Source organism: Elephas maximus, chromosome 3 (genome assembly GCF_024166365.1).
Source record: "Elephas maximus indicus isolate mEleMax1 chromosome 3, mEleMax1 primary haplotype, whole genome shotgun sequence".
Classification (NCBI taxonomy): Eukaryota; Metazoa; Chordata; class Mammalia; order Proboscidea; family Elephantidae; genus Elephas; species Elephas maximus.
In genome coordinates this window covers 155,872,580-155,944,668 of record NC_064821.1, presented here as the reverse complement: position 1 = coordinate 155,944,668, position 72,089 = coordinate 155,872,580, and the positions used below count along the sequence as shown (strand labels likewise).

Below are 72,089 nucleotides of genomic sequence, written 5' to 3'. Positions count from 1 at the left end.
AGGTCACTGAAAAGACTGGAAAGAAAGAAAAGACCAAGGTGGATGTCAGAGGAGACTGTGAAACTTGCTCTTGAGCGTCGAGCAGCTAAAGGAAGAGGAAGAATTGATGAAGTCAAAGAACCGAACGGAAGATTTCAAAGGGCCTCTTGAGAAGACGAGGTAAAGTATTACAATGACATGTGCAAAGAACTGGAGATGGAAAACCAAAAGGGAAGAACACACTAGGCATTTCTCAAGCTGAAGACTTGAAGACAAAATTCAAGCCTCGAGTTGCAGTAGTGAAGGATTCAATGGAGAAAATGTTAAGTGATGCAGGAAGCATCAAAAGAAGATGGAAGGAATGCACGGAGTCATTATACCAAAAAGAATTAGTCGATATTCAACCATTTCAAGAGGTGGCATATGATCAGGAACCAATGGTACTGAAGGAAGAAGTCCAAGCTGCTCTGAAGGCATTGGCGAAAAACCAGGCTCCAGGAATTGACGGAATATCAACTGAGATGTTTCAACAAACAGATGCAGCGCTGGAGGTGCTAACTCATCTATGCCAAGAAATATGGGAGACAGCTTCCTGGCCAACTGATTGGAAAAGAGCCATGTTTATGCTTATTCCCAAGAAAAGTGATCCAACCGAATGTGGAAATTATAGAACAATATCATTAATATCACACCCAAGCAAAATTCTGCTGAAGATCATTGAGACACAGCTACAGCAGCATATTGACAGGGAACTGCCAGAAATTCAGGCTGGTTTCAGAAGAGGACGTGGAACCAGGGATAACACTGCTGATGTCAGATCGATCCTGGCTGAAAGCACAGAATACCAGAAGGATGTTTACCTGTGTTTTCTTGATTATGCAAAGGCATTTGACTGTGTGGATCATAACAAACTATGGATAACACTGCGAAGAATGGGAATTCCGGAACACTTAATTGTGCTCATGAGGAACCTTTACATAGATCAAGAGGCAGTTGTTCGGACAGAGCAATGGGATACTGATTGGTTTAAAGACAGGAAAAGTGTGCGTCACGGTTGTATTCTTTCACCATACCTATTTAATCTGTATGCTGAATGAATAATACGAGAAGCTGGACTATATGAAGAAGAACGGGACATCAAGATTGGAGGAAGACTCATTAACAACCTGCGTTATGCAGATGACACAACCTTGCTTGTAGAAAGTGAAGAGGACTTGAAGCACTTACTAATGAAGATCAAAGACCTCAGGCTTCAGTATGGATTGCACCTCAACATAAAGAAAACAAAAGTCCTCACAAATGGACCAATGAGCAACATCATGATAAATGGAGAAAAGATTGAAGTTGTCAAGGATTTCATTTTACTTGGCTCCACAAATAACAGCCATGGAAGCAGCAGTCAAGAAATCAAAAGACGCATTGCATTGGGTAAATCTGCTGCAAAGGACCTCTTTAAAGTGTTGAAGAGCAAAGATGTCACCCTGAAGACTAAGGTGCACCTGACCCAAGCCATGGTATTTTCAATCACATCATATGCATGTGAAAGCTGGACAATGAATAAGGAAGACCAAAGAAGAGTCGACGCCTTTGAATTGCGGTGTTGGCGAAGAATATTGAATATATACCATGGACTGTAGAAAGAACGAACAAACCTGTCTTAGAAGAAGTACAACCAGAATGTTCCTTGGAAGCAAGGATGGCGAGACTGTGTCTTACATATTTTGGACATGTTGTCAGGAGGGATCAGTCCCTGGAGAAGGACATCATGCTTGGCAGAGTACAGGGTCAGCAGAAAAGAGGAAGACCCTCAAGGAGGTGGATTGACACGGTGGCTGCAACAATGAGCTCAAGCATAACAACGATTGTAAAGATGGCGTAAGACCGGGCAGTGTTCGTTCTGTTGTGCATAGGGTCGCTATGAGTCGGAACCGACTCGACAGCACCTAACAACAACAACAGAAGCTTTAGGCCGTTAGCGACTTTTATTCTCAGAGTCCTCTGGATCTCTATCCACGTTGAATCAGACACCAAAATTGCTGGGCGAAGATTCAAGTCCCATAAAAGTGACTAAAGGAAGGATTTTTTTTCTGCAAAAAGTGTATTTCCAAAAAGCCAGCGAAAGCAGCTTCGGTGTTTACTTATTCCAGAGCCACTGCACGGATTCTCTCACTTCCTGATGCTGAGGTTTTACACTGTGCAGCCCAGAAACCTGAAGAGTCCTGATAATAGAGAATAAGAAAACCCCACATCTGTGGTGCAGCTGCAAGCTCTGTGAGCAAATCTTGGTTCCGCCACGGTGAGACCTGGAAGAAGTAACTGAATTTTTTCGGTGTCTCTGTTTCTTCATGTATAAAGAGGAGCAAATGGGAGTATTTCCCTTATGGGTTAACCTAAATTTTAATGAGAGAGGCACATAAAGCATTTTAGCACTTAATAAATGCTCACTGATATCAGCTGTTAAAATTGTTTTCAGTGGCATCATCATCACCATTGTTATCTACCCCGTCCTTTTCACAACTGCATATCCTTTCACAGCACAGGTAGACCATTGTATATTTAAGCATTTCTTAACTGATGGACATGACATTGGTTCTAATGTTTATTGTCATAATTCTTCAGAGGACAGCTTATACAGATATGTTTAATGAGGTGTGCAAGTTATTTCTCTCAAATGCATTCCCGGATGTGGTGTTGCCTGATCAAAGTATTTGTGCATTTCTAATTTTGCTAGTTAGTGTCTAATTGCCCTCCAAAGGGGCTGTACCTAGTCATATCCCCGCATTCTGAGAGAATGCTCTTTTCTGGGCAGCACAGAATCTGGCATTTTAATAGCAGCTGAAGCGTATAACTTTTACTTGGAGAATGCTATTGCTTGCTGGTTTCACTATGAATTTTGTGGATGAGAGGCTGGCTCTGTGATGTTCTTCTGTATTCTCCTGACCCCTGGGATTCTGGAAAAGTGGTTCCCAGGAGGGACTTGAGCTTGCATTGACCTGACTGTAGAGGGGTGGACAGAGGTAACCCTTTTCCCATTGATCCTGTCACAGAGAGTACAAGTTGCGTCTTCTGAGGAACCCAGAACTCACCCACTCTCCATAGTGGGACCTTCATGGCTGCTCCTGAGCCAAATAAAAATGGAAAAGGGAAGACTTTTTTTCTTTTTATTTAATTTTAGATGAAGATTTACAGAATAAACTAGTTTCTCATCAAACAGTACATACACTGTTGTATGACATTGGTTAACAGCCTCATGACATGTCAACATTCTCCCTTCTCAACCCTGGCTTCCCTATTACCAACTTTCCTGTTTCCTCCTACCTTCCAGTCCCTGCCCTAGGGCTGGTGTGCCCGTTTAGTCTTGTTTTTGTCCATGGACCTGTTCAATCTTTGGCTGAAGGGTGAACCTTAGGAGTGACCTCATTACTGAGCTGAAAGGGTGTCCAGGGACTATACTCTCAGAGTTTCTCCAGTCTCCATCAGGCCAGCAATTCTGGCCTTTCTTTTTGAGTTAGAATGTTATTCTACATTTTTCTCCAGCTCTGTCCAGGACCCTTTTTGTCATCCCTGTCAAAGCAGTCAGTGGTAGTAGCCGGGCACCATCTAGTCGTACTGGACTCAGTCTGGTAGTGGCCATGGTAGATGTAGTCCATTAGTCCTTTGGACTGATCTTTGTCTTGTGTCTTTAGTTTTTGTCAGTATTTCTTGCTCCTTAGCGGGTGAGACCAGTGGAGCATCCTAGATGGCCCCTCACAGGCTTTTCAGACCCCAGACGCTACTCACCAAAGTAGAATGTAGAACATTTTCTTTATCAACTCTGTTATGCCAGTTGATCTACATGTTCCCTGAGACCGTGGTCTCCACAGCCTTCATCCCAGCAATTCGTTCCCTCAAGGAGTTTGGATGTGTCTATGGAGCTTCCACAACCTTGCGTTGTACAGGTTGTGCTGGCTTCCCCAGTATTGTGTTCTGTCTTACCCTTCACCAAAGTTACCTCTTATCTATTGTCTACTAAGTGTTTTGGAAAGGGAAGACTCTTAAGTTTAATCTTCCATGAGATTAGAACTTTAAATAATGGATTTTTTCTTATTTTCTGTGGCAACTAGAGGAGAGATTGCATCCTTGAGACTTTATTTTCAGGGAACTTAATACTAGAGGGTGTTCTGTTGTGCTTGTGGAATTGTTTGGTCCGTGCTGGTATGTAGTGCTGGCTGTAAAATCTTGTCTGGTGAGCTGGGGTGGACAAGTAGCTAACAAAAACTTATCATAGGAAATAGAGGATGAATTCTCACATAATTTTACCTAGAATTAATCCCTAGTTTGATCCTTTTAGAGGTTTGGGTGATAACATTAAAGAGACATCCCTTGAATGTCTAAAATGCTTGCCATAGTAACCAGGTTACAAGTTCTTAGGAAGAGTCACATGAGGTGGGTGTAGGACCTTTTTTTTTTTTTTGTCCTTTTGTGATCTTTTCCTCCCAGAGTGATAGGCATATGGTTGTCTGACAACAGAAAATTCAGGGAATATACAGAAAGGCAGATGCGGTGAGGACATTTTCAGTTCTCTACTTAAGCTGCTAGTTCCCAATGACTGAACAAATATTAATCTCAGTGTTTCAAATACAGACTATGTATTGAAGTTCGATAAGTGTTTAGGAGTGTGGAGCAAAAGCACAGGGGTGAGGCTCTATTTCACAAATGATATATCACTGGTGAGGCTGACTCTTGCATGGGAGGAGTCCCCCACCCCCTCTCACTTTCTCCCACCCATCTCCTTTTGTTGACTCCTATCATCCAAGTGTATCTGAGATAATGAGATAATATCCAGTTTAGGTTTAGGAGAAGGAAAGAAAGAACACATGAGGACTTCAGCCAAGACACGTGTTCTCCCTCAGTTTATAAGAATTCCCTGAGTAGGATGAAAAGCCCTATAAAAAATGGGACCATTCCTTATTCCACTGATCAGGGTAGACAGATTATTGTCAGGGTAAGAGTCAGGGTTTCCAGCATCTCTTGGCTAAACAGCATCTAGTAGCATCTCAACCAATTACCACTTCATCCATATAATTGATAAAGTTGTACACCTGTACTATTGTTTTAAAAGGCCATATAGCAAAATATTAATGAGAATTACCTCTTATGATTGGAATTGAGAAACGGGAAATTTAATTTCTTCTTTGTAGTGTATGGATTTGTTTGTTTTACACCAAGCATGACTTTATTACTTTTATAACAAATAAATGACCGACTTTAAAAGTATGTATTAAAATCCTCAGACAAACCAGACCATATTGACCTGCTGTGACTCAAAGTTGACCACAGGCTGCAGAAGCCACAAGGCAGGCCATTAACGCACAATCATTGCCTTTCCCTGAGAGCTCAGGGAAGTCGCAGTCTTTAGGGACTTCTTAATGCATCATAATGCAGAAGTTTCCACAGGATTTTCTTTCCATGGCTTTTCCAGTCTTCTCTGGGCTAGAAGCCAACAGACGCAAAACAAAACAAAAAACATTTGTTTTGAATTTCTAGAAACATGACTATTACTTTTTTGTGAAAAAGAAAACCCACTTATGGTATTCAAAACATACATTGGCAACATAACTTTATTTTAATGAAATAGGCAGCCTCTAACAAAAATATAAAGGTTCTGACAATGATTTTTGGAAATTTTGTTGTTTAGCTGTTTTCCTTTATTTACTAATTTATTCATTTACTTTTATTGTGCTTTAGGTGCAAGTTTACAGCTCAAGTTAATTCCTCATTCAAAAATTTATACACATATTGTTTTGTGATATCAGTTGCAATCCCCACAATGTGACAGCACAGTCCCCCTTTCCACCCAGGTTCCCTGTGTCCATTGAACCAGTTCCTGTCCTTTCCTGTCTTTTCATCCTGCCTCTGGACAGGAGCCACCCCTTTGATCTTGTATATCTGATTGAACCTAGAAGAACGTTCCTCACGTGTATTATTTTTTGTTTTATAGTCCTGTCTAATCTTTGTCTGAAGAGTAGGCTTCGGGAATGATTTTAGTTCTGGGTTAACAGAGTGTCCAGGGGCCGTAGTTTCAGGGGTTCCTCCAGTCTTTGTCAGACCATTAAGTCTGGTCTTTTTAAGTGAATTTGAGTTCTGCTCCACTCTTTTCTCATGCTCTGTCCAGGACTCTCTGTTGTGTTCCCTGTTAGGGCAGTTATTAGTGGTAAGCCAGGCACCGTCTAGTTCTTCTGTTCTCAGGCTGGTAGTCTCTGGTTTAGATTGGGGGGAAAATTTATCTCAGTGTTTATAATGATCTGAGTGAAAGAAAGAGTGAATAAAATGAGTACACACAGAGAGATAGCTTTCCAGTCAAAATGTGATACAGGCCCAAAGACAGCAAGCTCATTCTCATATAAATCAGGAAATACAGACTTTCAAAAAAAAAAAAAAAAAAGCCTATTTGACACCCAAATTCTGCCAGTGACAAAATTAATCACAACAAAATCTTAAGAATGATAAAGTCATGTGTGCTGGGTATTCTGCTTTTGTCCCTCTAGATCCATTCTCACCATTATCCACTCCATTTTATGTCCCAGGAAGCTGACCCCTGCATAAAAGGTTTCCCTTGCCCACTTGATTCTTGGTGGATACAGCCAATGGGATGCAAGAATATGACATGGGGGGTAATTATTCCCTGAAGGCCAGCAGAGGTTGTGTTCCATCCATGAAGTCCACAGCTATCGTCCAGGGCCACTCTGTGACAGCTGCAGGCTTAGCTACAACTATGACTTCATCCAGGTTCCAGAAATATCTCTCTCTCCTTGCCCCACTAGGTCTAGGGATGGTAATGACTCTTCACTGTTGCTAGTGCTGGGATGTTGCACCATCTTTTGGTGGCTGCATTCCCCTCTTAGACAGAGTCTAGTAATCTTAAGATGGAGGTCCCAGGAAACAGCCTCAACCCTCAGCAGGTAGGGTCTTCAGAGAAGCTCAGGGGATGCACCACAGAATTATCTGGGAGCTAATTGTATCTCTAGTCAACTCAATAGCACAAGAATAAACACACCCTTCTTCCTTCAAAACTACCTGCAATAAAAATTTCATAGTCTCATAGGCAGAGCAATTCCCCTACAAAGTCAAGAGACAACAAACTGGCAAAATACTTGAAAAGCCTTTCTAAGCCTGACAGAAAACTCAGAAGCCTTAAGGGGAAAGACTGATATGTTTCACTACACAAAAATTTTAAGAATTTGTATGACAAAAAACAAATCATAAAGAAATTTGTCAAGCACACAGCAGCAGACAAGGTGTAAGAATGGTGTGGGGGTGGTATCTGACCCCCTCTAACTTCACAAGGTGGAAGGAGAGTCAAGATTAGCAGCCCAGCTATGAGGCAGACTTGCCTCTTCTCTTTCCATCTTTACCAATTCTGACACCAACCAGCCCTCTCGTGGTGCTCTCTACTTCTCTGTTGGGTCCAATAATTCATTGCAATGGCCACTCAAAACTCATAGACCATACTCACGATTGTGAGGTTTATGAGGGAAGTAACAGATTAGACTCCTGCTTCCAGGAGCTTCTCAGGGCTGGGATCCTGGGTCCAAGGGGTGTGCTGGCTCTTGGCTGTTTCTCCATTGGTGGTAGTGGGATTCTTTCTTTTCCACCTCTGGGGTAGCTAATTTCAGTCCAGCAAGATGGCAGAACTAACCAATCCCCTTGGTGGGCCACAATTACCCTATTACACAGTTAGGCCCAATCACTTGGGTGGGATTTGTAAGATCATGTCTAGAGAGGCCACACAGAAGCGATCCATCACACCGAACAAGGCCAAGGCCTGGGTGATTCAGATTCAGACAATTTATTACTTATGTAGACAACAAAAAGATGAGTAGCCAAAGGTGCCTGGGTTCTAATCCCACACGCCAAAAAGGAAGACATGGAAACAATAGGGGCCTGATGACTACAGCAAGAGTTGTAGAATATCTGTCGCTGATGAGCCAATTCTAGACTGCAACTAAGCAGTTTTATAGTTTGCAGCTATAGCCTGAAGGTGAACAGACCATAAAACCTCGTATCTCACATCAGAACCTGGAAGGCGGTGAGAAACTGTCCCATGACTGCCTCCCAGAGAAGATAGGGAGGCAAGTGGAGAGATGGTCTCAGGGTAGTTCTTCACAAGCCTCATGGCAGTTCTTTACATGCCTCCAAGGTCTCTTGTTCTGGGAAAATCACTTTTTATGTTTAAGGATAAATCATTTCCCAGAAAATGATTTGGAAAAGGATAGTGAGAATGGTTACACAGCTTGAAGAATGTAATCAATGTCACTGAATTGTACTCGAAGAGATCATTGAATAGGCGTAGGTTTTATTATGTAGATTTTCACCACATGCACTCAAAATTATATTTCTTCTCTCTCTTTTTTGTAATGTGTCAAAAATGTATTGTTGCTATTATTAGGTGCACTTGAGTGGGTTCTGACTCTTGGCCACCGTATGTACAACAGAATGAAATACTGCCGGGTCCTGCACTATGCTAACAGTCATTGCTATGTTTAAGCCCATTGTTGCAGCCACTGTTTCAATCCATGTCCTTGAGGGTCTTCCTCTCTTTCGCAGGCCCGCTACCAAGCTTGATGTTCATCTCCAGTAAGTGGTCCCTCCTAATAACATGTTCAAAGTAAGTGAGAGGAAGTCTCAGTGGCAGCAACTGACAATTTAAAAGCTCCTGATTCTGTTGGTGGAGCTTAGTTTGCTAGGTGGTTGAGATCTCTTAGCTGCTAATCAAAAGATCGGCAGTTAAATCCAGCAGTGGTCCTTGGAAAGCCTATGTGGCAGTTCTACTCTGTTGAATAAAAAAAAAAAAAAAAAAAAAAATTTTTTTTTTTTTTTTTATAGGGTCTCTATAAGTCAGAATTCACTTGATGGCAATGATGATGGCAATGGGTTTTTCTTCTTCTTCTTCTTCTTCTTTAATTCTCTTGGTAAGCGGCTAGAGAAGATTCTATAACAATGGAAGGGAGGATAAAAACTACCCGCCCAACGTGGGGCTCAAACCCACGATCCAGAGATTAAGAGCCTCATGCTCTACGGACTGAGCTAGTCGGGCACCACACCCACTCACTTTCTACATAATTGTTATTATCTTTAGTGATCTAGAGTCATAATTACTCAGTGTGAAAGTAATTCCTGAGTTTACAAATTCATGGACGCAGTCTCTACCTTTTACCACTGAAAACACTCGAGGCTCAAAGACAGAGCTTGCGCAGGTTCATCGGACTCACCTGACGTGGGACTCAAGAGTCCTGAAACCTGGATATTTACGAAAATTCCTTCTGGACCTGGTCATTCTGAGAACCCGGTTTCGAGGACTCTGGCTCCGGAACAGCTCGAGGGGAGGGGGATGAGTGCCGCAAACAACCGCAGGGAGCAGGAGGAAAAGCGGAAACTCTTTTGCTCTTGGAACCTTCGAGCTGCAGCCCGAGCTCCGTCTTCCCGGTCCAAAATCCTTTTCTCTCCTAAACCATGATGCGGGTGGGGGCAGAGGGAGGAGGGCGACGCGTTATTGGAAAGTAGGTCCTGTATATTTGGGAGCACAATTTTTAAATACATAAACTGGGAGTATCGATTTGTAAACTCAGATCGGATTCAGGGCCTCATGCATCCTTGCTCACGTGATCCTTGGCTCCTCTCCCCAAAGGGTTCCAATCTCTAGCTTCTGAAAGTTTGGAGCTCCGGGGTCATCCTCTAGGAGGGTCTTCTCCGCTGCTCCCGTGAAGGTGAAGGAGACTGTCCTTGCAGCCTTGGTTACTGCTCCCATGGATTTTCGTTTTGCCCTGAAGTGTCTCTCCGTATGGATGGTGGAAACTACTATTTGCCAATTCTTTGGCTGCACTCCTGAGAGGCTGCCTCCAGCAAAAGTAGCATTACAACTTTTAAAAGACTGGGCTGCAGAAAGAAGTTTCAACTACATGTCGCGACTGGCATTCCAACCGAAGTTGCTGAGGCCACAATGCAGAGTCCTAACCAGTGCACCATCAAGGCCACTCGTTTAGGACAACTGTACTTAAGTTCCCCAGGAAAATGGATGCACACGTCCACAAAAGACTCATCTGAAAATATTCATAGCAGCCTTAGTCACGAGCAAAAACTACAAGTAACCCAACTGCCCATCAATACTGCTGTGTTCACACTTTGGAATAACCTGCATTAATATTGTAGAAATTAACCAGTGACGCAGGCAGCCAACAATGTGTACGAATATATTTCAAAAACATGACAATGCTTGACTGAAAAAACAAAACAAAGCAAAACCAGGTATTACAAGATATAGATTCATTAACGTGAACTCTAAGAGTAAAAAAGAGTAGGCAACACTAATCTCTGGTGATAGAAATCACTATAGTGAATAACTAAGCGTGAGCGGGCGGCGATTGATTGGAAAAGGGTTATACAGACCTTGCTGGGATGATGGAAATTCCCTGTAACTTGATCTGCGTGATGGTTACATTTTTCCATTTTAATAAGTCACCCAGTTAAGGTTTTTACATTTCACACTGTTTGAGTTATATTTGAAGAATTAACTGTTGGGATAAACATGGGGGACGGAGGATGGGGATAAGACTGTGTAGAGCATGGCAAAGAGCTTGGATTACATTCTAAACTCACTAAAAATTCATTCTCCCTTAGTCTAAAAAGGTCGCTATGAGTCAGAATTGACTCAACAGCAATGAGTTTAATGGGTTTAGTCTAAAAAAGTCATACTGATAGTTGAAATATCTCAGTCAGAAAAACGGTTATGACCACAACTCAGACTAAGTGAGAGGCTGCATTTTACTTTCTCCTCACTTGTGGGGAACATCTATAGTTTCTGAACGACCAGACCCCAGGTTTGTGCACTATCACGTTGCTTTCGCTTCTCTTGACTCCCAGCTCTGAGTCCTGCTGCTCTATGGCCTCATAGAAGCGTGCAGCCTGCGCAAGAACTAGAGGCAAACCTCAAGAGGAGTGAGTTCCTGCCAAGACAGGCTCCTGACACTGCCGAGATTACTGTGGGTAAACGAAGAGTACCAACCACTCACTGTCTGATCACCGCATGCCATAAACTTGTTAACAGATGATGCGTTTCCTTGAATGTTTTTGAAGTAAGAACCTTCACAGTATTTCCTTGCTTTGTTTTTGGATAGCCACAGATAATTTGCTTTTCTCTCTTTCAAGTCTTCTCTCAGTTCCGTCCCTCGCCTGCCTCCCCATCCCGCTTCCTCAGAAAGACCATTCTCTCCTCGCCAGGATGCCTCTTGAGTCTCTGCACAGGGCCTGCTGGAGCTCTTGTCCTCACCCACGTCTTCCTGTTTTCCTTCGCTCCCCTTCACGGTTCCTCTTTCCCCCTTATTTTCCCATTTCCCTCCCCACCGACCACAACCAAGTTAAGCCGGGGGAGTCTAGTGGCGCGGGCGGGCGAAGGAGGAGCAGGAGATGCTATGCGAAGAGACGTCCCGAAGCCCACTGGGGCTCAGCATGTTGTGGGCCCCAACCGGGTTAGGCGGAGGTCGCACTAGGGGTCTCCAGGTGTTGCTAGCTTCTGAGGCGGAAGAGGACCAAGGAGGGTGAAGGCCGTTCCGCGGACCTTCCTGTTTGGGACTCACCCAAAACATGGATTTCAAATGTGCAGACCAACGCAATTCGTCGCCCTAACCCTTCTGGATTTTCCGAGGCTGTGGAGCCTGCGCAATTGTGCGGCAGACATCGTGGTTAGTTAGAAATCTCTGTTTATCGACACCAGAAACACTGGCTACTGAAGGCTCCGTGGCCCAACCTGTTAGCGCATTCGAATGTTAACCGAAAGGTTGGTAGTTCGCAGGCCACCCCGGGAAGCGGAGACCTCCCTTACTCTCCTGTCATCTCAGATCCTCCCAGAAGAGTCATTCAGAACAAATTAGGAATGCGCCTGGGAATCCGGAAATGCTTGAAAGAATAAAATCATCAGCATTAAACGAGCTTTTCCTGTTGTTTGTTTGTACTGTTATTTATTGAAGACTTTCCTCATTCTTGTACACATATCTTTGGCGACTTGTGCAAGTATTTCTATAGGGTACAGTCTGGAAGAGCAATGGCAGAAAAGGCAGTATGCTGGGGCAATCGTAGGGCCCACCTTGTTTGTTTCCTGGTTTTCAAGGGTTGCTCACCCTTGTTGCCTGATTTCCAGTGTTTTGAAAACCGGTGTTTCATAAAATTCCTTTTTTTTTTTTTTTTTTTGTTCAGGAGCCCCGTTGCCGCAGTGGTTAAGCACGCTCACCTGCTAACCGAAAGTCCGAAGTTTGAACCCGCCAGGCGTTGTGCGGGAGAAAGATGTGGAAATCAGCTTCCTTAAAGATCACAGCATTGAAAAACCTCTGGGACAGTTGTATAAAAGGTCCGCTAATAGTCAGAATCTACTCCAGGGCAAAGGGTTTGGTTTTGGTTAGTCCATGTTTGCAAAAAGTGGAAGGCATATGTTTAAATGTTTTTCATTTGAGCTCAATAGGTGTATAAATGTATTTGTATTTCAATTAATTTTTCCAACTCAATGAGTCCTTTTCTTCGTGCATATGCCAGCACAACAATTTTTTTATACATCTGTGGTGCAATGAGTTCCTTTATGTGGTCTTTTGCCTTGGATCTTCGGAAAAAATAGCTTAAGAGGTTTTTTCCTAGCCTTGATGAGTTGTTACTTTTTCCCTAGTTCTTTGAAAAAACTACTTGAGGGACCTCCAAGGGGTGTTACTCTTGCGCAGGAAAGAAGCCTGTCTCTACAGGGAGAAAGACCTGGTGATCTGCTCCTGTAAAGATTAAAGCCTAGGAAACCTCATGGGGCAGTTCTACTCTGTCAAGTGAGATCACTATGAGTCAAAATCCACTCGATGGCACCTCACAACATGTTTGGTTAAAAATTGTAGATAAACATAGAAGTCTCCATGCTGCAAGTGCTAATATAACAATTGATGCAGGCAGGGATCATCAACAAACGTTAAAACTTCTAACAATATACACGTGCACACATACAGTGTATTTACATACTCTCTAAGTATCATCCCACAAACTATCTAAAAATTACAAAGTGAAAAAATGTATCTTTACAGTGGAGAGGACAGACACACCAGGCGCTCTGTGGGAGAAAGATGTGGCAGAGGGAGAAAGCTAAGGATAAGTTAACAGTGATGAACACCCTGACCCCTCTTTCCTTCCTGACAGGATGCTGTTCAAAGCACACAGCATTACATATGCAGTGTTCTTGCCCAAAGTGTTTAGCTTGAACAGAATGTAGGGCAAGACAGTGGTTCTGTCCTCTTCAAAAATTTGATATCATCAAAAAACACACCAACAAAGGAGTACAACGGGGGTAGGGAGACAGTTCAATGTAATTAGGAATAAAGGGATGTAACAATCAAGTGCCATTTAGGAGCCTTGATTGAAGGTTGGAGAAACAACAGCACCACAACTCTCAATCTGCTCTCACTCTGGCTCTCTGGCTCTAGCTCTCTCACTCTCACTCTCATCATATATTTATATCTGTCTGTCTGTAAAACAATGGAGGAAATTTATACCTGGACATTATGTTAGGTTTTATTGAACTAATGTTGATATTCTTAAGTTTAATAATTGAATTATATTATGGTGATATGTAATACTGTCCCTTAATCTCAGGATAGTGAGAAGTATCTAGAAGTTTTTTTTTTTTGTCTGAATTTACTAAAGAAATACGTATGTTTGTGTGGGTGTGTGTCAATACAGAAAGAGACAAATGAATATCAATTGCTGAACTTAGTAGAGCAATGTGAGGTGATCATAGTATTACTCTTTTAATTTTTTTTTAGGCTTAAAAATTTTCCAGTAGTTGCTGGGGGTAGGGACAGGATGATTGTAAAATATGGTCGGCTGTGGAGAGCTGTCAGCATCCTGGATTAAAATTGACTCCTATGGGTCTCCTTGCTGGAGGATGTGACAGTCCCCACTACCATTCACTGCTACAGTTTAACAAAGATCACTAACCTGCTGTACAAACTCTTCTGAAGGGATCCCTTCCTGCCACACAGGATTTGGGAGACGTGTCTCCTTTGCCCTTCTTCCTTGAATTAGCCTACTCTAGTCTGGTAAGTTTGAGGCTGCTTTGTGTGTTTCAAAGTTTCTGAATAAGATGTCCTGCTTTTTTACTTGATTTCAAAAGACAAGTCAATGTTTATGAGAAATTTGTTTCCTGGGGAAAAACAAGCAAACAACAAGAGGATAGTAAAATTATTTGAAACCTCCCAGTATCATCTGGGAGACCTCAGCAGAGACCTCTAGGATGGAACTTCTGCTAGAACTGTACAGGAAGGTTTTTCTTTATCATGTGTGAACGGCAAGCTCTCAGGATTCCTCCTTGGCAGAGGGTCTATCACTGTTTTCTTTGAGAATCTAGTCTTGGACACATGTGAGTCTGCTGCCCTGATTATAGGCACCTCACCACAAGGATAGATGGTGTTGGCTGAGTTAGCTCTGTTCTCAGGTGTGAGACCCAGTATTGTTTTTCTAAGTAATACCAGGTGCTTAGTAACATTTTAACTTTGGAAGGAAGTGATGTATCTACAATGGGTTGCTATTGCTCTGAGATATAAATGTAGTGGATGTATTAATGATGGAATTTTCTTATATTAGCTTGGAAAAGAAAACTTTATAATTTTGATATCTACAAAGAAAATTTTAGGCAACAGAACATGTATAAAGTAGTTTATTTTCAGAGATTTAAAAACCCTCATCTTTCAAGGGAAATGGACGTGTGCCGAAGAGCTGATGAATAGTCTGCAGTGATATTATTATTCCCAAGTCCTCGAGATTTTCTTCCAGCTGTCGCTAACTCCTGTCATCTACGGGATGGGGCTGAGGAGGGAAAAGGATCTGGTTCTCTCATGATTATCTGTGGAACGAGTCATCAGTGCCCTTCAGGAAGTTATCACATTAGGAGGCTGAGGGGTTGCAGTTTCTGCCATGAAACCAGCTGTCTGGAGTAAAAATCCTAAGTGGTAGTGACATCCGATTCTCATCTTGCTTTCAGATTTGGACTTTCACTTGTTTTGTCGTATTAGTTTTGGTCAACAATTTGAGAATTAAGCTGAAGTTTGTGACTATGCTTTGTTGAAAGTAGACAAACTCTTTTCATAGTTCCAGCATTAGTTGTTACCTGAAACAGAAAGGAAAAAAACCAAATGAGAATCTTCTACCAGGTGCTGCTGATAGCTAAGTGAGGCTAAAGTGAGACCTAAGTGGTGATGGAGGCCAGGTGCAAACTGAGTGCAGTTAAGTGGATGAGCCACAGTCTGGAAGGAGTTAGTGATGATAGCAGGGGACAGGAAGTGTGGTCTGAAATATACTTAGGTCCTACCCCCTGGTGCTGGTGATAGCCCTGCTCAAAGATACTGCTTGTTGATTGGTGAGATCCCTCCTCATCTGCCAGTTTACTCTCTATTGTATTTTCCTGGAGGAAAATGAAGCTCTCTCACACTTCCTGGGAAGAGATGTGCATAGCCTCAAACATGCACTTGTAGAAACAGCTGGTTATAGGGAAGAATGTTTTCAGGAAAATCTGCCTCCCAAATTCATGTCCTATTTTTTTTTTAATTCTTTGCAAATAGGAGGGTGGTGCCAAGGGAAGTTCCCTGGAATGTGTAATCCAGCAGGGACTATCCAAGTACATTTTCACCTTTTGCAGATGAGGAGACAGTGGTGGCAAGAGGGTGAAGATCAGGTAAACCTGCATGTCCTGCAAATGACAAACTGGAACCAGAACCCAGGTCTTTGACCTTTTCCAGTGCATCTCAGAGTTTAGGGAAAGGGAGAGTAAAAGCTTCAGTCTGGTTAAAGCCAATGAGCACCAGAGGCTACTGGGTCATCTTGGTAAGGAAAGGAAAAAGGCTTTACAGAAGGGGCTTGCAAGCGTTCTTCTAAAGAGATAAGGGAAAAAAGGAATCATCTGATAGAGAAAAATGGGAATTAGCAGATAAAGAATAAGGCTTTAACCTTGGACCAATCCATTTTCACCCCGTGGAGGCCAATATTCTCTAAAGTCACTTCCACATTCAGGTTGTATCTTAGGGGAATTTCTAGGAATAGCAAAAATTTGAAGTGAAAAGTGAAAAACTACTACTTTCTTGTTTTTACTTGGTCTCTGTAACCTAATACATTTCAAATGAGTTCTTAAGGGAAAAGAATTGTTTTTAAGCTGTGGTGATAATATACACAACTAAACATATGCCAGTTTCCTAATTTCTACATATATATCATTGGCATTGATTACATTTTTCCACTTGTGCAACCATTCTCACTATTCTTTTCCAAATTATTCCACCACCACTAACATAAACTCAATGTCTCCTAAGCAAAAAACTCCCCATTTCCCCCTACCTTCCACCCTTGGTAACTAATAATTTTTGGTTTCTACATATTTCCTTTCCCGACTTATCTTTCAGTCTGTCAGTGGAACAAGGGATATCATTGCTGATATCAGAGGATCTTGGCTGAAAGCAGAAAGATATTTACCTGTGTTTTATTGACTACGCAAAGGCATTTGACTGTGTGGATCATAGAAAATTATGGATAATATTGTGAAGAATGGGAGTTCCAGAACACGTAATTGTGGTCACGCAGACTCTGTGCATAGATCAAGAGGCAGTCATGCGAACAGAACAAGGGGATACTGTGTGGTTTAAAATCAGGAAATGTGTGTGTCAGGGTTGTATCCTTTCACCACACACATTCAACCTGTATGCTGAGTAAATAAATCGAGAAGCTGGACTATATGAAGAATACAGCATCAGGATTGGAGGAAGGCTCATTAACAACCTGTCATATGCAGATGACACAACCTTGCTTGCTGATATTGAAGAGGACTTGAAGCACTTACTGATGAAGATCAAAGATACAGCCTTCAGTAGAGATTACATCTGAACATAAAGAAAACAAAAATTCTCACAACTGGACCAATAAGCAACAGCATGACAAAGAGAGAAAAGATTGAAGTTGTCAAGAATGTCATTTTATTTGGATCCACAATCAATGTCCATGAAAGAAGCAGTCAGGCAATCAAAGGACTTATTCTACTGAGCAAATCTGCTGCAAAAGACCTCTTTAAAGCATTAAAAAGCAAAGAAGTCATTTTGAGGACTAAAGTGTACCTGACCAAGCCATGGTATTTTCAGTTGCCTCACATGCATGCAAAAGCTGGGCAATGAATAAGGAAGAGTAAAGAATTTGATGCCTTTGAATTATGGTGTTGGCGAAGAATATTGAATATTCCATGGACTGCCAAATTTGTCTTAGAATATATACTGCCAGAATGCTTCTTAGGGGCGAGGATGACAAGACTTCGTCTCACGTACTTTGGACATGTTATCAGGAGGGACCAGTCCCTGGAGAAATACATCACGTTTTGCAAAGCAGAGGGCCAGCGAAAAAGAGGAAGATCCTTGATGAGATGTACTGACACAGTGGCCACAACAATGGGCTAGAATATAGCAATGATTATGAGGATAGCGCAGGAGCAGGTGGTGTTTCGTTATGTTGTACATAGGGTCACTATGATTGGAAGTGACTTGACAGCACCGACCAACAGCGCATATCTTGTTATTTCATTTAAGTGAGATCATATGGTAGCTGTCCTTTTGAGACTGACTTATTTCACTCGTCATAATGTTTTCAAGGTTCATCCATGTTGTGGCATGCATCATGACTTCATTTCTCTTTATGGCTGAGTAATATTCCATGTTGTGTATCCATTCACACTGACAGACATTTCAGTTGTTGCAACATTTTGGCTGTTGTGAAGTGCTGTAAGAACATTGGTGTGCCTCGTTCTTTACCTGCTAATTCCCGTTTTTCTCTCTCCAATGATTCCTTTTTTCCCTGATCTCTTTAGAAGAACGCTTGCAAGCCCCTTCTGTAAAGCCTTTTTCCTTTCCTTACCAAGATGACCCAGTAGCCTCTGGTGCTCATTGGCTTTAACCAGACTGAAGCTTTTACTCTCCCTTTCCCTAAACTCTGAGATGCACTGGAAAAGGTCAAAGACCTGGGTTCTGGTCCCAGTTTGTCATTTGCAGGACATGCAGGTTTACCTGATCTTCACCCTCTTGCCACCACTGTCTCCTCATCTGCAAAAGGTGGAACTGTACTTGGATAGTCCCTGCTGGATTACACATTCTAGTTTGCATTCCTGCTTTCACTTCTTCTGGGTATATACCTAGAATTGGGACTGATGGGTCATATGGTAGTTCTATGATCTTTTTTTTTTTTTGAGAAACCACTAAACAGTTTTTGTTTTTTTAAGTATTTTACGCCATTGTGTTTTGTTGTTAGGTGTCGTTGAGTGGATTTCAGCTTATACTGACTCCATGTGACAGAGTACAAAAACTAAAAACACCCAAACTGACTGCAGTCGAGTCGATTCTGACTCATAGTGACCCTATAGGACAGAGTAGAACTGCCCGATAGAGTTTGGAAGGAGCGCCTGGCTGATTCGAACTGCTGACCTCTTGGTGAGCAGCCGTAGCCCTTAACCACTATATCACCAGGGTACTGCCCCAAGAAATTTTCTTGGCTGTAATCTTTTCGGAAGCAAATGGTGAGGTCTTTCTCCCGTGGAGCCACTGGGTAAGTTTGGAACCGCTAACCTTCAGGTTATAAACTGAGTGTTTAACCATTTCCACCTACATGGCTCCTTTTATGCCACTATAGAGAATGGGAAATGTAAATATGTAATACGTCCCCTAAAGGTTTAGCCTAAACCTAGCCTAAGCCTAGCCTAGCCATACAGGTCCACGTAGGGCTGGGAAATATTTACATATGCATCAGGAGGGTGTGACTTGGGTGGTACCAGGGATGAGTGGTTTCCACTTGGGAAGTCTCAGGTCAGAGATGGGTCACCATGCCATTGTCTTTGGAGTGACTCTTTATGGCCTGGAAGATCTACTCCCAGAAGTAGCTCACTTTGTTGTAGACACCTGGCTTCTTGGCCAACGTGCGGGTAGTGCCCCATCTGACAATGCCACACAACTGCCATCGTGGGGTCCGAGAGATGCTGTCCTCATATACGAAGGGGTTGCTGCTGTCACCCTAGCAGGCATCAGTGCTACCTTCTAGGTAGCCAGCACAGAATATCTTGGGCTTCATCTGATTCCCATAGAAGTCTGGGCTGCTGCAGACATTATTGCTGATTATGGGGACTCAAGCATCCTGGAGTACCCCAGCCTGTTGGCCTGGGGTCATGCAGGCAAGGCTGGCCAGAGATGGGAGCATGCACAACCCCTTTCCCTCCTGGTGCCCACCGCAGGTCCTTCAGGGTCCCTCCACCCCAGAGCCCAGGAGTCATTTGAGCAGCCCCAGGTCAGAGTCTCCCTTTTGGTGCCTTCATAGCAGAGAGCAGCGACTCCCCATAGTAATGCGTGTTACCCCAGCCAGTCATGGTGCACAGCTTGCCATCCACCAGGGCCTGGCCAGCAGCCGGGAGGCACACAGGCTAGATGTACTCCGTAAGGGGTAAAAAAAAAAAAAAAAAAAAAAATTAGGGGTAGGGGGCTGGAAATGTGGACAACGGCAGTGTCATTGCTGTTCTCCTCACTGTTGGAATCACAGAAGGGAAGACAGCCCCTATGGTAGACCACTGTCTGTATTCCCAGCTGCAGGCCATAGGGCGAGGCCTGGGCCACTAAACCAGCAAACACCCACCGTCCGAACAGAACCTGGTTCTGCTCAGGGAAGCAGTGGGCAGCCGTCAACACCCTATCTCTGGACAGTAGGGACCCCCCACAGAGGTGTGCCCCATCGTAGGGAAGACTGACCTGCCATGGCCACTTTCCCAGGCTGGTGTCCTGGCATCCCACAATGCGATCTACAGGCAGTTTTCTGCAGCCACAGTCTTGGCAGATGGTAGCCAAGAAATAACCCCTGGGACAGTCACGCACAGAGATGACCTCTAGCAAGCTCCAGCAATGGGAAAACTTTCCCTCTTCAACTCAGAAGCCCAGTGTGCCATCTGCCCATCTAGCTCTGAGTGGGCCAGTGCCCTCAGGAAGCTCATTTCCTCACAGCTGAGCCTGGCCACCCTGGCATTGGAGCACGAGGAGCACAGCAGCCACCATGTCCCTCCTGTCTCATCAAACAACATGAGTGGAGAGTCCCCTGGGCTGACCTGCACCAGATACAGCTGCTCCTGATTCCTCTTGAGTAGAACAGTCACAATGACCCAAGATGCTGCCTGGATGCCTGTCAGGAGCAGCAGGGTCCCAGCAGTTAGAGCTACCACCTTGGATCCTCGGATTTCACCTGTTCTAGGAGTACTTTCCCCATCCTGAGGAAGAGGCGATATCCCCAAACTTCAAAGCGGCTCGAGGCCAAGGGAGCAGTTGCTGGCAACGTCACCAAGGGCTGATTTTTGGTTAACTGCTTGGGTTCTGGTGAGCCTTTCCATATCCAATGTTCCTTTATCAATACATGGCAAATTTGGCACAATTCCCAGAGCCTTCAAAATATTAAGTTTGCACACAGGACAGGTACAGTTTTCACTAAACCAGGGATCTATGCAGGATTTGTGGAAAACATGCTTGCAGCGGAGAATTAGGACAATATCATTCTGCTTATAACTCTCTATGCAGATTGCACAGTGATCAAAGTCAGGGTATGTTTCCTTATCACCTTTTTTACTGTCCTGGTTGTCAATTTGCTGATGGCCTTCTGGGCTGCATTTCCTAGACGACGCTGGTTCCTGTCACTTGCATTTGTGTACCTGATCTTCTGAGTGAAGTAGAATGTGAGCCATGCTGAAGAGATAATCATCAAAACAGTAAAGGATATTGACACGAAGACTAGAGAGCTACAGCTGAAGTTCTTTGTTGGCATACGAGCTCCAGCAGCTGTTGTCATTTGCACAGAGATTTTTTTTTTAGATAACTCAAAATATCCATACCCCTCAATTCTGTAATCATGACAGCAATAATATCTCCAGTGCCTGGATGAATCATGGTGACTGGCTCCTCTTTGGCTTTATTATTATATGCTGGGAGCCAGGCTGCAAGGGCGGCCCCTCTGCACCCACTGCCCCCAGCATAAACATCAAAGAATCCCTGAAAAGTCAGGAGGAGCCAGGCTGCAAGGGCGGCCCCTCTGCACCCACTGCCCCCAGCATAAACATCAAAGAATCCCTGAAAAGTCAGGAGGAGCCAGGCTGCAAGGGCAGCCTCTCTGCACCCACTGCCCCAGCATAAACATTGAAGAATTCCTGAAAAGTCAGGAATATCTCTGTCATCTGTGTTATGTTTCTATTTCATTTTCAGCCTGTGTATAGCAGAATGTATAAGCATAAAATTCCATTATAGATTTAGGGACCTTTGGATGGGGGGCGTCCTACTCATAATCCCCTGGTGAAATCTCGGGTAGGGACAGCCCGTGTATTACCTGAGGGTCAACATGAAGTTGTCTTAGGGGAAAAACAAATAGCTCGACTATGGAAAACAAAAACAGGATGGTGGAATCCTGGTATTTACCGAGGCCCTTTTGTTTTTAAAACCACCACCCACACATGACCCCATAAAAGTGGAAAAACAAACGGCAGTGAGTTCTCTCAGCCAATTTCTCAGCCAATTACAGCTCAACCTTCTCGTTTACCTCGCTCACTGCTGCGCTTGACTGGTCTTTGGGTATAGAGATTGGGCTAATTGTCCTTGGCATAATCGTGGACAATATGACGTAACCCAAAGTGGCTGGACTTCAAGAACTTGACCACCCTGGACAAGATGGACAAAGCCTATGTGGCAATGGTTTTGCAAAAAGATTAATTGTTATAAAAACTGTGGAAGGTATTGCAAGATTAAGCATAAGTGTAAAGCAGTGTGAAGTCAATTGTTACTCTAAATCAACTAAACAAAAGCTCATTGTATTTGTGTGTGTGTATGCAGAACTATACTATGTGTCACTTGGAAAATTATGTCTCTGGGAAATGATGTTATACTGCCCCTTTGTTGATCATGCGATGTTATGCTTTTGTAAGCTTATGATATAAAAGACCATGTAAAAAATAAACAGCAGAAGGGCTTCTTTTTCTGCAGAATGAAAATATAAGACAAACTACCTCTCATTCTTTTTTCGCCGAACTCTACCCCTCCTCTGGTAACCCTGTTCATTGCTGAGGCTGGCCCCCGGCAATTATAGATGACTACAGCAACTGCATCGTGGAAAGCAGTCCATGGTAAAAAGGTATTTTCTCTTTAAATGTACAATTTCCCCTCTGCAGCAAGGCGATACACTGATAGTAGGAGGAACAAAGAACCCCATTTGAGGATCACAGCCCAGATGATCAGGAACTCCGTGTTTGGGCAGTGAGGCCACCACCTGGCCTCCGACCTCGGCCTTGGGTGAGTCCAGCCCGTAGCGCCCATGGTCTATGCAGAATGTAAGCGGGGTCGCCACGACCTGGGTCCTGCACCGTCAAGCTCTTGATCGCGGTGTAGTACTTCTGACTAGCGTTGCTGGCCTGAGTGGGCCCCAGGCTGCAAGTCAATGGCTTGGTAGCGGTGAAGGGGTGGGCGGGTGGTCCACCCGCACCCCCGCCCCCACCTCCTGCCAGCTCTTCCCACCTCCCCCCAACCCCAGCTCAGACTGAGGACAGCAAGGAATGGAGGAAAGGGAGGACAAAGGAAGGAGATGAGCATAAAATGTGGGATATTTTCTGAGATGTCTTACCATAAAGTAAATTAAAATGCAGGCCTTTCCTTTTAATTCAGGCCCAGCTGTCCACAATGGTGGGAGGGTACAATGTATTTGCAGACGCCACATGCCAAGCAAGCCACTGCAGAGCCAACCAAACACCTACTGCATGGTGGTGTTTGTCTGCTTAACCTTGACCATCCTTGATACCAGCAATTACCCTGTTTACTGCTAAATGGCATCTGGGTATGCGATAGTGGAAGTGCTTGCCTATTGTCATTTGAACATTAAGAGGAGTCATGGAAGGAAAAGAAACAGTTGATAAACTTGAGCCTAAGAGAGGAAGAGGAGAGATGCTGCAATATTCTCCTTTTTAATTTTTTTTGATATTGGTGGTTTTTTGGACATGGTGTTGGATGAGTAGGTGGGCAAAAAAAAAAAAAAAAAAGTGGCAAATATTGCGATAGCAGTACTGAGGGTGGTACTAAGCATACCTGGGACCTGTTAATAGTGACAGATTCCTTTGACCTGGATGGATTACAGAAGATCAAAACATAGAATGACTTTTTCTGGTCTCTCTGAAGCAGCTAGATGAGTGTTGCTAGATATTTCAGGATTGTGGAGGGTCTGGAAATAGAAGATAAACTGTAATCATTTATGATGTCAGAATACTGGGTCAGAACTCCATAGAAGTGGAAAAAAAGTGTATCAGTATGTATATTGTTTTATATTGGGAAAATAAACTGTATGTGTGATGTGGGTTCATCTAGGTCTGTGAGCAGAAGCACAATTTGGTAGCCTTTCGGGCCTTAGGTGTGACTCCTAAATTATGCTTGTCTGTTTTTTCCCACAAGCCAATCAGGTGGGAAACCTGGAAGAAGGCATGGTATTGAAGCAGGCGGCCATGAAAGTGTTATTAAGGGTATCTCATAATGGCTGTTTTTCAGAAAAGTCTACTCTGGCTACATTTTTGTTACAACCTTTCCAGCGCTTCACCCAGACTGGTTGATTCCCCAGGTTTCTTCTCTTCTCCTAGCAGGAGGCCAAAGAGCAGATGCACTAGCTCTGAATTTACCTGAAATACGTCCTACCTCGGGTGGCAGTAGCAAGCCATCGCCATTTTTTTAAGGTTATGCACAATATTTTTAGAGCCGTGTGCAAAAACTTATTTATAAAATTATGAGGACTGCGCACACATCACAAGACTGAAGATCCTCCCCTCTCTGTTCATGCACATGTATATTACTCCCTATAAAAAGAGTGAATCTACCCTGGTTAAGCTGAGCAGGCAGCCTTAGGTCCTGAGACCCTGCCTGGCTCCCAGTTTGCAAACTGTGAATAAACTTTTCTGTTCTTCCAACCCTGCCTCTGGTTGACTTCAGTTCACCAGTCTGCTTGTCAAGAACCTATTAGTTGACCACTTCATTTTGGTACCCCAAGTGAGACACAGTGGACACTATGGCTCCGGGTAAGTTAGGTCCTGAAACCTCCTCCGAAGGACTTTCTGGGTGGCATCAACCCTGACCAGACAACCCGCAAGTCCCTCGTTGGAGCACAGAAACATTCTGACAGTGCAGTGAAATACGTACCTATTTTAAGTTTTATTTTGGAATAGCTACTAGGTGGTGGATTGTGTCCTCGGTAACAGGTGTAGGCCTTGTGGTGATCTCGCTGTGTCCTGGGGCTGAGTCCCCACCTGCATGAGAGCACAGCCCTTGATCCCCCGCATCCGGAGGACACCTGGGGAAACTGTCACTGTCCAGGGGCCGAGTCCCCACCTGCATGAGGGCACAGGTCTCCATCTGGTCTTTTGTCTCGATCCCTGCATGTTTTTTCTGTTTGTTTTGGTTGGGATCTGGTTAAGAAATATTGTCTTTGTGCCTTGGGCCCCGTTGTTTGTCTCGTGTTTTAGTTAGGAAGATTCAACTGGCTCAAACCCTGGACCCTCCCTGTGCAGGACAATTTTTATCTCTCTTCTAACGTGTGTACTGAAGAGTCTTTTTAACTTTAGATACTGAGTCTTGCAGTCTTAGTGGGAACAAAATACACTTCTTACAAATATTGGTTCTGGAAGGTGTGGTACTTGAATTGCACTGCCAGAGATTATTTATCAGGGTAACCAAGTTCCGTGCCTCCGTATAGCCAGGGCCTCTCCAATAGATCCTTCTTCTGGCCACCTAATTAGAAGGAGTGAAGATCTATAAACGAGATGGGTGCCGGTTAGTCCACCCCTAAACTATTTCCCTTAGAGTCCATCTTGACTCACTGAGTATGACTTTGAATTGTGGTGTTCCTGAAGAATATTGAATATACCCTGGACTGCCAAAAGAATGAACAAATCTGTCTTGGAAGAAGTACAACAAGAATAGGAGTGAGGTGTATATAAGCTTATATGTGACAGACTGACTTGATTTGTAAACGTTCACTTAAAGCTCAATAAAAATTATTATAAAAAAAAAAAAGAATGCTCCTTAGGAGCAAGAATGGCAAGACATGTTGTCAGCAGGGATCAGTCCCTGAAGAAGGACATCATGCTTGGTAAAATAGAGAGTCAGCAGAAAACAGGAAGACCCTCAATGAGGTAGATTGACACAGTGGCAGCAACAATGGGCTAAAGCATAACAACGATTGTGAGGATGGTGCAGGACCAGGCAGTGTTGAGTTCTGTTGTGCATAAGGTCTCTATGAGTTGGAACTGACTCAATGGCACCTAACAACAACAACAACAACAGCAAGTACATTTAAAATATATTTTGGAAGACGATTATTTATACTCTATCTTAAATCTTTTGTAACACTAAGGAAATAATTGAGAAACATCATTCACGATTATTACATTTCTAAGTTCAATTTTTTTTATATCTTAAACTTTCTTAAATTTGGATGTATCTGTGTAATGGTGTGCACAAGAATGGAAAGGGGATATTAGCAAAAGGATTGGTGAAGAGATAGCTAAAAGGGGAAGAAGGCAAGATCATATCTGGAGGCAGAGCTCTTCATTGCAGGTCTTTGGGGAAAAAGGAAGAACATAGCTCATAAAGCACATGATGAAGGTGACCAATCTCTAAGTTATGACATAGAAAGAAAAGAAATGATGCTGTTAAAACCTTCTCCTTGCATACTAGTGAGAGTGAGATTATAAACTATGTCTATTTAGTGAGTCAGATTTGTCAGTCACTTTATTCTTGTAGGTGTAAGCAAAACAAGCTTACTATAATACACAGTTAACATCTCCCTTCTAGTACCACAGACAGTCATTGCTGATGGAGTCTCATAGTAGCAATACTTGTCTTTAAAGAGCTCAAAGTACTTCATGGACATTTTGTCTGTTCTTTAGATCTCTTATCCTCTCGGATAAACTCACACTGCACCGGTACTGTGCTTAGCACACATGGGAGTTCAACCAGAGTTGACTAATAGACTCAGTGTGTCAGGCTGCTGTTGCTCTGCCTGATGCTAGATTCATAGCCAATAAGAAATGCTTGTTGGTATTCTGTTGGAATCCTGCTAACCATCTCTTCTTAGCCACTCTGCATTTGTTCATACCATCTGCCAAGGTCTGTGCTATACCACACAGTTGGAAAGGCTGAAGTCAGCTCCTCATCTTTCAAGAGCAGTTACCATGTGATATGCCTTCCCATTCTCATCTCCTCCCTTCCTGCTCTCACTGCCTTCTCTCGAAGGCAATGAGAATGTCTATTTCACAGGAGGTAATCTGGAGGCCCATAGGCCATTTGCTGCATCTCCTGGTCATTCAATAACTGTCAAAAGAAAAATTAGGGGTTCCTCTGTCCTCCTCATGTATCGTGACTGTTGGATCACTTTGCTTTTTTATGGACAACCAAGACCAGTAAAGGGAACAAAGTATTTCCTTTAAAGAGGCTGAGGAAACATGCAATTCTGAATGAACAAAGGGCTTGCGTTCAGAAGATTAAAGAATTGGATTGTGGCTCCAGCACTTACTAACTGGTTGGCCTTGTGCTTTAGTTTCCTAATCCTCCAATTGGGAACAATAAATCCCAACTCCTGGCCGGGGTTGGGGGGGGCGGGGTGTTGCAAGAGCAAGGAATAGTAGAAGTGCCTTGTAGATTGCAAAGATTGATAAATTATTATTTGGACGTTTCACTTTGTGGATGCATCTTCATAAGTGTTGAGAAAATTTAGGATTTTCCAATTTTATGGTAATGAAGGGTGGCCGAAAAGTTGAACACATTTTAGATTTGACTTTGGAGCAGGGAAGGAAAACGGAAAAAATTTCTTTCACTCTATGTCTTCTAGGTGATTGCACTTGGGAATACCATAAAACAAGCTGAGATTATAGAAAAATACTAGTTTAACTAGCAGCTCTTTTTGATCTTGCTGCATTTTTTCTGGTGAAACCTAGAAAATTCATAGATTTGAATTTAAAATATTCTCTCTAAATTCATATCTTTTGTAGAGTACATGTTAAACTGTAGAATGGAAAAAATGTCCTCCAAAACATGAAATAAGGCTTGGTTTCTTAGATACCTACTATTCTACTTAGCTAGTTTATTTTGAAAAGTCCATAGGGAGTAAATCATTAGGCATGAAAACTTCCATTAGCTTCTCGTCAATGATTTCCTGCTATGAGTTTCCAAGAAAGTCTGGCAATTCTCCAGATAGTCTTGCTTAAGTATACTGGAGCATTGTCTCTTCAGTCTTCTCTTCTGTAGTTGAATGAGGTAATAGTCGACGGGGCAGGGGAGAACTTTCTTTCATTCATCCATACCTAAGAAGAAGGTAGTGAGAGAAAGAGAGACAGAGGGAAAAAAAGAGAAACATAGCCTCGGATATGAAAATAAAAGAGAGAAGGAGCACACCACTTAATTGCTTCTCCATGTTACAAAGACGAAACCACCTGTAAATCTCTTCCCAAGCAAATGGAAGCTACTTTCTACACTTGCTTAAGAGTAGATTTGGACTTATCTGTCAGACTAGACTGTAGGCTCCACGGAGGTAGAAACTGCCCATTTTGACCATTGTATTCATAGCACCTGGTTGGGGCTCTGACTTATTATAGGTGAATGATAATATTTGTAAAATGTATGAATAAATAAGTGATCACATTTCCCCCTCTTAATATTACTTTCGATTTAAGAAGCTAATGGGTTTTTGGATTTAGATACAACCATACTTCTCTGATTGTTAGGGTAGACCACAACCTATAAATTTTACAATTGTTGAAACTTCTAGAATGCTTTAGCAAGAATGTTCCTTAGAAAGGCAGTCTAAACAATAGCAATTGTATTGAAATCAATTCTTTTGGAAAAAAATTTTTTTTAACTAATTTAAAAATAGATGCCACATAATTTCATCTAGAGTGTGGAAGACTGAAAAGACATAGGCCTAACTATACAAAGAGTATTCACCAAGAATACTCTTTGTAAATACCCTTGGCTGGTAGGGTTGGTTGGGTAAATCCGTTTGAAGCAGGACCTTGAGGAGCATGTTGCAATAATTGGATTTATTCTGAAGCATCTGCTGATTCTTAAGCAGCCAAGCAGAACGATAAAATCACAGTCTAAGTTTCAGGAAGTCGCCATTGGGTGAGTATGAGGGTTCCAGGTGATTATGACTAGAGATGTGCAGAGTGTGAACATTGGATAGAGACATCAACCATGGAATGAGATGCCATAGATTTAGACTAAGCTGCTGGCAAAAGGATCCTGAAGAAAAGCAGAAATCTAACATTCATGAAAAATGAAGAAAGCAACAAGTTTGGGCGACTACTTAGACATGGGGGATGAAACAGAGGGAGACATTACAATGCCTCTGAAGTACTGAATTTGTGCAATATGAAGAACAGTAGTGCTGCTGATAGATTCAGGAAACCTTCTAAGAAGGAACCTCACTTTTGATATGCAGAAGGATGGAGGGATGAAGGAATAGCCCACTCAGCCACTCAAGGTATATGGCACATGTGTATTTGTGCATCTGTGTCAATGTATGTGTCTAATTTATGACATGAGCTCTCTGGCAGTGAAGACTATCATCAATATAAAATGCTAGTAGGAATAAATTAAGCCACAGATTAATAATTTTCAATACAACAAATATTTATTGTTGAAGTCTCGAATGACTTCTTGTGCTAAGAATAGTAGGAAATATGAAAATAAATGGTCCTTGCCAGCTAAAAGATTACAATCTAGTGAGGGGGTCATATACTTAAATAACTTTAGTCTAAAGAAGACTGAGACATTACAATAAAGACAATAAACATAATCATAAATGTAAAAGTTGTAGGGTGAAGGGGTTAATTCCAACTATTAATGTTTGGAAAAAATTCTACTTGGAGCAAGTAGGGCTTGATCTGATACTTGGAAAATGGTTGGATATCAATAGACAACAATGAGGAGGTTACTGCAAAGGGAAGGCACAGCATGAGCAAAGATTCAGAGGTGAGAGAATACAGCAGGGAACATTGAGGAAGAAGAGCAGAACATTATGACTAAAGTGTAAAATAAGTAGGTGTGCACAGGAAGGACAAGACTGAGAATTAGGCACCTGTCCAAAGGGTCAGCTGTTCGAATCTGCCAGGCGCTCCTTGGAGACTCTATGGGGCAGTTCTACTCTGTCCTGGAGGGTCGCTATGAGTTGGAATCGACTCGACAGCACTGGGTTTGGTTTTTTTGGTCCTGAGATCATGCATTCTCTATGGGGGTGATAAATGTCTCTTACTTTTTCAGATATAAAATACAGATATGAGTATAATCAATAATCAGATATATAGTTTTTCTGTGATATTGTTATCGCTTAGGTGGCGATTGGGAAAAAAAATGTCGAAAAAGTATCTCTAATGGCACAATAAGGAAAAAGTTTGGGAAACACTGCTATAGATGGATTTTGACAAAATGGTGAATTTTATGGAGCCCCCTGAAGAAAGTAATTTGCCTTTCCTCAGTTCTTGTTCAGGTCTGTTTCGTGGAGATGAGGTTCTGGGTTGAGGTGAATGTAGGTAATCTGGATAAAAATACAAACTCAAATTGGTTAACATAATTATGGAAACTGTGTGTGAGGCAAAGTATGCAAAAGTTAGTTCTTCCCTGACTCACGGAGCGAATGACTTCCAAAATAATGTTGGCCTTCCCTTTGATTTGGGCAGCTTCGTATTATAAGGCACATGGATTGCAGAATGCTCTGAGAAACAGTTACAGTCATTAAATAATGAACTCTCACAATCTCACCAATTCCATTGAGTGACATCATCATTATCTAACCCCAGAGACAAGACATGAACCTGCTGCTTTTATATTGCAGAGCAGGTGGAGATAGAGCTAGGAATCAAGGTTATGGTTTTTATTCTAAGAGACACCCTAAAATTTGATTTTTATCAATTTATTAGCAAATATTTATAAAAACATAAAAGGTATTGTAATCATTAAGGACGTGTGTCAACTTGGCTGGGCCATGATTCCCAGTGGTTTGGCAGTTATGATGTAGGTTGGCAGTCATATAATGATGTAATCAGTTCCATGATGAGATCTGATATAACTGATCACCTCCATAATGGGATCTGCTGTGAGTAGCCAATCAGTTGAAAGGGAGTTTCCTTGAGGGTGTGGCCTACATCCAACATTTGTAGACTTTCTGGCAAGGCTTGTGGGCTTCTGCTCGCTCTGGATCCTGCAGCTGGCTTCTGTTCATCTGGCCCCAGTTCTTGGGACTTGAGCTAGCAGCTTACCTGCTCATCTTGGGATTTGTCACCCTCCACAGTCTGTTAGCTAGCGGCCTGCCAGTTTACCTGCAGATCTTGGGATTTGTCAGCCTACAGAGCCTGTGAGTCAGAAGCTTGTTGTCTGACCTGCTGATCTTGGGTTTGACAGCCCCTGCAGTTATGTGGGTTAGGAGAAACCTCCAGACTGACCCACGGACTTGGGACTTTCCAACCTCTACAGCAGCGGGAGCCATTTCCTTGATATAAATCTCTCTCTCTCTAAGTATATATACATAAATGCTTCACTGGTTTTGCTTCTCTAGAGAACCCAGCCTAAGACAGGTATAATTACTACAAGTGCCAGGTCCCATGGGGAAAAAATATAGATGATACATTCACTGGTCTAATAGAGAACTGGAAAACAAGATAGAAACTCTTAAAGATTTGCTTTAGAATGGATTCATGTAGTGATCTGCTAACCTAACTTGGTCAAAAACAAACTTGACCTTTTCAAAATATGTCCCATTTGGGACAGTAATACTATGTTCAGTCTCAGATTTAAACAAAACAGAACTAATCAGGAGTCACACAGAAGTAATCAGGAAACATGGAAAGACAATTTATATTGATCTTGGAAAAGTAGAATTGCACCCTAGCTCAGTAGGGTCAAAAAAAAAAAAAAAAAGAAGAATTGTAGCAAGTAGGAATGTGTCGTAGATTGTATTATGTTCATCAATATCCACTTCCCTACCCCGCTGAGAATAGGCTTGGCCATGTGACTTGCTTTGACCAATGAAGGTGAATGGGAGTGATGCATGTCAACACCCAGGCAGAAGCTTTCAGAACTGGTTCACGTTTTATCACATTCTCTGATGCTCACAACGTTCCAGATGGAGGCTGCCCTGTCAGCTTGATCCCAGAGTAAGAAGAGGGGCAGAGCTGCAGGCGACTTGCCATGACATGAAGCATAAGTGAGAAACAAACCTTTGTTCTTGTAAATTAATGCAATTTTGTTACTACAGCATAACCTTGCCTAATCTGACTGCTGCTGAAAGCTACATTAGAAACACATCAATGATTAAATGCAATGCTGATGAGTGTGATTAATGAGAACTCTGGAAAATCCCACCTTCTAGAGAAAACCAGTTGAAGGGAACGCAATAGGAGAGACAGTGATCGTAATCTAATTGTTCTTCCATAGATTAAAAAAAAAAGTGCACACTCACTTCTGGAGTTCTATTTTATGTATGTATTTGTGCATTTATCTTTTTCAGTTATTGGAGAGTGGGATAAATCTAATGATTTCAAAGAGGGGGAGTAACTGATGAGAAATGGTTTCAGACTTGCAATGTGATTCATGTAAATTCACCTCTACTCAAAAAAAGTGGGTTGTTTCAAGGAAGAAAAAGCCTAACACGACTTGCCTGTGACCTCAGGGTAGTTTTGTTTTTGTGATTCTTCCATAATTTCATCCAGTCCTGTGAATTATTATTACCATTCCTGCACATGCATTATATTACATCTTTGTCTTTTACCTTTGTCCTTTGAACATGACTGCTATCAGTATACTAGCACCTCTGTAACATTACTGATGGTGTAAGGGGAAGAATCCACTTAAGTCAAATGATGATGCTTAATCACTAATGGAAACCCTGGTGGCGTAGTGGTTAAGAGCTACAGTTGCTAACCAAAAGGTTGGCAGTTTGTGTCCACCAGGTGCTCCTTGGAAACCGAGTGGGGCAGTTCTACTCAGTCCTATGAGTCGGAATCAACTCGGTGGCAACGGGTTTAGTTCTTTGGTTTTAATAGCTAATGTTTGCAAAGTGCTCACTGTGCACCACAGACTCTTCTAAGAGTTTCCCATGAATTATCTCGTTTAAATCCTCATAATAACTCTGTGAGGCAGGTACTATTATTATCTCCAGTTATTAATCTAGGAAACTGGGACAGAATGGTCAAAAGACTTTCCCAAAGCCGAACAGCCAATGAATGGCAGAGCCTGGATTTAAAAACTAGCAAGTTGGTATTAGGAGCCTTGAAGCCATTTTCCAGCCCTTTTTCCGCTACTACTGAGTGGTGTAAATTTCAACAATTCCATTTCACATCTCTGGACTCAGTTCCCTCATGTTTCAAATAAGAAGGGTTGACTAAGGAAGTTTTCTGCTGTAAAAACTCTGTAATTCTATCGACCATTGAATGAGTACATCTGAATCATCTAATATATTATGAAAAGGAGCTGTGGTATAATAGAAAGGTCATAAGTTTTGGTGTGATTGAAACTGTGACCTCTGACAAGTCACTTAACCTCTCTGAGCCTGTTTTCTTATGTATAAATGGGCTATAATCCCTATCTCAGAGATATGTTGTCATTTTTAAGGAGATAATATTGAGGTTCTTTGCTAATCTAAAGAACACTAAAAATGTAAGAAATTATCATTGCATAAAAGACACCATACATCCATTCTTTCATTGAGTGATTCATTCATCCATTAAGTATTTATTTAATGCCATTCACAAAGGTGAAAAATATGGTTCCTTCCCCATAAGGAGTTTGCAATTAAAGCGGGAGACAGACAAAGTAACAATCACCACAAAACTTGATGAATATACCTGGAGGTAGGCTCTGAATATAATTAGTTTATATGAACGACTTAAGGTGCCTGAAGCAATCAGGGGGGCTTCACATAGGGGGCAGCATTTAAAATGAGACCCAAAGATGTGAATCGTATAAGTATAGGCTGATGTGGGTGGGGGTAGTTGGGGGATATTTCAGGATAGTAAACAGATTATACCAGGACATGGACCTGTGAGAGTATAGCATATTTGAGTACTTGCAGGTAGATCATTCAACCTAGCTTGCAAACCTCAAGGTGGTGAGGGTAGGAGAGGGACACACAGGGAGGCGAAGGAAGATCATCAAGGGTCTTGTGCACCACGTTAAGGAGCTTAGATTTTGTCCCATGTTTTTGTTAGGTCCTATCGAGTTGGCTGCAACTCATGGAGATCTTATGTATAACAGACCGAAAAGCTGCATGGTCCTGTGCCATCATGATGTTTGGAGGTTTGGAGGCTAGAAGTCCGAATTCAGGGCACCAGCTCTAGGGGAAGGCTTTCTCTCTCCGTCAGCTCTGGGGAAGGGTCTGTGCCTCCTTTCAACATTGTTTTGTCTATTGAGTCAGTTCATCTCATTGAGGGTTCCTCTTGTTTTCGCTGACCCTCTACCAGATATGATGTCCTTTTCTAGCAATTAATCTTTCATAATGATGTGCCCAAAGTAGGAGAGCCAAAGCCTCACTATTCTTGCTTCTAAGGAGCATTCTGCTTATATTTCTTCTAAGACTTATTTGTTTGTTCTTCTCCCATAGGAGATGGAATCTAGGGAAGATTTGAAGGAGTGGATGTGATTAAATTCACACATCCAAAATATCAATCTAGCAGGGCTGTGGAGGATGGAGATGGGAAGGAAATTCATGGCAGCAAGGCAGCCTCTGCTGTTCACTATGTGAGGCCTCAGACAGTGACTTGGCCATGAAGGATCCTGAAACTGCAGTTAAGAGAAAGCCCAAGTCTGCTCTGAGACCAGGGAGGGAAGAAAGAGGGACTGTGGGGGAAGAGCCTATCAATTCTGCTGGCCAGGCTCACTCAGAGACTACAATATTGTGTTGTTATTGGGAATTCACCCCTCTGCCCCCACATGCCACACCCTCTACTGGTCTGCTCTATAGCTGGTACCCAGGGAACCACCTGTTACGATGGAAATATAATAGGTGGGTACATAAAACTGATCTTATTTTGATTGTTTCATTGAGTTTATTTTCCCTTTTAAATCAATCCCAAGCAGGACTAACATCAAACTTTAGCAGCAGAATTGGTCATGTTTGTGTTTTTCCTTTGTTCTAATCTTTGCTTTCTGGGAGAAGTGTGAGAAGGTGGGAAAGCCAGAGGCCTAGATAATCCAAGAATTCTTTAATCAATTCCTAATTGTTCTCCCCAATTGACCATAATAAATAAACAGATACCAAAGGAAATTGTGTATCTACTTTTCCATATATATAAATTCTATAGTTATACGTGTTACCGCAAATGGCGGATTCGAGCCACCTGCTGCAAAGCCAACACTGAGACAGGAGGAGGTAGGCTGCAAGAGGGCTTTATTGAACACCGGTGTCCAAGAGACAGAGGGGGTTAAATTTCTCCCAAATTCTGTCTAACGTTAAAGGGCTAACTGGAGGCTTTTATAGGGGAAAGGTCAGGGTTTAGAGATTTCCAGGAATCCTGGCTTTTCTTTGAGGTGGACATCATGATCTATCATTGCAGCCTTGTAAGTCTCTTCATGTTATCGTGGAGTCTTGGCAGTCTCTTCACACTGTCCTGGTTTCTGTCGGGTTTAGAGATCTCGAGGAATTTGGACACCTCTTTGAGGTGGACCTAAGCTTTGTTCAGCTATCTCGGTCTTGTGTGTTTTCCCCCCTGTGAGTGGAACATAGTGTAATCAACAATAATAAATTGATTACCTCATTTTTCTTTAAAGGAACAATCATGAGACACATTTTAGAGCAAGTAAATGTGTTTCAAGGACTAGAGATTATTCACAGCTATAAAAAACTAGGAAATATATTCTCTCTGGTTTAATACTAAAACACTAAAAATATATTTTCTCTACTTCATACATATATACCTTTCCATATACATAAAGAAAAATTAAATTTGTTCTTGAAATTTTTAATAATAACTGCTAAGTATCATAGTGTGTAAGGATGTTAACTATGGAACCACGCTACCTGGTTTCAAATCCTGGCTAATTTTCTTGCTAGTTGTGTGAATTTGGATGAGTAATTTACCTTTCTGTGCCTTAATTTCTTCAATTATGAAATGAAAAAAATTATAAGTTCTGCCTACTTTAAAGTGTTTTGAAGGATGAAATAAACATAAAACACTTAAATCAGGTTTTGTTCCATAGTAAAAGTTTAATCAGGGTTAATTACTATTATTAACCGTTATTAATATTCATGCTGCTGAGTTTGCCTACTGTTTTAGTTATCTAGTGCTGCTATAACAAATACCACAAGTGGATGGCTTTAACAAACAAATTAATTCTCTTACAGTTTAGGAGGCTAGAAGTGTGAATTCAGGGCACAAGCTCTAGGAGAAGGCTTTCTCTGTCAGCTCTGGGGAAAGGTCCCTGCCTCCTTTCAGCATCTGTGAGCTCAACATCCCTTGGAGATCTACATGTGTCTTGGCATCAACCTTCTTCCCTTGGGTCTAGGAGGTTCCCAGTTCAGGGACCCTGGGTCCAAAAGACCGTGTTCTGCTCCTGGCTCTTTTTTTTTGGTGGTAGGAGGTACCTCTCTCTCTCTGCTTGAGTCACTGTCCTTTTATCTCTTGTAAGATAAAAGGTAATACAGGCCCCACCCCAGGGAAACTCGCCTTACATCAGATCTGGGCTGTGATCTGAGTCAAGGTGTTTCATCCCACGCTAATCCTCATTAACATGATCTAATCCTGCCTTATTAACATAGCAGACAGCTGGCTCCGAAACGGGACCATACCCACAGGCACAGAGGCTAGGATTTACAACACATCACAAAATGGAGCCCAAGGTCTCCTGCACCAGAACTACTTAACAATCTCTTTGCTGATGATTCCAAAATGGCTTCCTAACAGAACAACAATAACAGCATCATCACACTTGTAACTTTGTATCTAGATCGCTAAGTCTTTGATATATGGGCTAGTTATTATTAAAAGGGCGAATTGATCCACGGATGCCTTGCTTCTACTTAAGGAGCTCTGGTGGTGGTGCAGTGATTACGGTGTTAAAAGGTTGGCGGTTTGAACCCACCAGCTGCTCTGTGGGAGAAAGATGTGGCGGTCTGCTTCCGTAAAGATCACAGCCGTGGAAACCCTATGGGTCAGTTCTACTCTGTCCTCTAGGGTTTCTGTGAGTCAGAATCGACTTGACGGCAGTGGGTTTGGTTTTTCGGTTTTTCCTTCTACTTAGTTTACAAAGTATATGAAAGGAAAACAATAGAAGACACTGGTTGTTAAATTTATCCTAAAAAACTTCAATGTCAAAAATCGTAAGTGAAATTAAAATGCAGATAACAAATTTGGAAAATATGAGTTATGACAAATGAAAAATTAGTTTCCTGAATGTGTAAATAACATTGACCAATCAATAAGGAAAATCTTGAAAATGGAGCAAGGATGAGAAGGGATAATTCATAGCAGACATAATTAAAATCAATAAACATGAAAAAATGCAACTGTAGTAGTAATCATATAAACAAATAATAAAGAGATACTATTTTTTGCCTATGAAGCTGGTAATGATTAAAATAGGTAACAGTTCTGGCAAGGTTACCATAAGATTTATTCTTTCTTACACTGTTTAAATAGTATAATTCAGGAACAGAATCTGACAGTATGTTAGCAAGGGCCTTAGAAAAGTCCATACCCTTTCAGCCAGACATTTCAGGTCTGGAAATCTCTATGGAATTAGAGGTTCATAAAAGCATTTGTTTACTGTAGCCTTGTTTATGGTGGCAAAAACCCCAACCATATCAATGACAACAAAAAAACAAAATAAGTCCCGAAACAACCACAGCAAAAAAAAAACTGGAAACAGATATTCCTAATGAGTTCAAAATAGAAAATGATCAAATAAATTATTGTTCACTCACATGGTAGACTTATTACCCACAATATTTTTGTTGTAGCCATCAATCATATTTGGAAATAACTCTCAATAACATGAAAATGCGAACATTTATACATAATATTTTTTATATATATGTATGTGTATATGATGGGCTTGTTATGCTAAGCCGTTATTAACCACGTTTTGAAAGAACTTTTACTAACCTAAGTATTTATGAATACATTCTTGGTCCCTGGGTAATGCAAATGGTTTGTGTTTGGCTACTAATGGAAATTTTAGTGGTTCAAATCCACTCAGTGGCACTGCAGAAGAAGGCCTGGTGATCTACTTCCATAAAATTACAGCCATTGAAAACCCTAGTCTGACACACATGGGGTCACCATGAGTTGGAATTGACTTGACAGCAACAGGTGTGGTTTTTTGGATATGCATACATATACCATAACATATACAGTTATTATAATGCATAATTATACCATAATGAAATAATTATATTTTTGAAAGTAAACCCCCTCATAAACACAAACACGCATACACATACTCTGGAAAAAGACTTGGAGAATATAAATGAAAATCTTAACAGTACTTATAGCTGACCAATAGGTAAGAAAGGACCACAAGAAACTCTTAAAACACTGTTAAAAATCCTGCTACAGGTATATAATGATGATTTACAGTGCATTTTTGCATACTTTTCAACTTGAGCTTCCTAGCCATCCTGCGATTAGGTGCAGACAGGTATCATTTTCCCTTTTTATAGATAAAGATACTGAGGCTCAGAGGGATGCCTTGAGTTAGCCATGGTCACAGGGTTAATGAAAGGCATAGTTGAAATTTGAACATGAGCCATTTGACACCATAATGAGCTACTTTCACTGCACTAAGTTGACTGTAAGATCACATGGCTAGAAAATCTACAGCTGTAAAGAGGTCAGGACATTGTGACAACCTACAGTTGAAACTCCTGAAAATCTAAGAGGCGTTAGTAAGAAATAGGGTAAGTCAGCTGAGATTCTAGGTAGTAGTTATATATAACCAGATGAAAGGTTCTGCAGACTTTAAAGAAATTATTTATTATTTAAAACATGTTAGCACGCTGGCTAAATTGAACAAGCATTTTCGTGAGTCATCCCTGAGACCTTTGAAGGAAAGTAAGTGGGTATTATCTCGGTCTATACAAAGGGAAATAAACTCATAAATAAGGAAAGAATACTCTTCAGTTCACACGGTGAAACGGTGAGGAAGCAAGGCACAAAGCACACATTCCTGGCTGCCTATGTCCTGTGGTGGCTTCATATTCCTGGCCCCCTGCACAGGGGAAGCAACTGAGGGGGAGGTCGTCAGGCATTGTTTTGCTGGCTAGTAAGCAAACGCACTGCTCACTGAAAGGCATGGCCTCTCTACCTTATTTCTTTTCAGACTCCCATTTTATAGCCCCAAATTAGAGCCTGAGCATTCTCAGCCAAGGAGTTCCTGAGTGGTGCAAATGGTTGAAAGCTGGGCCGCTAACTGAAAGTTTGTGGTTCGAGTCCACCCAAAGGCATCTTGGAAGAAAGGCCTGACCATCAGCTTCTGAAAGGTCACAACCACATAAAACTCTATCCACTCTACAACACATGAGGTTGCCACGAGTTGGAATTGGCTCCACAGCAACTGGTTTGTTTTTTTTGGTTTACTCTTGGCCAAGAGTTTTGGAATGAGAAAAGTGATCAGTGTTGTAATTTCATACCCACCAGGAAGCCAGGGCACTCAAAGTTTACTCTGCTTACATTTGAAAAGACTGCACCCTGGTCAGCACAGGAAGTCTCTGTGGGGCCAGTGTCTCCTGGGTGCTGATTATTTTCTCTCTCATTATCAGGTTTTCTTTCATTTCATCAGTAAGTACTCATTTATATAACCTACTCTTTCCTTGTAAGAAATTATCTGCTTGATCCAAGCTCTAAAAGTTTTCCCTCATTTTTCTAAATTTGTCTGGTTGGAGAGTTTCTCCTTCTGGATTTTCTAAATAGTTTACTAGGTTCACCAAATCACTTTGCATAGATAGACCTAGTGTTCATTATTCTTAAAATGTAAAATGCTATGTTAACAAATTTTATGCTTGCTTTTACCTTTGTGTGCTTGGTATCTTGAAAAACCTGTATAAACAGGTAAATATTAATAGGTGATTGGAAAATATTATGACTCATGCATAGATCTAGAATTCTGTCTCATACCAATATTTTGGTAAACATTCTGAAGCATGCAGAGGGTTATTGGCCATCCCATAATAGCCATTTTTCAGAAAAGTCTACTCTTGTTACATTTTTGCTACAACTTTTACAACTCCTCACCATGATTGGTTGATTCCCCAGGTTTCCTTTCTTCTTCTGGCAGGAGGCCGAGGTACAGGCACACCAACTCCAAATTCACCTGCTATATGACCTTCCTGGGGTGGCAGTAGCCAGTGGTCACCATTTTTTTTTAGGGCCGTGCTCGGTATTTTTAGAGCCCTGTGCAAAAACTCATTCCCAAAAATTATGTGGGGCAGAGCCAAGATGGCAGAATAGACTCTTTTGGCGAGCCCTCTTTACAACAAGGACCCGAAAAAACAAGTGAAATGAGTATATTTGTGACAAGCTGGGAGCCCTGAGCATCAAAGGCAAGCTTAGACAATGAACTGAGGGTCACGGGGAGGAAGAGACTGTTCAGAAGTAGAGAGGAGTTACTGGACCTGAATCGAGGGGAGCCCTCAGGCACCATTCCCAGAGCAGCTGCAGCGGTGGTGGGCTGGTACTAGCATTCTGCCGCAGTTTCCTCAGGGAGAAGTAGCCAGCTGCACAGCCTACTCACACCTCCTGAACCTGAGAAGAATGGTGCTCTAGGCGAAAGCTAAGTATTTGCGTATATTTTACCGCACCCCCCCACCCCCAAGCTGGCTTCAGTGGCAAAATCCCTGGGCCTGAGATAGGCCCTGTTGAGCACCAAGAGCCACCCTCCCGGCCTTGGGGAAGGAAAAAATTTGCAGTGGGGGGAAACGATAATTTGCTACCTCCACTAACCAGGGGAGCTCAGGACAGGAGAGGCTTCTGTCCAGGCATAAAACATCTGTGGACCTTGAGCACCTTTCCTTTCTGCATGGACCTGTGTGGGCCTATTTCAGGAGAATAGGCCCTTGTTGGCAAACTCCAACCATTTCAGCTGTGTGGTTGGTGTTTGATGTTTGACATTGCTTTGCCTATTAAACAAGGTCCTCACCTACCCACATCAGGGACCTAAGGACTGGTAGCTCCACTCAGGTCACCCAGCCACCCGAAACACGGGTCCAAAGATAACTGATACCTCCCAGTCCTTACAACCAAAAACTTTGGGTGCCCATGGTCCGTCTGCAGAACCCACCCACCTGCACACTCTAGGGAACAGGGACACGTTTTCCTCAGAGACACTTGGTGGTCAGTTCTCAGTCCCCTGCCTTGTTCAGAGCATGACCTGCTGCTGCAATCAGATACGGGTATATACGCCAATCACCCCTGCCCCTCTAAGACTGTAGGACAGAGCCTGTACCACACACTTGATAATCAGCTACTGGAAACCTGAGCTGAATTCATACAAGAAAACTGAATGGACGCCTAGACTGATATACCTGATAACAGCTCTAGCCAGCTGGGGACAGGACACCAGAGCTCCAAAGGCGAAAATAATCAAGCTAGCTCACTCAAGCAACCCATAGGGGTATACCAAAACAAAACAAAGCAAGCAGCTACGACACGGTAAGCAAGCATAAACTAATACAATACCTTATAGATGGCTCAGAGACATCAGTCAATATCAAGTCACATAAAGAAACAGACCATGATCACCTCAACAAGCTCTCAAAACAAAGAATCCAGGGATCTTCTACATGAAAGTGTATTACTGGAATTACCAGATGCAGAATACAAAAAGTTTAATATACAGAACCCTTCAAGACATCAGGAAGGAAATGAGGCAATACGCAGAACAAGCATATTGGTTTGGGAGATGTTGGATGTACTGCTTTTTCATAATGTAATATAGTGTATTCACTTCCATGATTTGATCTCATGTGATTGGCCAATCAGTTGTAAGAGTTTTCTGAGGGGTGTGGCCTGTATCCACTATAATGGATGTTCCAGCAAAACTTACCCACTTCCCCGCAAATTGGCTGATAACAGGAGGTGGTCTTTCTAGGTTGGCCAGCCCCCATCTGAGTTGCTTTATTAGCATAAACTTTCAGGTGTGGTCTGGAGGCCTATAGTAAAGAAACCTGTTGTCCATTCCAACTCTCAGCGACCCTATAGGACACAGTAGAACTGTCCCATAGAGTTTCCAAGCAGTGCCTGCTGGATCCAAATTGCTGACCTTTTGGTTAGCAGCCTTAGCACTTAACCACTACACCACCAGGGCTTCGTAGTAAACAAAGGAATCTCAATTACTTAGCAAATTCCAAGAGTTTAGAGTTATCTCAAGGAGCCCTGGTGGGACAGTGGGTAAGTGCTGGGCTGCTAATCCAAAGGTCAGTGGTTTCAATCCACTAGCACTCTACTGGAGAAAGTTGTGTCAATGTGCTTCCCTAAGGACTTACATCCTCAGAAAATCTATTGGGTAGGTCTGCCCTGTACTACATAAATATATGTATGAGTTGGAATTGACTTGACAGCAATAGTTTGCTGTTTTGTTTTGGTTTTTGGTTTAGAGTTATCTATTAGAAACCAAGGACAAAGATGAAATTCCTTGGATAAAGTTAAATTCTTTACACTACATTTTAGAAAACATCTGAAAAATCAATGAATGACATATTGAGAAATTGCAATGTGATGGACGAGGCCAAGCTCTTAGAAAACAAACTGTGGCTGTATAAGTGTCGGACATCTATCTTTACAGCCTCAAGAGCATGTGATCAATTTTGAGTCACAGCAGATGAGGTTAGTCCGGTTTGTCTAAGTGTGTAAATGTTAAGCATTATTAATTGTTTTATTGTAAATCTGACAAATAGATGCTTGTTGTAAGAAAACTTACAAAAAAAAAGAAGTGTATAAAGAAGAAAATGAAAGTTATCCTGCCTCCTGAACCCACTTCCAGATAAACCACTGCTGACACACCTTTCTATACTCTACATAGGAAGCTGTGGTGGCTTTGGAGTGTAATGGGAGCTGTTTGCCCAAGGGACACACAAAGTCCCAAGTCCTGCCCTGACAATCATCTGCCCTCCCTGGGCAATGAGTAATGGATGAAGGCAGAGAAAAGGAAATAACACTATTGTTTGCAGAAATTTCACCTTGGGACAGGAAACTCTGGCAAATGAGGCAGAGTTTGTGGTTTATGATGGAGACTTAAAGAGCTGTGCTATTGCCCTAAACTCAAAGTGAATTTTACCTCATTTCCTGAGTTGTGAATGATTTTTTGCGATCCATCCAGCTGAAAGTGACCCTATATTACAGAGTAGAACTGCTCCCGTAAGGTTTCCAAGGAGCGACTGTTGAATTCAAACTTCCAGCCTTTTCAGTTACCAGCCAAACTCTTATGCACTGGGCCACCAGGGCTCTGAATGAAATGATGGAAGTCAATAAAAGGAGAGAGGCAGAGAGAAAGCAAGACCTCTGAGCCCACTCACACAGGTCAACCGTACTCAAGTTCTGTCTGACAGAGGACTGCCTTGAGATTAGTCTGTGGAAACTATGGATGCTAAATTAGTAGATCCTTGGAAACTCTATGGGCAGTTCTACTCTGTCCTATAAGGTGCTATGAGTCGGAATCGACTCGACGGCACTGGGTCTGGGTTATTGAGATGAGTTGTAATCAACTTGATGGCAACGGATTTGATGTTTTTGTTTTTTTTTGAGATAGTCATATGTATCAGTTAGAATCAACTTGACAGTAGTGTTATTGGGTCTGGGTTTTCACTGCGATACTCATAGGTAGGAGTCAAAATCCACTAGACAGCAATGGAAATCAGGCCTGGTGTTGGGATGCAGTCATCAACTTCTGACAGGGTTCCATGGTGTAATGATGAGCACTCTGGACTCTGAATACAGAGTGTTTAATTAAAATTTTTTTTAACTCTTCAGTGAATGAAACTTGTGACACCCTCTTCCGTGTCCCCCTCCTGATGGTCATTTAGGAGTCAGAAAGGTTTCAGACTGGAAGAAGCAGGTGGGGAGCCCCAGGCTCCCCAGAGCACTGAACTGCTCCGGATCTCCCTCTTGCTCCCCGTGGTGTTTTAAGCCTTGCAACTTGTCCCTTCGTCCTCTTCTCTCCTCCTCAGAAACTGAGATTCCAGAAACCCTCAGAAAATAGCTGAGGAAGGAGAAGAGACAGGAAAAAACAAAGGGGAGAATAGGAAAGAAAAAAAAATGAGAAAGTAGGGAGGGGAAGGCAGAGGAACTGGGTGTTCACGGCAGCAGTTTCAGTTGCTGGGTGTGGACCACCACGCTCCTCACTCAGGAGCGATCCCATCCCTTCCTGACCCACCCGAAAACCCAAACCCGGTTCCACCGATAAACCTCAAAGCAGCTTGCCTGGCATTTGTTCTTGCAAAGTTTCCTTTCACAGTGTGGAGGGGTGAGGTGGATTAAATTGGTTGGCAACTGAGTGGAAGTCAAGTGAAGCACCTTGTTGGCTCCCTTGGTGTTGACTAGCAGTTGATGCAGGCACCAACTCAGATGCACTCCTTTTTTCACCTTGCAGGTTGTCTGCAGGGGGTAGACTGGAAAATCAAGGCATAACAATGTTTCTTTAAAGAGAGAAATAGCCAGATAATTGGTTATATGGGTTGAAAGTGGTTTTCTCTGGAGAACAGGAAATGTAGAAAGGGATCAGGGGACTACAGTTTTTCATAACAAACTTTTGGGCATATATTACTTTGATAAAAATACATACTAAAAAAAGGTCACCAAAAAAGAGGAAGACCCTCAACAGGACAGATTAACACAGTGGCTACAACAATGGGCACCAGCATAACGATTGTGAAGATGGCACAGAACCGGGCAGTGTTTCATTCTGTTTTAAGTAGGGTTGCTATGAGTCAGAACCGACTCAGTGGCACCTAACAACAGCAACAATGAAAAGAAAAATAATTTCGTTGTTATGTAGAATGTTTTTAAAGTTTGTCGTTTGTTTTTGAATTGAAATGTTGATGTAATCATATGTATCACTCATTAAAGGTTCCGGGGTTTGTGTCATCTGTAGAAATTGTTAGAGGGCAAGGCTTCCCAGCTCAGGACTAAGCCCTGCGTGACCAGGAATGACCAGGAGAGGCTCAGAGGTTCCACACGAGCAAAGGTTTATTAGGGACAGAAAGAAAGTAAAAGGCTCCGGAAGGAGAGAGGGAGAGGGATTTTTAGCCTCCAGTCTCTCAATGAAAAAAGGATTCCCTGGGGCTTATAAAAGTTTTTGGGGGGAGGGGAGAAGGCATTATCTTTATTCATTAGATGGGCTAAGATTTCCAGGAGAAGGGGAGGGATTATGAAAATCAAATGCACAGGAAGTTAGAATTCAAGATGGACTTCCTCACAGAGCTTGCTGGAATCAAGATGGAGTCTGTCACAAAGGCTGCCAGGAAGTCCAACAGGACTTATTTGAATCTCTATTTTTTATTTCTCTCCTCATGAAGCTCATGCTTTCCTCCATTTTTCTGAACCTATACAGTGTGTTTATAATAGCTGTTTTAATATCTTGTCTACTGATTCTGTCATCTGTTACTTCTGTTAATTGATTTTTCTCATGCTTATGGATCCTGTTTTCCTACATCAGGGTTACTAAAAGGTTTTTCTTCATATACTCCTTTAAATATTTTAGGCCTTTGCTCTGGGATGCCGTGAAGTGACGTGCAAACAATTTCATTCTTTCCAGGCTTGCTTTTAAGCTTTGTTGGGGCTAGTTCAGAACATTCTAGGCTAATGTGGACTGGGTATTGAGGCATTACCCTTCTGAAGACTCTCATTCCTGCCACATGTGTTAGATTCTCTTTCCATTCAGCCTGGTGGAAACACACACTGTTACTGCCTTAGTCTGAGCTCTGTCATATACTTTCTGTGGTACAGTGCCTCCAAAGAGCTATTTCACATATTTTGTCTTGTCTTCTAGTGGTTTAAGGTAGAACAGTAAATACCATTTTCTCTAACACCAATGTGGCTCAAAGCGGAAACCTGTACACTTTTCTTATATTTCACAATTAAGGGGGAAAAAAAACCTATCTTCGATGTTATTTCCTATCTCCCATACCTAATATGCAAAGTGTGCTGGTATAGTGCTGAATTGCTAAGTCTCCTCACAAAACAGGCCCACAGTTTAAATCCACCAGGCACTCCTGGAAACTTTATGCGCCACATCTGTCCTGTCCTATAGGGTCCCATTTCTTCTCAATCAATGCCCTCACTTTAACTTCAGACACCATTCAAAGTTGGGAATTCATTGGCATTGTAATTCAGCCACTCTTACAATAAGATTCTGTGTTAGATTTTTGGCAATATCAGCTCTGTTACTACAAGAAATAAGGCTTTGTTTCAGGGCACAAGTTGCAACTTTGAGGTGTTTTATATGGCGCTTTTTTTTGAACTGTAACTCTGAAGCCCTGAGCTCCTCTCTCTTATCACTTCGTCTAATGAAAGGAGGACCAACCAACCAGCTTCCGTACTTCTCATTCTGACAAAACTGTGGAAAATTTTGAAACGTGTGATCACCCAGAGCCTCGCTTCTCACCAATACATGATCTCTTTCTGTTGATATTTGGCATATTAAAATTACCACCTCATGCCATGGATTAGCAGCACCCTCTTTACTACTGGAGGTAGAGTCATCAGCACTTTTAGGACTAGTCAGACTTGAGAACCAGTTTAGAAAACTCATCCTTATGATTCTGTTCCCCTGGAGCCACTCTCAGCACCAAATGTCTTAGGCCGGATACTCAAGAGAAGCAAAACCAGCGAAGCATGTGTATGGGTGTGTGTGTGTGAGTGTATGCATACATAACTGTGTGTGTGTATATATATATATACATATATAGCTATATATGGGTATAAAGAGAGAAATTTATCTCAAGGAAATTGCTCACATGGTTGTCCGGGATACCAAGTTCCAAGTCCATGGGTCAGACATCAGGCTGGAGGCTTCTCCCATCTCATGTACCTGCAAGGGGTTATGAACCCAAGATTGGCAGGTAAGGTGGCAGGCTTCTAGCTAAAGTCCCAAGAACTGGACGTCAGACGATGACCAGCTAGATGCAGGATCCGGAGCAAGCAAGCAAGGTTTGGCAAAACATCTATACATATATTGGATGCAGGCCACACCTCTGAAGAAAATCCCCTTACCACTGATTGGCTTATCATGTCAGATCACATCATGCAGGATGACTACATCACTATATAACTGCCAGATTACATCATTACATGAATGCCAAACCACTGAGATTCATGGCCCAGCCAAGTTGACACACAACCTTAACCACCACACATTACCAACCCAGTGATTACCTTAAGAATTTTCCCAGTTGGTAACTAAAACAACCTTTAAATAATTTTATCTATTTCTCTAAAAATGTTAAGTCCTGTTTCAATACACATTAATATACTTTTCCTTCCTAGGAAAGGTAAATCTCATGATAGTCAAAGTCAAATAGATGTTCACATTCTAAACTTGCCTCACTCTAGTTTCACTGATGATCAACCCTGATGACAACCCTTCTAAAATATTTTTTGCTTATGAAAATGAACTAATAACACACCTAAGTACTTATACTATTATGGTATAAATTCCAAATATTCTGCTATAAAATAATATTTACTAAGAGCTCATCCTACTCAGATAACTTTGGTGGGAATATGCCATTTAGGTAAAACCCTAAGAGAATTGATTTTTGACTGTATAAACAGGTTCTTCCTTGAGGGGATCTACCTCTCTTTCATTCAAAGAGCTCTGTGCTTCTGAATTTGTTGAGGGTCTGTGACTGTCTATTGCTGTGATTCAAGTCAGACTATGTTCACCAGACTTAGTGTGTTTCTGCTTATGCAAATCAAGTAAGACTTTAATAGGTTGCCCATCTATTGCATTTCTAGAGACACCAACCAAGGAGTTAATGCCAAAGAGCTTTGAGGGACAGACCATTCTGATTAATGCTTCAGCTTTGTACTCAATGTAGTAACTGAGCTCACCTTGTCCTTTAAGGTTAAATGTTGTGACTTGACCCTTCCAATCCCATCTTCCCATCATCCCCATTCATTTCAATGATCCCAGTTCCATGGTAGCAGTTCCCACTGTCTTTCATCAAATGACCACCACAGAGTTCTTTGAGGATGTGAAAACAGTTCTGTAGGATCTATTTCTCACAGCCTTGTTGAAGGTAGTGTCTTCTGACCTATCCAGGGGATAAAAGTAGGGGCGAATGAACATGTCTGTGGAGTGTACAATTAATTTTTACTCAGAGGATTTGGACTTTTTCCCTGGTTTCTGAGACAGAATCTCTTAACACCTGAGATTTTCCCAGTGATTGGAGTCTTTGTAATTTCTGGAGGGGCTCCAGGTCACACCTGAGAGTTTATGCTCAAGGAGCAAGAGGGACCTCTTTGAGAGGATAAAGAGGAGAAGTCCCCAAGAGGCTGGTTTAGAGGGGTATTGCCAAAGGAAAGGAGTAACCAAAGGATCCTGAGATATCTGCAAGTTACTTTGAAACGGGGTAGAAAATACATACATATGGAGAGATGGACAAAGCTAATGTGGAAAATGTTCATTGGTAAATGCGTGAAGCATAAAGTCACTACTCTTTCAACTTTATGTTTGCAATTGTTTTGAAAAAGGAGATTTGGAGCTCTTGTCCCACGTTCTACTTTGTTCTCTGGAGATGAACATTCTGAAAGCGAAAGGTTAGGTTTCTAAGATGAGGACCACAGGAGCGGTGAAGGTTCCTGGTGGCCAAGGGCAAGATACAGCTGTTGGAAGCCCCAAGCCACTGAACAGTTGCTCATCTCCTCTCACCTCTCCAAGCCTGGGCAATTCTGGGACTCTTCTGCATCAAACAAGGCGGAGGAGAGAGGGCGCAAAACAACTTGCCCTGACCGGGAATTGAACCCTGGCCGCGGCGGTGAAAGCGCCGAATCCTAGCCACTATACCACCAGGCCCTGCCTGGCCTGGTGTAATCCCCGCCTCCAGATAGTACATCTGTTCTCACCAAACTCTGGGAAGCCAGGACGCCTACCCTCTCCTCCGGCGATCGTCCCCCAAGGCCCTTTCCTCCTTGTCTTCTCCAAAACGCCAGTCAGCCTGCAGCACGCCGAGGGCTGTCAGGTCTCCGCAAGTTTCGGGGTCCACTGGCTCTTCCTCGCCGCCGCACTTCAGACCTGACGTAGAGATGCGCCTTTGCGCGGCGGCAGTGTGTGAAGAGACGGTGGCTGGGGTCCAGCGGAGGGCACGAGCCTGCAGGGAGGAGTTGCCCAAGGTGGGAAGAGGGCCGAGCTTGAGCGCCCAAGAACTCCAACATCAAAAAGGGTTCAGATGGATACAGAATCGGAGACAGCCTGGATGAGTAACTCTTTGAACCCGGACCCCGGGACCCCTTATTGAACTCCGGATTTCCCCCCGAAATTCCGCTGCCCCTGCCTTTTTCCCATCTGTGTTGATTTCCTTCCATGTGCTCAGGCACAAAGTGCGAGCTTTCCTTGGCGCAGGTCTTTTCCTCAAACTCCACATCTAATTATTAGGGAATTTTCGTGTTCTCCATGGTAGTACAGTGGTTGAGAGCTCAGGCTGCTATGTAAGGAGTCCGTAGTTGGAATCCACCAGCCCGTCTTTGGAAACCCTTTGGGGCTGTTCTACTGTGCTCCCTATGAGTCTGAATAGACTCAACCGCAGTAGACCTTTTGGTTTTTTGTCCGTCAAATGTGGACTTTGGTCTATACAGTTCCTTCCTTTCCTGAGCTATGAATTTGGACGAAGGACTCTCCTGATAAAGCTGGGAGATCGGTTTAAGGCGTGGCCCTCCGCTCGCTCAGAACTTAGGGTTCGAGACCCTTAATTGCAAGGCCTGGGGCTGGGCTGCCTTTGCCCCTTTTATTTGGCTCTGTCCCTCAAAATCAGCCTTTTCCTGGCCTGTCTTGGGAAGGTGGGGACATGCCTGAGACCCCTTGCTCGACTGGCCTCTCTGGGTCAAGAAACCAACTCCCTTCGGGTTCTGTCTGCAGACAAGCTTCAGAAAGCGCTTTTTTTCCATTTCTTGAACTGGGCTCTAACCAGGTGTGCGATATGCGGGGGCGCACGCTGAGAGTTTGTGGTTCTCCAGTAGCCAGCTCTTCTCTGCCTCTGTAAAGAATCCAATGCAGGTCTTCAAGGCTGGCTTGGCCTGTGTTGCTTGTTAGATATTTTCAAAGAGCCAAGTGCCCTAAGACGCATGTTTCAGCCTTTGCTAAGGTACGGCTAAAACATGAAGGTGTGATTAAAGTAGTGAACTGAAATTGAGTGGCACAGAACAAGAGACTCCACAAGTGTCAGAGAGGGGACAGAGGGGAGGAGCTGAGGCAAAAGGGCTTCTGAGGAAAGAGTGCAGGTCAGGCTCCAGGGAAAGTGCAGGGTAGGGCCTGGAGGGAGGGTTCTGGTGTTCCTGGGTGGCCCGGACGTGTGGATCATTTTGCGTGTGTGCCTGTGTGATAAAACAGATAACAAAACACTTGCTATTTCAACCACTTTATGCGCACAATTCAGTGACAGTAATTACGTTCACCATGTTGCGGAACCATCACCACTATCCGTTTCCAAAATTTTCCATGTCCTAAAAAATTCAGTGCCCCTTAAGCAATCTTTCCTGCCTTTTCCCTCCCACCCGCCCCTGGTAACCACTAATAAACGTTGTTCTCTACGCATTTGCTATTTTAGAGATTCCAAGTAAGTGGGATCATATAATATTTGTCCTTTTGTATCTGGCTTCTTTCATACAGCATAATTTTTCTAGGTTCTTCCATGTCTTAACATGTATCACAACTTCCTGTTTATGGCTGAATAATATTTCATTATATGGATATGCCACATTTTGTTCATCCATTCATCTGCTGATGGACACTTGGGTTGTTTACACCTTTTGGATAATGTGAATAATGCTACAGTGAACACTGGTGTACAAATATCTCTTTGCATTCTTGCTTTCAATTTTGGGGGGCATATTTTTTTATACCTAGTAGTGCAGGTGTTCGGTCATTTGGGAATTCTATGGTTAACTCTTGAGGAACTGCCAAACGGATTTCCAGAGGCTGTACCATTTTACAATCCCTTCAACAACGAGTGCGGGTTCCAATTTTCCACATCCTCAGCAATGCTTGTTTTCCAGTTTTCTGCCAAATGGTTGAGCACTCGGCTACTAACTGAAAGGTCTGTGTTTGAAACCCACGCAGAGGCGCTTCATTGCCATCCAGTCGATTCTGACTCATAGCGACCCTATAGGACAGAGTAGAACTGACCCATAGGGTTTCCAAGGCTGTGATCTTTACAGAAGCAAGCTGCCACATCTTTCTCCCGCACAGTGGCTCCTGGATTCGAATTGCTGACCTTTCAGTTAGCAGTCAAGCGCTTTAACCACTGCAGCACCAAATTACAGCCTTGAAACCCTGTGGGGCAGTTCCGCACTGCACTCATGTGGTCGCCATGAGTCCTAACCAACTGCATGGCAACTACCAGCAAGTGGGGGGATGAATAACATTGCACATCTTTTCATGGAACCAGCGCCATTAAAGGGGCCACCGAGGTGCTGCTCCGAAGCCTCGGGGTGAGAGCCTTCATAGCTCCTGGGCTGTGGGGAGCTGGAGAGCCCGAGAGGAGCTTAGTTCTGAAAATGGAAACTCTAATGAGCTGTCCAAGTCCTAGCTTAACGGATAGGCGCAGAAAACTACATTATGTCCTAACTGAAGCCACAGATCCCTTTGCCTGAGGGATTGTTGGTGCTTTTCCCGAGGGCTTTCTCCAGCACTTTGCTGCTGGCAGTCGAATTTCAAATGTAGTTGAATTTCCTGTGCTGGAAGCCAAAGTACTTGAAAACTGCAGGTCCTACAATTTTCATGGACAAATTCTTAGGTTAGCTCACTCACCCGGTTCCAGTAGTGCAGCGCTTATCACCTTCGCCTTATGCGCGAAAGGTCCCTGTTTAGAAACCGGGCGGAAACAGGTTTTCTTTTGCGGATAGACAAGTGTTCGCCAATAGCCTTGTAAGGAGAAGAAGGGGGAAAAAAAAAAAAAAACATTGCAAGAAGACTTCTAATTACTCAGCATCTTGGGCCAGACCCCATTTCTCTGCTCTAAATCAGATGGCAGACCAGGACACAATTCTCATCTGGTTCTTGGGAGGCGGGGCACCAAACGAGACATGCTTTTTGTTAGTTTTAGTTCCTGAGAGTTCTAAAGGTTCTCTTTGTTCTCTTCGATCACCTGAACCTTCTCCACAGGCTGACGCTGAAAAAGAAAAGGGCCCCAGGAAGCACCGAGCGACCCCTTTGGGCAAAGGGGACTGAGCCTCCCGATATTCCCTGGCTTAGGGTTCCTCGCCTACCCTCGAAACAAGGACAGTGGGGCCCCACACGTTTGCTTTGAGTTCTCACACCAAAAGCAAACGGAAGTGGCAGGAACAAGAGAAAGAGATAACAAAGAGGCATTAAAGCTAAGCCTTGAGAGAAATGACCAGTCAAGGCAAATGCAGTGAGCCTTGGTTCGCTTGGTGCTTATTGAGGCCCTTTCCAGGACTTTGCTGCTGGCAGTGGAATTTCGAACTGGAATTGAATTTCGTTCACTGAAAGCCACAAAAGTTAAAGAAGAGCAGCATAAAGTTTTCCCTGATGTTTCTGTTGTGTAGTGGTTATCACCTTTGCCTCACACGCTAAAGGTCCCGGGTTCCAAACCGGGCGGAAACAGTTGGTCTTTACTTCTCAAAACGGATTGCTACTTTTTCTCATTGTTTTAGATCTAGAATCAGACTCGAGTCCCAGAAAGTCCCAGAGGGAAATGCACAAGCTGTGATGACCCATAGGAAGGTGCAATATAACCAGAAGTACTGCAAGATTTATGCCACTTTATATAAACCTAAATCCTAGGGTGTATCTATGGAAATGGATCCTAAGGGGGTAGAAGCAGGGCGGAAGGAACATAATGTTGGATACGGCTAGGTTTACATATTGACATAGGTGCACTAGATAGAAATTCTGGAGCCAGTGTGTTTTGAGCAGCTGCCAGCAATTCTAAATTGTTCACTTGAAGCAGTTGACTGAAAACTTGCACCCAAAGGTGGCCTACAGTAAATGAACTTGAAATGCCAGAGCGTCTTTGATGCATTTATTGTAGAGGAAAATACTGAAAGCCTTAGGGGGATTAGAAAGCTACAGGAAATTTATCACGTAAGACATGTTCATTCACCCACATCTACAGCCCCAGGTACGGTCAGGAAGACATTATCTTTAACAAGTATGTGAGAAATACATTTAAGGGACCTGTTCTTGCATCCTCAAAGCATTCTGTGGTGGCGACTTTATGAAGCATAGTGGGAACCACTGCCATTGACCTGGGATTTCTCAAATTAGTGGGAGTCTTAGTGAGGGTTGCTAAAGAAACAGAACGAGGGATTATAAACAGATAGGTATATAACTAATGGTGATTACAACTTTATTTGTAATTATAAAACCATAGAACCAACTTAATTTCCAAAGTATATGGCGAGGGTTAAATAAACAATGCTAAAACCAAACCCGTTGCTGTCGAGTCGATTCGGACTCATAGCGAACCTATAGGACACAGAACTGCCCCACAGGGTTTCCAAGGAGCACCTGGTGGATTCAAACTGCTGACCTTTTGGTTAGCAGCCGTAGCACTTAACCACTACACCAACCCAAACCAAAATCCCAGGGCCGTCAAGTCCATTTCGACTCATAGCGACCCTATAGGGCAGAGTAGAGCTGCCCCGTAGAGTTTCCAAGGCGAACCTGGCGGATTCGAACTGCAGACTCTTTCTTAGCAGCCTTAGCACTTAACCATGACGCCACCAGGGAGTCCAACCACTACTCCACCGGGGCTTAAATAAATAACACTGCAAATAAATAATACGGGGGGGGGGGACTTCTTAGTCAAAAACAACTCCCATGATTCTTTCAGTCATTTCCGAGTTCTCAGTTTCCAAGCAAAGAGGATAGAATGGAGACTACCATTTCTCTCTGCCTTTCCCTAGTAAGATTTATGGAGCAGAAACGCTGGGAATATCTTAACACGTGCAAAACCTGGGGACCGTCCCTGGGTGGGCTCGAACCACCAGCCTTTCGGTTAACAGCCGAACGCGCTAACCAATTGCGCCACAGAGACCGCAGGTAACCCCACCTGTTTGTACAAGGAGTGAACGCCTTTGAACCACTGGACGGTGCCAGCGGCTTTCTGCAGTAAGACCCGCACAAACCCTCGGAAAATCCGGCAGGTTGGGGTGACAAATGGTGTTGTTGATCGCGTTAAAATCAGTGCGTTGGGTGAGTCTGAAGCTAGGAGGGCAGCCGAATGGCCTTCGCCCCTCCTTGCTCCTCCTCCGCCTCAGGTGCCTGCGACCCCCGGAGACCCCGGGTCTGCAACCCCTGCCTGACCCCAGTAGGGTCCAAGACACTGCTGCTCCGCCTTCGCCCGCCCGCACGCACCGTAAGTGCGGAAAGGGGAGCGGTGAAGAGGGGCGAAGGAAAGCAGGGAGGCGTGGGCGAGAACAAGACCTTCAGGAGGCAGGTGCAGAGACTCGGGCCAGGTGCTGGGGAAGAGAGAAAGGTTTCTATCCTGTAGCACAATGGGGAGGGAGGAGCTGAGAGATGGCAAGAAGTGAGAGAAAAGCAGAGCACCTGTGGCTGTTCAAGAACAAAACAATGTGAAAGTTTTTATGTCAATAAAGTTTAAAGACCAGTGAGCGCTGACAGGTTTGTGGTGCGCCCTCATCGTATAGTGGTTAGTACTCTGCGTTGTGGCCGCAGCAACCTCGGTTCGAATCCGAGTCACGGCAGTGTCTGGCGCTAATTTTGTCACTCACTGGCGCGCTTCGTTTGGTTTCCAGTTCATTCCCGCACGGGCATCGCTCCCCATCTGCGCCTAGAAGGCAGCGGGCCTTACAGCTAGAGGTCGGAAGGGAAGGAACCCCGACAGCGTGCATACCTGGAGCCAGGTCTAAGGGAAACCTGTAAAAGGTGAAATGCCTCTCACCCAGCCTAACAAGTACCTTCCACTGTTGAGATGATGTGGTCATAACCGTTTTCCTGGTAAAGGTATTTCAAATACCAGCTGGGCTTTTGTACACGAAACCAGAACAAACTTTTAATGCGTTTACAGTAAAATCCAAACCTCCTGCCATAGTCCGTTTGCCGGCCATGTCCCTCACCGCTTGTCCCTCCGTTTTTATACTAACAGTACATTATTGAAGTGTATGAGTATCACTTATTAATGAAGATCAAAGATCACAGCCTTCAGTATGGATTGCACCTCAACATAAAGAAAACAAAAATCCTCACAACTGGACCAATGAGCAGCATCATGATAAATAGAGAAAAGATTGAAGTTGTCAAGGATTTCATTTTACTTGGCTCCACAATCAACAGCCATGGAAGCAGCAGTCAAGAAATCAAAAGACACGCTGCATTGATTGGGTACATCTGCGGCAAAGGACCTCTTTAAAGTGTTGAAGAGCAAAGATGTCACCTTGAAGACTAAGGTGCGCCTGACCCAAGCCATGGTATTTTCAATGGCATCATATGCATGTGACAGCTGGACAATGCATAAGGAAGACCAAAGAAGAATTGATGCCTTTGAATTGTGGTGTTGGCAAAGAATATTGAATATACCATGGACTGCCAGAAGAACGAATAACTCTGTCTTGGAAAAAGTACATCCGGAACGCTCCTCAGAAGCAAGGATGGCGTGACCCAAACGCACTGGTTTCAACGCGAACAACACCAGGATTTATCGCCCCAACCTGCCGGGTTTTCCGAGGTTTTGCGCTATTGGCTCCGCAGAAAGCGTCATGCATAGCCTAGCGCTTCACAGGCGTTCACTCCTTGTGGAAAAGAGAACGTTTATCTGTTGCGCAATGGGTCAGCGCGTTTGGCTGTTAACCGAAAGGTTGGTGTTTCTGAGCCCACCCCGGGACACGCCTGAGATTTTATAAATGTTAAGATGAACCCAGAGCTTCTGCTCCTTACATCTTACTATATACAGGCAGAGAGCAACCTAGTTAGCCTCCTATCCTCTTTGCTTGGAAACTGAGAACTCAGTAATGATTGAAAGAAAGAAATCATCGGAGTTGCTTTTGACTAACAAGTTTTTTTTTTTTTAATTTTTTCCACTTTGTTTACTGGTACTATTATTTCTTTAAACCCTGGTGGTGTAGTGGTTAAGTGCTACAGCTGCTAACCAAAAGGTGAGCAGTTTGAATCCACCAGGCGCTCTTTGGAAACCCTGTGTGGCAGTTCTACTGTGTCCTATAGGGTCGCTTTGAGTCGGAATCGACTAGACAGCAACAGGTTTGGTTTTGGTATTATTTGTTTTACCCTTCCCATATACTTTGGAAATCAAGTTGTGTCTATGGTTTTATGAATACAAAAAAAAGTTGTAATCACATTTAGCTATCTAGCTATCTATTTATAATCGCTCGTTCTGTGTCTTTTAGCAACCCTGACTAAGACACTCCCATTAATTTCAGAAATCCCAGGAAGTGGCAGCGGTTCCAACCGTCCTTCATAAAATCACCACCACAGAATGCTTTGAGGATGCAAGGACAGTTCCTATATTTCTCACAGACTTGTTGAAGGTTATGTCTTCCTGATAATACCTGGGGCTATAGATGTGGGCGAATGAACATGTCTTATATGGTAAATTTACTGTAGCTTTCTAATCCCCCTAAGGCTTTACATATTTTCCACTACAAGAAATGTATGAAAGACGTTGTGCCATTTCAAGTTCATTTCCTGTAGGCCACCTCTGGGTGCAGGTTTTCAGAGAACTGGTTCAAGTGAACGATGTAGAATTGCTGACAGCTGCTCAAACTAATACGGTGGCTCCAGAATTCCTACCTAGTGCACCTGTATCAATCGGTAAACCTAGCCGTATCCATCACTACATTCCTTCCACCCTGCTTCTACTCCCTTAGGATCCATTTCCATAGACGAACCCTAGGATTTAGGTTTATATAAAGTGGCAAAAATCTTGCAGTACTTCTGGTGGTATTGCACCTTCCTATTTATGGGTCATCACAGTTTGTGCACTTCCCTCTGGGACTTTTCGGGACTCGTGTCTGATTCTAGATCTAAAGCAATGGGAAAAAGTAGCAATGGGCTCTGAGGAGGAAAAAAAAGAAACTACTTCCGCCGGGTTTCCAAGCCAGGACCTTTTGCGTGTGAGGCGAACGTCGTCACCACTACACTACCGAAACCACGAGGTTCACATAACTTGAGGAACATCCGTGAAAACTTTATGGCGGCCTTCTTGAACTTTCGTGACTTTCAGTGTACCAAATTCAATCCCATTTCGAAATTCTATTGCCAGCAGCAAAGTCCTGGAAAGGGCCTCGTTAAGCACCAAGCGAACCAAGGCTCACTGCATTTGCCTTGATTGGTCATTTCTCTCAAGACTTAGCTTTAAGGCCTCTTGGTTATCTCTTTCTCTTGTTCCTGTCATTTTAGTTTGCTTTTGATGTGAGACCTCAAATCCAGTGTGTGGGGCCCCATGGTCCTTGTTTGGAGGGTAGGGGAGGAACCCGAAGCCAGGGCATATCGGGAGTCTCAGTCTCCTTTGCCCGAAGGGGTCGCTCGGTGCTTCCTGAGGCCCTTTTCTTCTTCAGTGTCAGCCTGTGGAGAAGGTTCAGGTGATAGAAGAGAACAAAGAGAACCTTTAGAACTCTCAGGAACTAAAACTAACATGAAGCATGTCTCGTTTGGTGCCCCGCCTCCCAAGAACCAGATGAGAATTGTGTCCTGGTCTCACATCTGACTTAAAAAAAAAAAAATAGCGCAGAGAAATGAGGTCTGGCTTAGGTACTCCGTAATGAAGTCTTCTGTCTTTTTTTTTTTTCTCTCCTTAAAGGCTATTGGCAAACGCTTAATCCTTCAGGAATGAAACCTGTTTTAGCCCGCCTTCTAAACAGGGACCCTTCCGCCTGAGCCGAACGTGATAACTACTACCCTACGGAAACCACGTGACTGAGCTAGCCTAAGAATTTGTCCAGGAAAATCGTAAACCCTGCAGTATCCAAGTACTTTAGCTAGCAACACACGACATTCAACTACATTTGAAATTCGACTGCCTGCAGCAAAGCGCTGGAGAAAGCCCTCGGGGAAAACACCAACAATCCCTTCAGGCAAAGGAGTCTGTGGCTTCCCTTAGGCCTTAAAGTAGTTTTCTGCGCCTATCCCGGAAGCTAGGACTTCGGGGGGTGGTGGTGTGGGGTGCTCCGCCGGGCTTCAGGAACCCTAAGTTCGCTAGAGTTTCCATTTTCAGACCTAAGCTCCTCTCGGGCTCTCCAGCTCCCCACAGCCCAGGAGCTGTGAAGGCTCTCATCCTGGGGCTTCGGACCAGCGCCTCGGTGGCCCCTTTAAGGGCGCTGGTGTTCCAGACAAATGATTCCTGTTTCCATGAAAAGATGTTCAATGTCATTACTCCTTATTCATTCCCCCACTTGGTGTTAGTTGCCATGGAGTCGATTAGGACTCATGACCATCTCATAAGTGCAGTGGAGAACTACTGCTCCATAAGGTTCTGAAGGCTGTGACTTGGTGGTGCACTGGCTAAAGTGCTCGGCTGCTAACTGAAAGGTCAGTAGTTTGAATTCCCAGCCACTCTGTGGGAGAAAGATGTGGTGGCCTGCTTCTGTATAGATCCTAGCCTTGGAAACCCTGAGGGGCAGCTCTACTCTCTCCTGTAGGGTCTCTATGAGTCAGAATTGACTAGATGGCAATGGCTTGGAGTTTTGGATCTTTCAGGAGCAGATCACCAGACTTGCTTTCCGAGGTGCCTCTGCGTGGGTTCCAACCACAAACCTTTCAGTTAGTAGTCGAATGCTCAACCTTTTGGCACAAAACCGGAAAAAAAGCATTGCTGACGATGTGGGAAATTGGAACCTCACCCATTACTGGTGGGATTGTAAAATGGTACAGCCTCTGTGGAAATCCGCTTGATGGTTCCTCAAAAAAGTTAACCATAGAATTCCCAAATGACCCAACACCTACATTACTGGGTATATACCCCCAAAGAATTGAAAGCAGAAATGCAAACAGATCCTTGTACACCAATGCTCATTGCAGCATTATTCACAATAGCCAAAAGGTGTAAACAACCCAAGTGTCCATCAACAGAGGACTGGATAAACAAAATGTGGTATATCCGTACAATGGAATGTTATTCAGCCATAAAGAGAAAAGAGATTCTGATATATGTTAAGACATGGATGAACCTATAAAAATTATGCTGAATGAAATAAGCCAGACGAATAAGGACAAATATTATATGATCCCACCTACTTGGAAACTCTAGAACAGCAAATGCATAGAGGCCAAAGTTTACCAATGGTTACCTGGGGCAGGTGGGAAGGAAACAGCAGGAATGACTGCTTAAGGGGCACTGGATTTCTGTTAAGGGTGATGAAATCTGCGGAAAAGGATAGTGGTGATGGTTCCACAACATGGTGAACCTGAGCACTGTCACTGAAGGTTGAAATGACAAGTGTTTTGTTTCCTATTTTATCACACACACTCAAAATGATCCACACTTCCGGTCCACCCAGGAACAGTAGAACCCTCCCTCCAGGCCCTACCATGCACTCTACCTGGAGCCTGAGCTGCGCTCTCTGCTCTCAAGCCCTTTTGCCTCAGCACCTCTCCCCTGTGCGGCTGGATTTCAGTCCACTACTCTAATCATGCCTTCATGTTTTAGCCGTACCTGAGCAAAGGCTGAAACATGTGTCTTAGGACATTTGGCTCTTTGAAAATATCGAACAACAAACACAGGCCAAGTCAGCCTTGAAGGCCGGCACTGGATTCTTTTGGACACCAGACCAAGAAGCCCAGTATAAACCGCAGGACCCAGGGGAAGCTCACGCAGAATTCACAATCGCTTGATTTCTCCCTCCTCACTCTTGGAGATTCTTCTTGAAGGGAAGTTTTATTTCAATACTGGAAACTCACCTTCGTTTGCCTTTTTTATTTTTCTGCTCAGCAGATCATGGAGTGCGAAAGTTAACCGAGGCGGTTTGCGCAGGTTTTTCACCTTCGCCTCAGGACAACAGCCAATAGGCAAAGAGTTTCTGTAGCTCACAGGCTTTAATGTTATTCCCCATAGGATTTCCTTTGGAAATCAAGATTTAAAAAAAGGAAAAAGTTTGGGGGCAAGAATGTGCCCTTTTCTCCTGCAGTTGCTGCTCTAGGTGCTGAGGTTACCTCGCTGCCTTCACACCCAAAGTTCAAGTGCTCCCTCACCCTGGGGAGGGCGCAGGTTCCTTGCTCACTGGAAACCAGGACTCCGTGCTCGAATTTGTTTTTCGGCTCAAAGTGGAGACGGGGACACAACTGGACTACGTTAGGCTCTTCAGCGACCTAGGACCCTGTTCCAGAGGAGGCTGCCTTCCAGGTAGCTTTAGATCAGGAAATTTCATACCGTGCATTTCCCCTTCCCTTCTGGATCAATCTTCCGCCTCCACGCCCACCCAGAGGAGAGGGTTCACCGCCTTTCTGTCGGGTCACGACCCTTTTTGGATCCCTCCTGAATTGGACAAAGGGGGAGGTTGCCCTTCCCTTACACAGGGGGACAGAAGAGAAGGCTACTGGAGAACCACAAACTCATCGCGTGCGCCCCCGTGTATCGCACACCTGGGGCTCGCGCACTTCAAGACAGGAAAAAGAAAAGCGCCTTCCGAAGCTTCTCTGCAGGAGGAACCCGAAGGGGGTTGGTTTCTTAACCTGGAGAGAGGAGAGGAGCAGAGGGGTACCAGGCATGTCCGCAACTCTCCAAGACAGGCCAGAAACAGGCTGATTGTGAGGGATAGACCCAAAGAAAAGGGGCAAATGCAGCTGAACTCCACGCCCAGAAATTAAGGGTCTCGAACCGTAAGGTCTGAGCGAGCCGAGGGCTACGCCTTAAATTGACCTCCGCCTTTATCAGGAAAGTCGTCGGTGCAAATTCAGAGCTCAGGAAAGGGAGGGACTGCGTACACCAACGTCCACATTTGACGGACAAAAACCAAAAGATTCGTTGCAGAGGAGTCTATTACGACTTAAAGCGAGCACAGTAGAACAGCCCATAGGGTTTCCACGGAGCGGCTGGTGGATTCGAGCTACCGACTCTTCACCATTGTACCACCAAGAAGAACACGTAAATCCCTGAGTAATTAGATGTGGAGTCTGAGGAAAAGACCGTCGCTAAGGAGAACTCGCAGTTTTTTGCCTGAGCATAGGGAAGGATGGAGTGGCCATCAACAAAGATGGGGAAATGGCAGGGGCAGAGGACTTTAGGGGGGAAAATCCAGAGTTCAATTTGGGGTCCCGGGGCCCTGGTTCCAAGAGTTATTCATCCAGGCTGCCTCCGTTTCTGCATCCGTCTGAACCCTTTTTGATAGTGGAGTTCTCGGGGGCTCGTGCTCGGCCCCCTTCCCACCCTGGGCGCCTCCTCCCTGCAGGCTTGTCCCCTGCGCTGGACCGGGCCGCCGTCTCTCCACACGCTGCCACGCGCAAAGGCGCATCTCTAGGTCAGGTCTGAGGTGCGGCAGGGCAGAGCCACCTGGCTCTGAAACTTGGGAAGACCAGACAGCGCTCGGCGTGTGGCAGGCTGTCTCGCGTTTTGGAGAAGGCGAGGAGGAAAGGGACATGGGGGAGGATCCCTGGAGGAGAGGGCAGCGTGCAGGAAGGTAGGCGTCCAGGCTTCCCCGAGTTGGGTGGAAAGAGGCGTACCTTCTGAAGGATGCGGATGACAGGTCTTTGGGTAAGTCCTTGGTGGTCTAGTGGCTAGGATTCGGCACTTTCACAGCCGCGGCCCAGGTTCGATTTCGGGTCAGAGAGAGCTGTTTTGCGCAGTCTCTCCTCCGCAGGAATCTTTTGCCTTGTTTGATGCAGAAGAGTCCCAGCATGACCCAGGCTTGGAGAGGTGAGAGACGAATCTTCTTTAGCCTTGTTTGATGCAGAAGAGTCCCAGCATGACCTAGGCTTGGAGAGGTGAGAGACGATGAGCAGCTCTTCAGCGGCTTGGAGCCCCCAACAGCTGTATCCTGCTCTGGGCCAGGAGGAACCGTCACCACTCCTGTGGTTCTCATCTTTCAGAATGTTCATCTCAAGAGAACAAAGTAAAACCTGGGACAAGAGCTCCCAATCTTCCTTTTCAAAAGAATTAGAAACATAAAAAAGTTGGAAGAGTAATGACTTTATATATTCTTCATGTCCATTTACCAATGAACATTTTGTACATTTGCTTTGTCCAACCCTCCATATATATGTATCTGCTACCCCATTTCGGAGTAACTTGCTGATATCTCAAGATCCTTTGGTTACTCCTTTCTTTTGGCAATATCACTCTAAACCAGCCTCTTAGGGCCTTTTCCTCTTTGTCCCGTCAATGAGGCCCCCTAGCCCCTTCAGCATAAACTCTCAGGTGTGACCTGGAGCCTCTCCAGAAATTACAAAGATTCTAGTCAATGGGAAAATCTCAGGTGTTTAGAGATTACCTCTCAGAAACCAGGGGAAAAGTCCAAATCCTTTGAGTAAAAATTAATTGTACACTCCACAGACATGCTCACTCGCCCCTACTTTTATCCCCTGGAAAGGTCTAGAAGAGACTACCTTCAGCAAGGCTGTGAGAAATAGATCCTACAGAACTATTTTCACATCCTCAAAGAACTCTGTGGTGGCTATTTTATGAAGGACAGTGGGAACTGCTACCATGGAACTGGGATCATTGAAATGAAGGGGGATGATTGGAAGAAGGCATTGGAAGGGTCAAGTCACAACATTTATGCCTAAAATACAAGGTGAGGTTACTTCCTACATTGAATACACAGCTGAAGCAGTAATCAGAATGGTCTGTCCATCAAACCTCTTTGGCATGAACCCCTTGGTCAGTATCTCTAGAAATGCAATAGATGGGCAACCTATTAAAGTCTTACTTGATTTGTATAAGCAGAAACAGTCTAGGTCTGGTGAACATAGTCTGCATTGAATCACAGCAATAGACAGTCTCAGACCCTCAACAAATTCACAAGCACAGAAGTCTTCGAACAAAAAATTGGTAGATCCCCTCAAGGAAGAACTTGTTTATACAGTCAGAAAGAAACTGTCTTAGGCCTTTAGCCAAATGGTGTTCTCCCACCAAAGTTACCTGAGTAAAATGACCTCTTAGTAAATATCATTTAATACCAGAATATTTGGAATTTACACAATAATAGTATAAACACTTCGGTGTGCTATTAGTTCATTTTCATAATCAAAAAATATTTCAGAAGGATTGTCGTCAGGGTTGATCATCAGTGAAACCAGAATGAGGCAAATTTAGAATGTGAACATCTATTTGACTTCGACTGTCATTAGATTTACCTTTCCTAGGAAGCAAAAGTAGAGTAGATAAATGTATATTTAAACAGGACTTAAGACTTTTAGAGGAGTAGATAAAATTATTTATAGGCTGTTTTAGCTACCAGTTGGGAAAATGATTAAGGTAATCACTGGGCTTGTAACGTGTGATGGTTAACGTTGTGTGTCAGCTTGGCTGGGCCATGATTCTCATTGGTTTGGCAGTTATATAGTGATGTAGTCATCCTGCATGATGTGATCTGATATGATCAGCCAATCAGTTGTAAGTGGGTTTTCCTCGGGGGTGTGGCCTGCATCCAATATACGTATAGAAGTTTTGGCAAAGCTTACTAGATTGCTCTGGTTCCTGCATCCAACTGGTTATCATCTGACCTCCAGTTCTTTGGATTTTAGCCAGCAGCCTGCTTCCTTTCCTGCCGAACTTGGGTTCCTCTGCCCCTTCAGGTACGTGAGACGGGAGAAGTCTCCAACCTGATATCTGACCCATGGACTTGGGACTTGCTAGCTCTACAACCATGTGAGCAATTTACTTCAGATAAAGCTCTCTCTCTCTCTCTCTACACATGTATATAGTTATATGTACATACATACACACACACCCAAACACACACACACACACACACACACACACACACATCCATACATACGCCCCACTAGTTTTGCTTCTCTTGAGAATCTGGCCCAAGAGACTTGGTACTGAGAGTGATTCCAGAGAAACAGAATGATAAGGATGAGTTTTCTCAATTGGTTCTCAAGTTTGACTAGTCCTAGAAGAGCTCGCGATTCTACCTCCAGTAGTAAAAAGAGTGCTGCTAATCCATGGCAAGAAGTAGCAATTTTAATATGCCAAGTATCATCAGAAATAGATCAAGTATTGATGAGAAGCGAGTCCTTGGGTGATCACATGTTTGAAAATTTTTCACAATTTTGTCAAGAAGTAAGGAAGCTGGTTTTTTGGTCCTACTTTCATTGGACAAAGTGGTGAGAGAGACGAGCTCAGGGCTTCAGAGTCACAGTACCAGCGCCTTATGAAATACCTCAAAGTTGCAACATGTGCCCTGAAAGAAAGCCTTATTTCTTGTAGTAACAGAGCTGATATTGCTGAAAATCTAACACAGATTCTTATTGTAAGAGTGGCTGAGTAACAATGTAATTAACTTCCCAACCCCGAATGGTATCTGAAGTTAAAGAGAGGCCATTGATTGAGGTGAAATGAGACCCCCAAACTTGGAATGGGAACATATGGGCAGATAATCAGGGAACTGGGGACACCGAGGCTCTAAATTCTGTTGAGTCATGGCTGCCAGGAGAATCAGCACTCTTACCCCCATCTGAAGAGATTACTCCATCTTCTGGTAAGCCACCAAAACAAATAAAACAAACAAACAAAACCCATTTCCGGCTAATAGGAGGTGATTCCGACTCATAGTGACCTCATACAACAGAATAGAATGATCCCATAGGGTTTTCAAGGAGCTTCTGGTAGATTTGAACTAATGGTCTATTGGTTAGCAGCCAACTCTTAACGGCTATGGCACCAGGGTTTCAGCGAAGCCACTGCCCTCCAGTAAAGCCGTTATACCTTCCCCCCCCCATTTGATGAGATTAACCCAACTGTGTCTGAAGAGTCTTTGAGATATCACCTGCGGAGGCAGCTGGTGCTTTGCCTGAGGCATCCCCTTATGTAGATGCCTTTCAAGACTTTTCTGAATGTTCCCAGGACTCACCCCCACTACCCATTTTTGTTCTAGGTCTATAACTAGACTGAAGTCCCAAAAGGTGAAGTACAAAGTGTGAACAAGGAGAAGGCACACCACACTCCAAGGGAACTGCTTGACTTTCCTAATATGTGCAAATAGAAACCCGGGGAATATGTGTGCAAATGGCTATTAAGGGTGTGGGATAATGGTGCAAGGAACATAAACATGGGTCAGTCTCAGTTTATCAGTATGGGCCCACTAAGCACAGATTCTTCATTCAGTGTTTCTGCTCAAGAGGTTAGGAAAAGGTCTAATAGTTTATTTGGTTGGGTTAATGAAGTACAGATTACATGGTGGCCTACAGTAAATCAGGTTGAAGTACAAGACCTGCCCTGGTATACTGTAGGATAAGGTATTGAAAGACTTAGGGAAATTGGCACATTAGAGGGTATTTATCAGGTTAGACCCACATGCCCACACATGGGGTGCCAGAGGACACACCATCTGTGAGAAACAAATTTGCTAAGGGGGTCACAGCATTCCTGAAGACTGCTGTGATTGCCCTTTTATGTGAGTAAAGCTTGACAATGAGAACTGCCCTAACTGAATTAAAACACCTAACTACAATGGGGCTGATTGGCCCCGTGCTGTTAGGAGCCAAGTGGCAGCACTCAATTGACAAAGACAAGGTGGGAGTGGTTAGTGGTTACTACAATCCACAGCAGAGTCAAAACAGTAATCAGAATAGTGTGACTTGTATGGAATTATGGTGTTGGCTAATGAGTCAAGTGTCCTAGGGGTGAAATAGGCAAGAAATGTACTAAATGTTTACTTGATCTCTACAAGCAGAAGAATTCCAGGTCAAGTGAACGGTAATCTATCTTGAATCACCAGAATAGAGAGTTGCAGCCTCTCAATCAATTCGCAGCCTAGAGCTAGTTTACTAACCCACAACCCCTTGAATGAAGGGGAAGCCAGGTCCCCTTGAGGAAAGACCCCCTACACTGCCAAAAATTTATGCTGTGAAATTTCCCCCAGCCTCCCCCAAGTGATCTACAGGCTTTTATGGGAGTGACTATTCATTGGGGAAAGGAAATAATCAGAATTTTCTGACATTACTGGATACTGGTTCTAAACACACACTAATTCCAGGAGACTCAAAACATCACTGAGGCCCACCAGTCAGAGTAGGGGCATATAAAGGTAAGATTCTTACTGCACCTTTAGCTCAGATTCGTCTCACAGTGGGTCTGGTGTGTCCCCAACCCCATCCTGTAGTGATTTCCCCAGTTCCAAAATGCATAATCAGAATACATTTACTCAGCAACTCCCAGAACCTCCACACTGGATACGTGACAAGAGGAATCAGGGCTCTCAGGGTACGAAAAGCCAAGATGAAGCCATTAGAACTGCCCCTATCTAGGAAAATAGTAAACCAGAAGCAATACCGCATTCTTGGAGGAATTGCAGAGAGTACTGCCACCATCAAGGGCTTGAAGAATGCAGGGCTAGTGATTCCCACCACATCCCCATTCTACTTGCCTATTGGGCCTGTGCAGAAAACAGATGGACCTTGCTGAATGGCAGCGGATTACCATAAACTTAACCAAGTGGTGACTCTAATTGTAACTGCCGCTCCAGATGTGGTTTCATTGCTTGAGCAAATTAATATATCTCCTGGTACCTGGTATCCAGCTATTGGTCTGACCAAAGTTGTTTTCCTATTTTCAGTTTTGAAGAAACATCAGAAACAGCTTTTCCTCAGCTGGAAAGGCAATCAATACACCTCTACTGTCCTACCTCAGTGATATATCAGCTCTCCAGCCCTATGTCTTAATTTAGACCTCAGGGACATTGATTGCATTTCCATTACTCAGGCTATGATACTGGTCCATTACATTGATGACCCTATGCTGATTGAACATAGTAAGGACGAAGTGTAAAAGACTCTGGACTTATTGGTAGAATACTTGCATGCTAGGAGTTGGAAAATAAATCTCACAAATATTAAGGCTCCTTGCACCTCAGTGAAATTTCTAGGAGTTCAGTGGTGTGGGGTAGTGGTGTGGCTCATTCAGGAAGAACTGTCCTTGTCAGTAGTCCCCGGATATCTCCTGGCGTTCATTGGTCTGTGAGAGACCCTCACATGTTGTCTACGTCCCGTGCCTGACCCTCACTACACGTCTCTTCTCTTTCATGAAACAGCACTCAGAAAGGATTAGGACTAGGACCCACCCTCCTCCGGTATTACTTAACTGATATTCTCTTCAAAGAGCAGGAGAAAGATGTAGCAGTTGGCTTCTGCTCTGTCCTATAGGGCCGCTGTGAGTCAAAATTGAGTCCACCCACAGTGGATTTATCTTGAATGAAAAACTCTATTACCCCAAAAAAGGTCACATTCACAGGTACAGTAGTTAGGAGTGTGATCTTTCTCTTAAAAAAAAAAAATTCAATCCCTAACACTAGAGGGAGAGAGAATTCCATGGCTGATGCCCCCCCCCTTTTTTTTAATTAATTTTTATTGTGCCTTAAGTGAAAGTTTACAAATCAACTCAGTCTCTCACATAAAAACCTCTATACACCTTGCTACATATTCCCAATTACTCTCCCAGCTCCCCCGTGAGACAGCCTGCTCCCTCCTTCCACTCTCTCTTTTCCTGACCACTTTTGATGATCTTCTTAATGTTGGTAAAAAAAAAAAAAAAAAAAAAATCTTCTGTTTTCACAGCCAGGTGATCCTGAAACAACTTCTAGTTGACAAGAAAGCATTTCTTCCCTGCCTGTGAGTGCCCCTGATTTATCTGATTTTTCATCAAATATATTGGTGCCAAGAGTTTTATCTTTGATATCACTAACTCTGACCTCCATTTCCTCAATTCTACTCCTCTGATTTTCTATTGAGTTGTCTAATTCCAAAATTTTATTGTTAATGTTCTGAATTTCTGATTGCTGTCTCTCTATGGATTCTTGCAGCCTGTTAAATTTGTCATTATACTCTTCAATAACCTTCTTAATTTCCTCGAGCACGTTATCTGTGGGATCCTTGGTTTGTTCTGCATTTTGCCTGCTCTCCTTCCTTATCTCTTGAAGAGTTCTCTATATTAATCTTTTGTATTCTAACTCTGGTAATTCCAAGAATATATCTTTGTCCAGAAGATTCCTTGATTCTTTGTTTTGGGAGCTTGTTGAAGCGAACATGTTCTCCTTCTTTATGTGATTTAATTTTGACTATTGTTTCTGAGTCATGTATAAATTATTGTCTTAATTTATTTTATGTTAGCTTACTGTATCTTCTTGCTTTGTTTTGCTTTGATATGCCCAAATAGGCTGCTCAAGTGAGCTAGCTTGATTATTGGTGCCTTTGAAGCTCTAACGTCCTGTCACCAGATGGCTAAAGCTGTTACCAGGTATATAAGCCTAGGAGTCCATTCACTTTTTTTCCTGTATGGTTTCAGCTGAGGTGTCAAAGTAGCTGTTGCAGGCTCTCACCTACAGTCTCAGAGGAGCAGGGGTGATTGGTGTAGGCGCAGATATCTGGATGTAGCAGGGGGTCACACTCTGAGCAAGGGAGGGGCTGACAACTGTCCCCCGAGTGTCTGTGAGGAAAGGGAGTCCCTGTGCCCTAGAGCTCACAGGTGTGTGGGGTCTGCAGCTGGACAATGGGGACCCAGTGCTTTTGGCTGTAAGGATTAGCAGGCAGCACTTATCCTTGGGCCCCTGTTGTGGGTGGCTAGGTGCTGTGGGTGAGCTACCAATCCTTGGGCCCCTGATATGGGTAGGTGAGGACCCTGCTTAATAGGCAGAGCGGTGTCAAATGTCAAAATTCAGCCTCTCTGCCCCACAGCTGAAACAGTTGAAATCAGACCTCAGGCACGTGCTCTGCTGCACTATGCCAACAAGGGCCTAAGCTGCTGAAATGGGCCCACACAGGTCCACCCAGTGGGGAAAGGCATTCAAAGTCCATAGACTGCTTGTGCCTGGATAGGAGCTGCTTCTGCCCTGAGTTCCCAGGTTAGGGAAATGGCAGGTTGTTTTTCCTCCATTTGTTAATTTATTCCTTCTCCAAGGCCAGGAGAATGGCTCATGGTGCACAGCAGAACCTATCTCAGGCCCAGGGAAATCGGGTACCGCTGAAGCCGACTCAAGGGCTGGGGTAGTGGGGGGAGGGTTTAGATAAATGGGAGAGGCTTCTTTCAAAAGGGGTGCTTTTTTTTTTTAATTTTATGGTTTTTTAAGTAAAAGTTTACCAATTCAAGTCAGTCTCTCATATAAAAATTTACAGACACGTTGCTATATCCTCCTAGTTGCTCTCCCTCTAATGAGACAGCACACTCCTTCTTTCCACTCTCTATTTTTGTGTCTATTCGGCCAGCTTCTGACCCCCTCTGCCCTCTCACCTCCCATCCAGACAGGAGCTGCCCACATAGTCTCATGTGTCTACTTGATCCAAGAAGCTCACTCCTCACCAGTATCATTTTCTATTCTATAATCCAATCCAATCCCTGTCTGAACAGTTGGCTTTGGGAATGGTTCCTGTGTTGGGCTAACAGAAGGTCTGGAGACCATGACCCCCAGGGTTCCTCTAGTCTCAGTCAGACCATTAAGTCTGGCCTTTTTACATAAGTTAGAGGTCTAAATGCCACTGCTCTCCTGCCCCTTCTGGGGTTCTCTGCTCTGTTCCCTGTCAGGGCAGTCATGGCTTATAACCAGGCACCGTCTAGTTCTTCCGGTGTCAGGCTGATGGAGTCTCTGGTTTATGTGGCCCAGTCTCTTTGTGGGGCTCATAATTACCTTGTGTGTTTGGTGTTCTTCGTTCTCCTTTGCTCTATGTTGTTTGAGACCGATTGATGCATCTTTGATGGTCCTGGGCTAGCATTTAAGACTCTAGATGCCACTTTCCAAAGTGGAATGCAGAATGCTTTCTGAATAGATTTTATTGGTCCAATTGACCTAGATGTCCTCTGAAGCCATGGTCCCCAAACCCCCTCCCCTGCTACGCTGGCCTTCAAAGCATTCACTTTATCCAGGAGACTTCTTTGCTTTTCGTTTAAACTTGTTGTGTTGGACTCTCCTGTATTGTGTAGTATCTTTTCTTTCACCTAAAATAGTTCTTGTCTACTATCTAATTAGTAAATACCCCTCTCCCTCCACACTCTCGTAAGCATCAAAGAATATCCTCTTCTGTATGTAAACTTTTTCTTGAGCTCCCGTAATAGTGGTCTCATACAATATTTGTCCCTTTGCAACTGAATACTTTCACTCAGCATAATGCCTTCCAGATTCCTCCATGTTATGAAATGTTTCACAGATTCATCATGGTTCTGACCAATGCATAGTATTCCATTGTGTGAATATACCATAATTTATTTATCCATTCATCCATTGATGGGCAGCTTGGTTGCTTCCATCTTTTTGCTATTGTAAACAGTGCTGCAATGAACATGGGTGTGCATATATCTGTTCATATAAAGGGTCTTATTTCTCTAGGCAATATTTCAAGGAATGGGATTGCTGGATCATACAGTAGTTCTAGTTCTAGCTTTTTAAGGAAGCGCCAAAAGGATTTCCTTCATGGTTATACCATTTTCCATTCCCACCAGCAGTGTATAAGTGTCCCAGTCTCTCCACAACCTCTCCAACATTCATTATTTTGTGTTTTTTGGATTAATGCCAGCCTTGTTGGAGTGAGATGGAATCTCATTGTAGTTTTGGTTTGCATTTCTCAAATGGCTAATGATCGTGAGCATTTCCTCATGTATCTGTTAGCTACCTGAATGTCTTCTTTACAGATGTGCCTGTTCATATCATTGGCCCATTTTTTAATAGAGTTATTTGTCTTTTTGTAGTTGAATTTTTGCAGTATCATGTAGCTTTTAGAGATCAGATGATGACTTAGAATGTTATAGCTAAAAACTTTTTCCCGATCTTTATGTAATCTTTTTACACTTTTGTTGAAGTCCTTGTATGAGCATAGGTGTTTGATTTTTAGGAGCTCCCAGTTATCTGATTTCTCTTCTGGTGTTTGTGCATTGTTAGTAATGTTTTCTATACTGTTTATGCTGTGTATTAGGACTCCTAGTGCTGTCCCTATTTTATTCTTCCATGATCTTTATCGTTGTAGATTTTACATTTACGTCTTTGATCCATTTGTAGTTAGTTTTTGTGTATGGTGTGAGGTATGGATCTTGTTTCATTTTTTGCAGATGGATATCCAGCTATGCCAGCATGATTGTTAAAGAGACTGTCTTTTCCCCTTTAACTGATTTTGGGCCGCTGTCAAATATCAGGTGCTCATACGTGGTTGAATTTCTGTTTGGAATCTCAATTCTGTTCCATTGGTCTATGTACCTGTTGTACCAGTAGCAGGCTGTTTTGACCATTGTGGCTGTAAAATAGTTTCTAAAATCAGGTAGAGTAAGGCCTCTCACTTTGCTCTTTTTTTTCAGTAATGCTTTACTTATCCAGGGCCTCTTTCCCTTCATTATGAAGCTGGTGACTTGCTTCTCCATCTCTGTAAAAAACTTTATTGGAATTTGGATGGGAATTGCATTGTGTGTATACATCGCTTTTGGTAGAATAGACAATTGTACAATGTTAAGCCTTCCTATCCATGATCATGGTATGTTTTTCCACTTGTAGATCTCTTTTCGTCTTGCAGTAGCGTCTAGTACTTTTCTGGGTATAGGTCTTTTACCTCTCTGGTATGATTTATTCCTAAGCATTTTATCTTTTTGGAGGCTACTTTAAATGGTATTGATTTGGTGATTTCCTGTTGGATGTTCTTTTTGTTGGTGTAGAGGAATCCACCTAATTCTTTCATATTTATCTTGTATCCTGACAATCTACTGAACTCTCAGCTTCAGTAGTTTTCTTGCGGATTCTTTAGGGTTTTCTGTGTATAAGATCACGCCATCTGCAAATAGAGATACTTTTTCTTCTTCCTTATCAATCTGGATGCCCTTTATTTCTTTAGCTAGCCTAATTGCTCTGGCTAGGACCTCCAGCACACTGTTGAATAAGACTGGTGATAAAGGGCATCCTTGTCTGGTTCCCAATGGCAAGGGGAATGCTACAGACTCTCTGCATTTAGGGTGATGTTGGGTGTTGGGTTTGTATAAATGCTATTTATTACGTTGAGGAAGTTTTCTTTTATTCCTATTTTTCTGAGAGTTTGTATCATGAATGGGTGTTGGATGTTGTCAAATGCATCTGCATTAATTGATAAGATCATGTGGTTCTTCGCTTTTTTTTATTTGTATGATTTTTTTTTTTTTTGGTATGATTCTTGGCTTTAATTGTTTTTCTTGTGTTGACCCATCCGTGCACACCTTGTATGAATCTCATGTGATCATGGTGAATTATTTTCCTAATATGTTGTTGAAGTCTTTTGGCTAGAGTTTTGTTGAGGATTTTTGCATCTAAGTTCATGAGGGATATAGGTGTGTAATTTTGTGTGTGTGTGTGTGTGTGTGTGTGTATCCTTTGGTATCAAGGATATGCTGGCTCCATATAATGAGTTTGGGAGTATACCGTCCTTCTTTATGCTCTGAAATACCTTGAGTAGTAGTGTTGTTAACTCTTCTCTGAAAGTTTGGTAGAACTCTGTAGTGAATCCGTTCGGGCCAGGGCTTTTATTCTTTGGGAGTTTTTATTATTATTATTATTACTTTTTCAATCTCTTCTTTTGTTATGGGATTATTTAATTGTTCAACCTCTGGTTGTATTAGTTTCGGTAGGTAGTATATTTCCAGAAATTAATCCATCTCTTCGAGGTTTTCAAATTTGCTAGAGTACAATTTTTTGAAGTAATTTGATATCATTCTTTTAATTTCAGTTGGGTCTATTGTAATATCGCCCATCTCATGTCTTATTTGGG

General features: G+C 43.2%; 2 non-coding genes and 1 pseudogene across 2 annotated transcripts; all 3 read right to left on the bottom strand.

Annotated features, from left to right (window-relative positions):
- Window positions 1-8,982: 8,982 nt before the first annotated feature.
- On the bottom strand, window positions 8,983-9,055 carry TRNAK-CUU (transfer RNA lysine (anticodon CUU)). The gene has a single exon. It is a non-coding gene; the product is annotated as a tRNA-Lys (tRNA).
- Window positions 9,056-18,861: 9,806 nt separating this feature from the next.
- Window positions 18,862-50,736, bottom strand: LOC126071378 (uncharacterized; annotated as a pseudogene).
- A 2,482-nt stretch (window positions 50,737-53,218) lies between these two features.
- TRNAN-GUU (transfer RNA asparagine (anticodon GUU)) lies at window positions 53,219-53,292 on the bottom strand. Its single transcript has one exon. It is a non-coding gene; the product is annotated as a tRNA-Asn (tRNA).
- Between the last annotated feature and the right edge of the window lie 18,797 nt (window positions 53,293-72,089).